The 72,089-nt window shown below is 41.1% G+C and overlaps 1 long non-coding RNA gene across 1 annotated transcript; it reads right to left on the minus strand.

Moving 5' to 3' along the window:
• Positions 1 to 15,772: 15,772 nt before the first annotated feature.
• LOC307226644 lies at positions 15,773 to 52,870 on the minus strand. The gene is made up of 3 exons (XR_013843534.1): positions 52,683 to 52,870; positions 49,843 to 49,953; positions 15,773 to 15,913 (listed from the first exon to the last, which is right to left on the minus strand). It is a non-coding gene; the product is annotated as an uncharacterized lncRNA (long non-coding RNA).
• Between the last annotated feature and the right edge of the window lie 19,219 nt (positions 52,871 to 72,089).

A 72,089-nucleotide genomic window follows, 5' to 3' on the forward strand; every position in this document is an offset into this window, starting at 1 on the left:
CACAACAACGACAAACAATGGAAGGTGGGAGGCAGGTGTTAGGATTCTTGCCCCGTGCTTGCAGACATGGGGTTGGTTTTTTATCACATGACGGTGTATGTTTTCATTCCATAGCCTGGGAAGTGACGGAGACAGGATGTTTGGTATGGCTGTGTTCCATGATGTAGGACGTTTGTTCCTTTGTTCTCTCTCTTTGCTGTCTGATGAGAAAGAGGAAGGAGCTAAGTCAGAATGCTCCGAGTGTATTATATGTAAATAAAGTAGTTTAGCCAAAATGCTGCGCTGCTGAGTCTGTTACGCAAACTGCTAACACTCTGCTGTTCCTAAGTGTGCTGATGCCTCTTGGTATCAGTCGCTGTGATGTTCGGGCTGGAGAAAGCTTTTGAAGTTCCCAAACAACTGACCAGGAGGGAGAGAACATATCAGTAGGGCATGTGTCTCTGTCGGGTTCCTACTTGCATGTAGGACATTCCTGACAGTAGGGGGCACACCAAATTTTGGCACTGCACAAGGTGCCACTGAAATTTTAAAGCCCAAAGTCCACCACTACCTGGATAGGTGTTGCCAATCAGTGTTGTCAACGCTGAGCTAGATTGACCAATGGTCTGATTTAGTGTAAGTCAGCTGCCTGTGTCTCCATGACATGGGAGTAGAGTTTGGGGAAACATTCATTCAGCTTTTACTTGAATGCAGACCCAAGGAATTCACACTTCTCAAGCCAGTGGTTTCCCATCTGCCTCCTCCTCAGAACACTTGAGAGTAGATTTCTGAAGTAGATGGAGTTGGGTTTGATTCAGCGGACCCTTCTTACATTCTTACCCTTGATTCAATGAGTTGTACTCATTGGTGAATGCTGTTAATTATGTCTATATCACAGTGACCCAGTGTTTCTCCAGCTGTTTTTGGACTACAACTAACATCATCCCTAGGTAGCAAAACCAGTGGTCAGGGATGATGGAAACTGTAGTCCAAAAACAGCTGGAGACCCAAGTTTGGGAAACACTGGTCTATACCATAGTGTTATTTACTGGAAGTGACATGTTTTATTTTGCACTGGGTGGGGATATTATCTGGATGGGCCTGGACTAGAACCCTGGCAGTGAAAATATGCAGATGAAGGAAGATGTATCTGAAACCCTTTGGATCTGACAACAGGCTCCTACTGCCCTCCCCATCTTTTGCATCTTTCCCACACATCAACATTCTGTCATTCCGCGTGCTTTGCTGTGTTCTCTGCCTTGTGGCAACACCTAATTTGCTTTAAACTGCCAAAGAGCTCATTACAGAATGCTTAACAGCAAGAGTTTGCACATACTATTTGGTTGGGGGGGGGGAGGGGAATCAGCCTTAATTTTGTGTGTGCCTAAGATGAACACTTGGATTTCCGAGTAAACACTATCAGAGATTTACACAAGCCCAGTGAGCCCTATTTATTATACTTGTGCAGAATAACTACAAAAAGGGTCAGAGGTCCAATGTCTTCATGCAGAGACAGATCATGTTCTAGCTGGTACTGAGGAGGAAAAAAACAGTAGGCAATGCTTTAATGAATGGCTTATCATGTGGAACACACCATGTGATAATAGCAGTGCTGGTACGGGAAGGAGGAAATAAAGAAACATAAAGAGGTTTAGCTAGGTTTGTGTTACTTAAAAGGTTCTATTTCAACAGTAGCAGATGAAGGGTGTTTATTAAGAACACGCAGTAAAATCTGCAAGAAACTTTCAAAGGTGCTTTGAACAACTCCCCCTCACCCCAATAAAACAGAGCATTAGAATTGCGGGTATACAGTAGCCCCTCTCTAAACAGACACTATTATTATATTCTTTAGGTTTTGTGTGTCTGTTTTTGTTATCATTTACACACACACACACACACACACACACACACACACACACATGAGCCCCATGAAATTCATTGGAACTTTTTCTGATGCAGGAGTGTTTAGGATTGCAAACACATGGAATTATCTTAACGAACTGAACCTGATCTGAGAACTCATTTCACAACATTCAGCATTACAGAGTAAATTCCACAAAGGGCAGCTGCAGCTTCATCCAGCTTTTCTTTGCATTAAGCCTGAACTTAAGATCCATGGAAGTGCTTTAATGTTCTCAAATGGTTTTTGTTTCATTCCTAGTGCTGGTAGATACATATGAAACTGCCTTATATTGAGTCGAGCCATTGATCCTCCATGCTCATTATTGTCTGAGAGCAACTCTTCAGAGTCCTGCCTAAAGGGGTGCTTACCAATCCTACCTTGAGATACCTGGGGCTGAAGCTGACATCTTCTACAGGCAAAGCAGTTGTTTTAACACTGAGCTATTGCTCCATGCATGGGACACGGGTGGCGCTGTGGGTTAAACCACAGAGCCTAGGACTTGCCAATCAGAAGGTCGGCGGTTCGAATCCCCGCAACGGTGTGAGCTCCCATTGCTCGGTCCCTGCTCCTGCCAACCTAGCAGTTCGAAAGCATCTCAAAAGTGCAAGTAGATAGATAGGTACCACTCCGGCGGGAAGGTAAACGGCGTTTCCGTGTGCTGCTCTGGTTCGCCAGAAGCAGCTTCGTCATGCTGGCCACATGACCGGAAGCTGTATGCCGGCTCCCTTGGCCAATAAAGCGAGATGAGCGCCCGCAACCCCAGAGTCGGTCACGACTGGACCTAATGGTCAGGGTCCCTTTACCTTTTTATAGCTCCATGCAGTTGCCCCCAAATCAGTTCTCTAACCCTGCGGGATACTTACATGACTAAGGCCAGGGCAAGTGATGGGGCTGAAAACATTGTGGGAATCTGCAGCATTATTAAGTTCTGTTGCTGCGAGTCTAGGGGGAAGAGTCCACCCTCAGTTTGGGACATGCATCATCCTCCATATATCTGATATTGGTTTCCAGGTGAGAGCTCATTGTTTCAAAGCAGGCCTGCCTCTGAGTGATTCGCCCCTGCCACAAACATTTACAAATGAGCAGGTGCCACATTTAAGCTTCACAGTTCCCTGTTTGTATCTGGCAACATGCATAGGCTATGTTTTAATGTATCACACATTTAAAGGATGTCTTCTGCAAAATTAAAATTGGAGCATTACTATTTGGAATAATATTTTTAGATGTTAAGGAGGCACAATGGCACTATAGTTAATGCTAGTAGCATTGTGATAGGTTTCAAAATGCCAAAGACGATGAGGTTTACCAATGTGCAAACTTACAAACCAATCCAGTAATTGCCACAAGTAGCACGAGATGAAAAAGTGCTAAAAATGATTCATTCGTCATTTTTACTCCAGTTTTTGAACAGGCAAGAATTCTGCCAGTACAATGTTTGCATAGGTTTTAGTTATGTGATGTGATAGTGCATAGCCACCAACATTTCTCTGATGAAAACAGGAATGTCCTAGGGAAAAGCGGGACATTCTGAGAACAAACCAGAAATTGGGACAGCTTCTCTAAATCAGGGACATCCCTGGAAAATAGGGACATTTGGAGGGTCTGACAGTGTTGTACAGCCATGAGATTGCAATACTTTCACTGTGCAGAAACTTTTCATGGGTTGAGGGAGCTACTGGGCAATTGTACAAGGTGGTGAGGCAGTGTTTTATAGTGAACTCCTGGACACACACATGATTCTCATGCAGTATTTATTCCAAACAGCAACCCTGTGCAGTAGGTCATGTGGAGAGATAGTAATTGCAGCAATGCATCCTTGTAAGCCATATGTTTAACCAGTCTAATAGTCAAACCAGTAGACTACACTGGCACAGCATTGCTGATAATGGGGAACATCTATTAAGGTACCATCCTTAGCTTCAGATTGCCTAGGTCTGTGGTGGTTGACAGAGGTTTATTATTATTATTATTATTATTATTATTAATAATAACCCCACTAAACAATCAACCAGCTTAAATACAATAATCATAAACAATATCCACTTCCTATTTCAGTTTTGTATTTCAGCAAAGTATTCCTAAATTGTGTCATTTTTAAAAAATGCTCTCTGCACCTTTTGTATCCTGTATAGGCTGGATTTTGAAAACAAACTTGGTCAAATGTGTGAAATGTAGAACTAGTACCCAAGGAGACATCTGCAAAGAAGCTAAAATTGTTGTTAGATACACGTGACAAAATATAAAATGACTTTCCCAGAATTTGAGGCAGAATTCTTTTTTTCCCCATTCCTAAAATAATACATAGCAAGCACCATTGTTTGAGGGACTATGTGTGGATAGAGAGAAAGAATCTGAAAAAGACAATTTCTGCAATGTTTATAAGCAGGGCTAACTAACTCCCCACACCAAGCCTTAAAATCCGCTTGCAGCTTTATAATAGGTACTGTTAATTTGCTTATTATTTTGCTGATCTGTTCATTGAGATAATTATGTGACACCTGCCAGTAGCAGATTGTTCTGACAGATTGATTGGTTGTGATAAATTTGTTTTTCACCATCTGTTTGGCTAAAGGTAGCTTGTTACAGGTCAACCAGCCCATGAGCTCTGGAACTTCCTAAAACGGTATTACTTCCGTCTTTGCTGAAGTGTTAATTTTGTGTTAGTCTCTCGTAAGATAGAAATGGATCTGAAAGTGAAACATCTTAAGGAATAAATGCTCTGGAAATGTAGCTTTAAGAAATATGATCAGTGAAGATATTTGAAGGAGATGTTGGATCCAGTGCTAACTCAGTGCATTCAACAATCTCTGCAACATAAGTGATAGTTCACCATATTTGTGAATAGTACATTAGAAGTGGTACATCTAACATTTTTTAAGAATGTTAAGTCATTGTGAATTGACAATCAATTCACTGTGGGTGAGAGGTCAGAAGTCTGAATACTTCCTTGTGTACCAAATGCTCTGCACAGCTATGAAGGAATTGAACTGTGGTCCTGGACTGCTTGTGTATATTATGTACAGGCTTGTATGCCTTGTTGCAACTTGTATGTGATTATAGGGTCAATTTGGAGTTTTACCAGATGCCCTGAGGCTCATCAAACATAAGGTAGAGGGATCCACCATTTCTACTGTATCTAATTCTCTCTCTCTTTCTCTCTTTGTGTGTGTGTGTGTGCACGCGCGTGTAGAGGGGGGGAAATTGAGATCTCTAAAATTTCTTGAGCAGGTATTCCAAGGGGAAGAGCACATGATTGACAACTGAAGTCTATAAAAACAGATAGACAGCCAGGAGGTGGTCTGATCAAATGGGTCTCAAGTGATATGTAGAAGTTTTGGGGAGCCTGGAAGGAACACATCAAGGAACAAAAGCAAACAATCCTGCTAAGAGCCTGGTAAGCCTAGGAACTGTTGTAGATCATGGCTAAAGGATTGCAGTTATCCAGTTTGAGTTTGTTTTTGCTCCAAAGGGAATGTTTTGGGTTTTAGCATCACATTTATTTCTATGTAGAATTCACATGTCTTATAATCTCTCTCTCTCTCATAATTTAGCAAACTCAAATCCTGTTTCATAAACCTCGTGTCGTCCCTGCTTATTCCATGCCAATAGCTTTAACCTCACACCACCTAACTAGGTGTCGGGAAGACTCCGGGAAAATTTTGGAGGCTATTTGCTAAGGGGTAGCCTGGCAAATAAGTAATCTCTTATCTGGTGGTGGTGTACATTCAGGTGGTGAAAGGGAGGGTAAAAGAGAGTACACTCTGTCGTGGCCAGGTTTTCCCCTGGTGGCCAAGGTCCTATGAAAGAAGAGACGTGGCTGCCAGAATATACAACAGCCAAGAAATGCAATATTTGTATCTGCAGACAGCTTTTTTAAAAAAATGGGATTGGGGCACTCATACATTTGATCTTCTACCTTCAGTACCTACACCCACTTTTGACCACACCCACCAATGACATGCATCCTCTAGAAGGTTGGCTAAGGGTGCTCAGGCTAACAAATATAGCCACCATGTGTGGAAAAGTGTATCATGGGTGCCTAGGTGAGAGGGAGGAGGTGATAGGTCAGCTTTCAACTGCAAAATAAAACATGTTTATTTGCTAAGTGTTCAGCCTAAATCTCTGCAGCCTAGGAAGTGTGTCGTGTCTTCTTCACTTTTGAGCCACGTTGATCCACTCCTGGAAATTATTGAGGAGAGCTGTTTACAATGGTGATCTGAAATGAATTGTTTTGCTATCCTCCTCCAATATGTTGTATGCAGGAGCCAATCTGGGTATCAGCTTGGTTGCTGTTTTTCCAAGGTGTACTGACTTGTTAATAATTTTGTCTTTACTTATTTGCCATGTTTAGCTCCTTTGATGTTCAGTTAGGCCACAGATGAATAAGACTTTTGTGTCAAAATGGGTCAGGCCAATGTATACTGCATACGACTTCCCCTATTAAGCATTTCTTCTTTGGGTGTTTCTATATGACAGCGATTTTATTGTATGCTTTAAAAATAATAATAATAATATTTATTAAATTTTCCAATTTAACAATTCAATAAAAATCACATCAAATCATTCCAATTTATGGTATGCTAAGTACTCAGCCTACTTTTGAGTCAAACTGATCCTGCCCCTGCAGTTGTCATGGCAAAAATCAAGTTACTGAATCATTTTGTTTACAAAAACTTTTAAAGATTATTTATTTATTTGCAAAATTCACTGGGGATTTAATATCTAGAGTCCCGATGTGAATATTGGACAGGGGCGTGTTACGTTAGAGAAGAGAATGGGGTCAGCATTGTGTGCCCCGGTTTTGATTTGCCCTGTTTACAAGAGCTCTCCTCTGCCTGTGTAGTGGACTTAATTTTATTCCCGCGCTCAGGCTGAGATGCGCAGCAGGGATTGCTTCCCCAAGCCAAGGCAATATCAAGTGAGAAGAAGAGCCTGCTGCCAGTGCAGGTAGAGGCCTGCATAATGGAGCTGTGACATTCTGAAAGAGGCTTTCTATTTTAACAACTTTTCGAGTGTGGAGTGAAAGACATAATGCAGGCAGTGTAATTGAAGTGGGAGAACGAAACATTAAACATGCACAGAAGGGATTAGAGAAGAAGACTTTGGGGGTTATTAAATTTTGGCTCAGTTGTTATCTATCAGTACTGTCGGGGGGGGGGGGGAGTTAAAGCTCTTTGCAAGAAGAGAGAAGCGAAAAAGATTATTACCTGCCTAGGAGTACGTAAAACCTTGTTAAACTATAAAAGTTATAGGAGGGGGGAGATCATTCTTTATTATGTGATATCGTGTTCTGCAAGCTATCTTTCCTTCCTCAAATTGACTAGGTCCTCTTTCTTCCATTTTGTGTGTGTTTTTTATAGAGCTGTGAATTCTGGAAATCATCTCATCCTGATGGGGGATTTAAGGTACGTACATGCCATTGTACTTTCTGCTAACGATTCATGAGCACTTGACTTCAAAGGAAGGCTTTCCCTCCGACGCTGTATAGTTCAAAAACAGTAGCGTTAACATAGGGAACATGCAAAGCTTAATATTTAGTGCCTAATGAAACTTTTAATGAGAGATCAGGCACGATAGCAAATGTTAATGTGTCATTTCCAACCAGGTCCTCACAGATAGAATAAACAAAGAATAGTGTTTTAAAATTGCAGCAAATTCATTCACAACTGAAGCTGGAAAAGCACTAAACCTGTAGTGAAGATTTTGAAGGTTCCTAGGAATATTCTGCACTCCTTTTTTGAAGCGTGAACACTTCTCATCTTTAGTTATTTATTATTTATCAAATGATTTATGAAGCATGTTTAGGAACATAGGAAGGTGCCTTATACAGAATCAAACCATTCACCAATTTAGCTCTGTATTGTCTGTGCTGACTACTAGTGGTTCACTGGGGTTTTAAGTAGGGAATTCTCTCAGGCCTACTTGGAGATTGTGGCATTTAAACCTGGGACCTTCTGTATGCAAAGCAGATGCTCTTTCACTAAGGTCTAGCCCTTCCTTCAGAGCATATTGCCCCTCTAAGACAGTATGCAAAACTTCACAAGACAGACAAATTAACAACCCATCACCTTAAATGAAGTGGTACCACTTCGTTCTTCACAACAGGCCTGACCTCTGTTCCTGCCACCACCTTCTGTCCTGGACACCATGTGTAGAATGGCTGCAGGTGTTTGAGAACTAAACTTAAGACTGGAAAAAAATGAGAAACTGAGAGAAACCTGAATGGACACATTGGCCCATCCCTACTGCCAGGTTTTTGACTTAGCACACAGAGAATGATGCTCAGAGAAGGAGGCTCTCCATACTTGACTCAGTATGTCAGAGAATGAGGCAGAAACACCGTGGTTCAATGCCATAGCATTTGTTCTGTCCAAAAAAGGGAAAAAAGAAATATCTTTCTTGAGGCCAATAGGCTTTCTAAGGAATGAGGCAAAACTCAGATATGTAGACTCTTGAGAATTTGTTATTCGAGTAACTATATCAAAGTTGGTTTTACAAAGTTGTGTGTTCCTTCCCCCTTCCTGAGTGCTTTGGGCGCTGCTGACCAGCCTCCCTGTGCACGTGGTTCAGGGTCAACAAAAGTAAAAAATGTCCATGACAGTGCATGTACTGTTTGTAGCATGTGAGCTACCTGTGGGAGCTTGATAAAGAATACATACGAGGATAAGAAAGAGGTCACTCTTTATTCCTGTCAGTGGGCTTTGCTTTTGACTCTCTGGATCGATATTAGCCCGGCATTGGTTACTATGGGAATGAAGCTTTTCACTCAATAAACCCCAAGTTCCTTTTAAAACAAAGGTGAGCAAAATACTTTTAAAAGAAGGTTTTATCCATTTTGTGCCTTGAGGGAATCTGTAGCCATCACTTTAAAGGTACTTAGACACTTTGAAATGCAGAATATTATGATCTAGCTTTGGGCAAGTAAAGACTTAAAACCATTTGTTTATCCTAGAAATCAATGCCAAATTCATGTAGAAATCTATAGCCTCTGTGAGCAAGGCTGGTGCATTTGAGCTTATAGATAATACAGCCATTGCACCCATGTGTACATGTTGCACAGGACAATTCGCAACATTGTTTGCGTGTTTGATTAGAGGGACTAGCAAACAAGAGCTTTTAAACCAAAAAAGATGGGAACATTTCCCAAATTTGTATGCCTGTGCTAGGATCACATGGTATTTCTTGAAACATTCCATAATATTTTGCTTTCAAATGTTAATATAACTGCTTTGCTGGTCATTGTCATTCAAACTTCCATTGCACAGGGCTGGATGGTGGTAGACTGAGTGGAAGCATCCCTCAGCCAGGTTTGCAGGGCTCTATCAGCCTCTTGTCAGCTACCTGTGCAGCAATAGTAGCACATCACTCCATTGGTGCAGTGCTCCAGCTTCTGCCTGCCAGACATGTGAGTGGCTGGAAGTGCTGTCGACAGAAAGTCCCAAAACAAGGCTTGGAGGGAATGGGGAGGAGGTGGGACTGCTTCAGCCCATGATCTGCCAGATCCTGATCCAAGTCCATCAACAGCATCAGGCCTGATCTCTGGTGCATCATGTGTGGGACTGGTGCATCATGTGTGGGAGGTCTGCAGATGCCATGCTGGCCCCACAGGGCTGGGGGTGAGGTGAAGATCTGTGATCCAGAACAAATTTGACCCAAGTATGGTCAGATGTTTTAATATATGGTGTACAGTGGACGCACGGGTTGTGAATGTGATCCGTGCAGGATGCATATTCGCAACTGCAGCGTTCGCAACCCACATCTATGCACACACGGCTTGCGATTCAGCAAGCTTCTGCGCATGCGCAACTGCCAAAACCTGGAAGTAACCCATTCTGGTACTTCCGGTGGGTGGCGCTGTGGGTTAAACCAGAGAGCATAGGACTTGCCAATCAGAAGGTCGGCGGTTCGAATCCCTGCGACCGGGTGAGCTACCGTTGCTTGGTCCCTGCTCCTGCCAACCTAGCAGTTCGAAAGCACATCAAAGTGCAAGTAGATAAATAGGTACCGCTCCGGTGGGAAGGTAAACAGCGTTTCCATGTGCTGCTCTGGTTCACCAGAAGCGGTTTAGTCATGCTGGCCACATGACCCGGAAGCTGTACACCGGCTCCCTCAGCCAGTAAAGCGAGATGAGCGCCGCAACCCCAGAGTCAGCCACAACTGGACCTAACCGTCAGGGGTCCCTTTACCTTTACCTTAACCCAAAAAAACGCAACCTTAAGCAGCTGTAACCCGAGGTATGACTGCATGTGTAAATCTATAAATTAAAAAAAGAAGTTCACCTTAAAGTCCAGCTCACGTTTTCCTCCCTCTTTCGTAATACTGGAACTTGGGCACATCCAAGCCGAATGCTGGACAGAGAAGAGAAACTGATTCTTCATGCAGCACATCATTAAACTAGGGAATCTGCTTTCACAGGAGGTAGTGATGGCCATGAATTTGGATGGCTTTAAAAGAGAATTTGACAAATTCATGGAGGATAAAGCTATCAGTGGCTACTAAGCATGATGGCTATATTATACCGCCACAGCTGGAGGGAGTGTGCTGTGAGTACCAGTTGCTGGTCATTGCAACTCTCAGCACTCTTTAAAAACTACACTTCCCATGATTCTTTGGGGGAAGCCATGACTGTTTAAAGTGGCACATCCTGCTTTAAATGTATAATACAGATGGGGCCCTGGTGCAGGAACAGCTTCCATATTAAGCAATAGCATGGTGTCTGTGTATGAGTTTTTTCTACTTCCATTTAAATTTCTGACGTAGTCTGAAGCAATTCAGAACTAAAGTTATAGTGGTTTATGCAAAGGTAAGCATTCTTATCTTCCCCTCCCCCTCCCCCATCTGATCAACTCATGGGGAATAAGGAAAGTGCTTAATTAAATCCAGAATTGCATTTTTGACTCTGTAGAAATTATCTTAAAAGTGCTTTGTTCCCCCCACCCAAGCCCTTAACTCGCTAGCTCTTCGCCTTTCTCTTGCTCTTTGCAGTGATGAAGAGAGGAAACACTTGAAAAGTTCTCTTTGGGGCTCAATTCATGGTAATTCTCCTCTCTGCTCCCTGATGCTGATGGATCAGATTGAACAAGTGTTCTGGAAATAAATCACATTTGGAATGAGATTGTGACAAAAGAATGACTGTGGATGTTTCAGAGGCTCCCCTGGATGGTGCAGTTAGAGCAATCTGAAGTGCCTGAGCGACCGAGCAACTCTGTGGTGGGTAATTTACAATGCAATCTTCACTGCCAGCTTGCAAACTGAAGTGTTTCTCCGGCAATCACAACGGTATGTTCGGCCAAGGAATGCCGTGGAAGGAGGAGTCAGAAATTTGAGAAAAGAAATTATGATGACGCTGATGAGGGATGAATGCCAAAGGGTTGATGGGGGACGAATGCCTCCATATTGTCATGACAGGAACAATAAGGGATGGTGGAGCAAAGGAGCAACGACAAGGAGACTCTGCGCATTGGTGGCATTGGCCTTTAAAGATTTATTCAGTGTATATCCCACCTTTCATCAGTTCTCAGGGTGAGCTGCATCAATAGCTACTAACCCTGATGCCTAAGTTCTACCTGTCAGTGGGAGAATGCTTCTGAATACCAGTTATGGAAGCAGGGATGCCAACTTGAAAAAAATATTGTAGGCCCTGCTCCATACAATTGATCACAAGATGATACACGGCACACCATTTGAATGGCAATGGCCATTCATTTGGTGGTGGGAGACCACCTCAAGTATTTTATTGGGGTGTGTGTGAAGGGACCTCAGCCCCTAGGAATGGGCTCCTATGTACGGAAGGAAAGAATGCTGTTGCATTCTGGTTCTGTTTGTGGGCTTCCCTCAGGAATCTGGTTGGCCGCTGTGAGAACAGGATCAGGTCCACTGGCCTGATCCAGAAAGGCTTTTCTTATGTTCTTATCTTCTGGACAGGCTATAAAACCATGCAATAAAAACCAAAATAAAAGGCGAAGCAACTCCAAAACAGCAGCAACAGCAGCAAATAGCAATACAGTAATAAGACTGCAGAGAACTATCGCTAGTCACCACCAGTTTGACATTTACTCAGCTTCCCCCCCCCCAAAAAAAAGAGATTTGCCTGTACTGTACAAATCTAATTTGCCTATACTTGGAACACCCTTCACTGAATCAGGCAGAATAATATAACAGAGAAGCTCTTCCCATGGTTCCAAACTCTGGAAGTGATAGAAGTGAAATATATGCAAGATCACTAAAAACCCAAATTCTACTGGAAAGGCATTCAGCGCAAAAGCCTGGCCACTGCCACATACATATTTAAAGTGGTGGGCATTAAAATTGCAATTAAGATAAAGCATTTCACCAGAGTACCTTCAATAAACACAAATTAATAAACCAATCAGCAACAAGAGCAACTTCAGGAAAATTATAGCATGCATCATATAATCTCACAGAGATAAGTTAGGAAAGCCTAATGTGAATTTCTTTAATGTGCCGGTTAATTTGGGGCATTGCTGGTATAACCTTCTCCAAAGGTGCTTTAACGAAAATAATACAAGCTGAAGAGCAGTTTTCTCTTTTGTCTTGGGGACATCATCACTTGGCTTTATTTATTTTGATTTCGTCCTTTCTCTGAGCAATTCAGGGGGATATGTAGTGTACTGCCCACTCCAGTATTATCACAATAAACTATGAGGTTGGTTTGGCTGAGACGCGGCAAGCTTTGTGGCTGAGCATGGATCAGAGTCCAGTATGAGACACACTCTACCATGTTGGCTCAATGTTCTGATTTCTTGGATTACAATGAAAATATTTTATAAACTGTTTATTTCATCTATATTTTGATCATTGTATTATGTCTGCTTCTTTTTATTGTCTGTTAATTGTATCAATATTTTCATGGAGGACACTGATGTTGATTCCTACTGACCGCTGTGGGTATATTCTACCTTCACTGCCTCTGAACAGCAGCTGCTAGGAATTGCAACTACAGAGAATGCTGTTCTGCTCAAGTCTTACTTGCGCGATTCTCTATGGGCATCTGCTTGGCCAATCTTAGAAAAATGGTGGTGCGCTAGATGAACCTTTGGTTATATCCAGCAGTCTTTTCTCATCTGCCTGTTTACATTTCATCAGATACGACTAACTGTTATTGTATTCTCATTTCTGCATCAAAGTGAAAACCAATTTGACACAATTCTGTATAAAGCAAGTTTTGAAGTAGTTGACTTCCAACAATTCTACCCACCTCGCCTCTTCCAAAAGAAATTTCAATCACCAGCAACAACACCATCTGTATCTGTCTCTCTTTTTTGTTTTTTTGTAATAACAAGAATATGGCAAGCAGTCCATTTCAGCTGCTACACATGCAAATGAGCATTTTTTTTCAAGGCTGTTAATCAATTAAACTGGAGTTTGGGCAATAAAACAACAGGGTATAGTGCAAACAACTACAACAGGGGTGACAGCCTCTTTGGACCCTGTGGAGACAATTGCAAACCAGAGAAGCTGCGATGGGCACCACATACACACATTGTAATAAAGCACACACTGTTCTATGGGCTTTCAAGCCTAATTTGAGTAGGGGAGGTGGAGGCACAGGCACAAGTGTGCACCCACAGGTGCCACACTGGCAATTCCTGGGTTACCAGATGCACAAAAGTGACCACTCTAGTATACCAGGCTAATTGTTAGCCACTTGCCTACTCATCACCAGTGTCTGTGTTCTGTGTCACACATCACAGTACAGGTGTGTCAAGGAGCAAACATAGAATCATAGAATCATAGAATCATAGAGTTGGAAGAGACCACAAGGGCCATCGAGTCCAACCCCCTGCCAAGCAGGAAACACCATCAGAGCACTCCTGACATATGGTTGTCAAGCCTCTGCTTAAAGACCTCCAAAGAAGGAGACTCCACCACAGTCCTTGGCAGCAAATTCCACTGTCGAACAGCTCTTACTGTCAGGAAGTTCTTCCTAATGTTTAGGTGGAATCTTCTTTCTTGTAGTTTGGAACCATTGCTCCGTGTCCGCTTCTCTGGAGCAGCAGAAAACAACCTTTCTCCCTCCTTACTGTCTTTCTGTCTTTTGTAGGCTTCTTGTTATGTGGTAGAAAGAAAAGGGAAGAACATAAGACAAGCTTGCTGGATCAGGCCAATGACCCAACGTCCTGTACTCTCAGTGGACAACCAGATGCCTGTGGGAAGCCCGCAAGCTGGATGTGAGCACAACAGCACTCTGCCCGGTTGTAAACCTGGAGGTTTTATTAAGTTGAATGATGCGTGTTACAGCCTCCCCCCATCCTAGCCACAGTTTCTCCACTACTTCCTCCCTGGGGCTCCACATACCAATGTAGAATCATGACATAGAAAGTAGGGATGCATGAATCAGTTTCTTTCTGTTCTGTCACTTAGAGTGTACATTTTCAATGTGTTCTGATACATTTTTTAGCTTAAAAACCATTGGGTTTGCACACTAATCTTGGATGTGCAGATCATGACAATCCATAAAAGAATTCACAAATATCAACTTCCTCAATTGTCCCTAGTTGAAAGTGAGTGTACACATTCCCAGATAATTTCCTGTCCTCTTCGTAGAAAGAGGTGGGAAGGACAGTCTAATTCTAATCTATGTTTGTTCAGAAAGAAGCCTAATTGATGCCAATGGGACGCACACCCCTTATAAGAAAGAGGGTTTTTTGTGCTGTTCTTGGCATCCGTCTGTATTGGGAAACAAAGGAGGAGTGCTTCACACAAAAAATTGCTTGCCTACCCAAAACTACACTCACTAATAATGTCAGGCCATGATGGCAGCAAAATATAGGAGGAGGAAGTTGTAAGCTTATTGGCCCAGGAAGGAGAAAATACACAAATCATTTTATAAGTGAGATATTAAATGCATTGGATCTCAGCATAATTTATGCCTGGTAATTCTTTCAGCACCAACAGAAAGATCTGCACCATGCTGGCATCTCTAAATTGTACCCCACCACCTCTTACTGGATAATTCTGCAAAATATTTGTCCAAACTGAGAGTTTGGACCTAAACTAAACTACCTGGTGTTAAAAAACAAAACAGGAGAGCAGCCTATATGAGAAGAAAAGAGACTGATAGAGAGAAAGTGCAGCAAATGGTTGGGAAAAGGAAGAAAAAATATGAATGATGGCCGGAAAAAGATTCAGAAATTAATTTAGTCTTCCTCCCAAATTAAATAATAAAAATAAACACCTATTCTGCCCAGTATCTGAGGGCCCCTGGTACTGCCCTCAGACGTTGAAATAAAATCACTGTTGGCAACTGCACTGGTGTGACTGATCATGTTTTCTTTTCAAACTAGAGGGCTGACTATTGCCAAGGATCCATGTCTCTGGTAATTCAACCTTTGACCCAGCAGTCAGTGTTCCAATGCAGGTGTCCTCCTAGAATGAAAAGTAAATTGCACTGAGCTCAGATTGGCAAATAAGAACCTTTGCACCACTCTGTGCCCACTCAGTTTTAAAATGACTCAATTTGGTGTTTTTTCCAAGGTTTCCATGGCAAATGTATGCAGAAATAAATGTTTCCTTTATTTTTTTGTAATATTGAGCTAGATATTCATGTTAACAAATCTCTTAATGTGAATGTTCCTTTTCTAAAAGTGGAAATTCACAATGAAGCAGACAAAAATGCCCCTGTAACTTCTAGTAAGATATTCAGACGCAAAGGGGAGCAAGATGCCTGAACATTAACAATAGTGGAAAGGGTAAACCTGGAAGTACAAGAGATCATCATGACACATGCCCTCCCCAACAGCCATGGTCAAAAAAGACAGTCCAGAAGACACAAACACACACACTACTACCCACTAAAGAATGGCAGCAACACAATACACAGTCCATCGTGAACCGCTTGATTGCAATACTATGCATAGTTACCTCTGAGTAAGCTCCACTGACCTTCTGACTTGGTTGATCTGACTTGGTCCACATCCATACCGTAATGCCTGTAGTTCGTTAAAAGTGCTGAGAGTTGTTAGGAGACTCCTCCTGTTCCCCTCATAGAGCTACAATTCTCACAGTTGCCTGTCAAGAAAGATTGGTTGTTAAACCACTCTGGGAGTTGTAGTGCTGTGAGGAGAATAGAGTGGAGTAGCATGGGGGGGGGGGAGCACAGGAGTGGTTGCCCCAGACACAAAATTGTTGGTGGTGCAAAATTTCAAAACCTGTTGCTGCCTCAATACAGCTGTGCTGGACTCCATTGAAAACAACTTCTCTATGCAAACCAGGAAGTTGATTCTGGCCAGATGACAGAACGGCTCTTAATCTCTGTGGCTGAGAACTCCTGGGTTCCATGGATACTGTTGGGCAGTTGAGCGCATGCATACTTCACCTGTTTCCCTCCTTCCCTCCCACCCCCATCCCCTCGTGCAGCCCTGGGCACTGGCAACCCTTACTATGCCACTGCAACAGTCTCCAAATACCTCGTTGGCACACTTAACAAATGACAGCTCCCAGAATTCTCTGGGGAAAGCCACGACTGTTTGAAATGATATCATAGTGTTTTAAATGTACGTTGTGAATGTGGCCTTCGCATCAAGCTAGTTCCTATCTTTAAAGAGAGACCTTGAAAAGTTATTGTGGTACAAAATTCGCTTTTGCCAAATGCTTCTGAGGTGCTCCTGGAATATGAGCTATGACCTTCTGGTAATGTGGGAGCTTCGATAGAAGCTGTGAAGTTTTGTTTTGTTTTGTTTGTAAAGGAAGTAACCGTTTCTCCTTTGCTGATTGGTCCTTAAGGCATGTGTAAGCTCAAGTCCTCTGCTGCGGGTTGCTTCCTTTCATGCTGCTGATGTGTAGATTGGATGCATACAAATGGTTTGTTGCTTTCCCAGTCTCAAACAGCTAGACTAGCTGAACATTTCTTTCTTCCCCTTGTCTGGGAAACATGTACTCCTTATTATGAAAGGTTCCTGAATGGCCTACTGTGTAATAGCTTAGCTGAATGAAAACAAATTTAAATATAAGAAATGTGCTGGCTTGTTTTTTTCTCTCTTTTTTTTAAAGCAAGTTGTAAATACTCTTAGAAACAGTATGGGGCCTTATTAAGTTTGAACCTCAGGTCTTTCAACTTCCTGGTGAAAAAGAGAACAAATGGAAAATGCATGAGAAAATAAGTAACCTCTGTGATTTCCCACTTTAACTCGAGCCCAGATATATTTGTCAGTTGTTAATTACAGTCATATTTTTCTAACACCTTTAAAAAAGAAACAGCAAGCGAAAGATTTCAAAGAGAGAAGCTGAACCAGCTGAGAAAAGTTCAGGTTTCTCTAAATATGCGGTAACCCGTTGGGTAGGGACGGTTTTGTGCTTCTTGAAAATCACGTCCTCAGTACTGAGAAGTTTTGATTACTTTCCAAACTCATTGAAACAAAATCAGCTATTCACTTCAAAAAGAGACCACCCTGGCGTTGCTGCACAGGCCACTCTTATTATTTTGTTTTTTAACCCACCATTTGTTATAGATGCCAATCTGCTTAAACATCTACCCCACTCCAAGCATATTTGGGACAATACTGTATGTTAGTAGAACTGAAAACATTGGATTCAAAGGGGAGAGAGATCATGAATTGCTAGCAGTGGCAATACAAGCAGTAGCACAGTAGCTAGCAGGGCTCCTAACAGTGGCAGTCTTTGCTTATGGCTGTTGCCGATTCCAGTAACAAGCAGTCTCATTGTGGCTAATAGAAAACCATCCACTGTGGCAGCCTTTCCTTTGTCTGGTTTTGTGTCGCTGTTCACTACAAAAATCTCCCCTATCCTGCTACAGGCCACTGATGCAACTCTTTCATACTAAGACTGAATATATTGCCCTCGGCTGTACTTGAGGAATGATTCCAACAGATTCCACATGAAAAACACCCATGTCTCTGTAGAGATGGCAACACCGAATAAGTGGTGCACACCCACCTCGCATGCACTCTTCACGAGTACCTGAGGAACGAGATTATCACCCCTCTTTTATTGTCCATTCCGGGTCGTCCAACCACTGCCACAGTGACTTTTCTCCTGGCAGATCTAGAGGAGCAGATGGCAGCAAAGGTTGCAAGGTATTTAGCTGGGGCAATCACAATAAGGTCCACTGTTTGACAGCTGATTCAGGACCCTAAACTGTGTTTTATTACAATCGACTTTTAATTTTGTTCTGTGTATATCACAGTGCTCTTTTGTTGCTATGGCCGATGGTGAATGCAAATACAGTGGTACCTCGGGTTACATGCGCTTCAGGTTACATACGCTTCAGGCTACAGACTACACTAACCCAGAAATATTACCTTAGGTTAAGAACTTTGCTTCAGGGTGAGAACAGAAATCGCGCTGCTGTGGTGCGGAAGCAGCGGGAGGCCCCATTAGCTAAAGTGGTGCTTCAGGTTAAGAACAGTTTCAGGTTAAGAACGGACCTCCAGAACGAATTAAGTACGTAACCAGAGGTACCACTGTAAAGTTTCATTTATTCTTTCATAGTAATATATGTAATAGGGTTGGGCCTTTTGTTGTGAATTCAAGATGATTAGAGCCCCTTCAGGCCACTCGGGGGAATTATGGCAGAGCTTGGAGGACAGAGCAGCAAGAAGCGGAGTATGAAATCACTGTTTTAACACTCGGGTGGCCCACAGGGGTTTGAAGTGGATGTCACCAGTCCAACATGGAAGGATGGTTCTCTCCATTTCCAACTACATTGACCAGTCAGACCTTGAGTATGACCATGTAGTCTTCCCTGAGAAAACTATACAGAGGTGCTATTTTAGCCGATGCTTTCTCTTTGTGGCACTTTCTAATAAAGGAGAGAACATCTGACAATTTTGTTTTTTTCTGTTTGTCATTTCCCCTCATCTCCAGTTTTGCACATTTCCGCACCAGCGTGTAATTTTATACATGAAAATTTCAGTGCAAATTTCTCCTACTATATCCACATTGCCTACTCTACATATTTTTGCAAAGCAACGTCCTCTTATATAATGGATTTCTATATGTTGTTTTCACTAACATAAGCAAACTTTATCCGGGTATAAGGTTTAAAGCTGGCCAGGGTGGAGTGGGAAGGTGGGGCAAAGCCACCTTGGTTTTCTGGCATCTGACTTGAAAGTAAAACAAAACAAAAATCCCTGAAAGTTACAAAGCTGGTGATACCCAGTGCTATTTTGCAGGAACTTACCATGAATGCCTCCCTTGTTCTCTTACAATGGCAATGGTTCCCATGTGTCAGAACTCATTTCCGGTGAGTTCCGGATGAAAGAAAACCCTGGTGACACCCAAAGACAGCAGCTTGGTTACTGTTTATGAAACCATTTGTGGACCACAAAACATAGTAGATAGGTTTCATTTGGCTTGGTGGTTCCCGAGTTGTGCAAACAGAGATAAGGGGTGTGAAGTCATCATGGAGATGTCTGTGTTGCTCAGTATCAGTCACGGGAGAAATATCAGTGATGAAAGAAAAATTTCCCGAAAAGACAGCTTGTTTATCTCTGCCAATGATCCTCCTGTAAAATGGACCATTACAAGTGTGGGATGGGTTCCAGGTTGCATTTTTCAGCTGTGGGGCAATGGGAAGGCACCATTGGCCTACCCAGACTCTCCACCGAGTGTGTCTACAGACCCCTTGAAAGTGCCCCAGAATCCTTTCTAACATGGCAGGGTTCTGCAGTAGCTATTAAGGGGAAACAGTTCCCTGAAGAGTGAAAGCTTGAAAGCCACTGACTTAAATATAAGCCTAACCAGGCGCCTACATTTCTCTCCGTACAACCATGTATATTTATTTGCTTGCTTTTCAAAGCCGTACTCAAGGGGGCTTATGACTAAAGTAAAACACAAATGTCATAAAAGCATAATAGGCAGCAATTACAGCGTGCATAAAGGTATAGCATGCTCGCATTGTAAATATGGTAGGATACAGCATTACAGCTCTCAGAAGACCATTGCAAAGCAGGGAGAATTGGTCGGGGCGGAATATCCATACAATGAGTTTTTTTAGCCTGCCTGAAAGATACAGGTAATCTAAGCAAGGACCGTAAGACACGCTTCACCTCACATGTGTGAGGAGGGCCAAAGTGCTGTTTGTTTGCAAACTCTCATTCTAATCACATAATTATCTGACAAGAAGTCGGTAAGTATAGCAGGAAAAGCATGTTATGCTGCCTCTAGATAGTATCACCGCTTGTAATTTTTTCCCCTCTCCAGAAGAAAAAGAGGCCAGTGTGTGTGTGTGTGTGTGTGTGTGTGTGTGTGCAAAGCTATTTTACCTAAGTGAGCTGCACACCCACAATTATCTCACTGAAACAGGAAAGTAAACTGGGTGGCAAGGAAACAGAGGCCATTCAAATGGCAGGTAATAGAGCAGATCTAATTAGTGTTAAGTACCTGTAATCCTAGGAGATTTACTTTGTGATAAAAGCGAGAGAAAGTCCCTTAGGTATGAGTAATATGTCCCTCGCCAGGTTGGCTGTGTCAGGTGTACTGTGTCAGCTCCAGTGAATACAGCCTATTGATCCAAGAGGGCTGGCATTCTCTGCCACAAATTGAATTTAAATTGCTTACACGAGAAAGACATCTGGCATACTAAGGTTTACCTACTTCATATTCAAAATAATTTTCCCAACCAACAAATAGCTTAGTTAAACCACTTCCCCATCCTGTGTATTTATTTAGAAGATAAATCTAGGGTTCCTGCTGCCCCCCCCTTTTAAGTTCTATTACAGACAGATTTCTGTGACCAAATTATACTACTTATACCACAGTAGGTAATAAAATGATAGGACATCTGAGCAGATACATTAATGTCAACTAAATATATTAGGAATGTGTTTACCTCTACAGAGTACAGCACCTTTGCCTTTGATTTGATTAGTAAAGCAATATAATAATAATACACTAACATTCCATTTCCCTTTCACAAAAGACTGAGCTAAATAATTGCCTTTTGTTTTTCATTGCAGGGTTATTAAATCAGCATATATTCTTTTGGCACAGCAGCAGCTTTATTACTTTGAGGCAGAAGATGCTTTAATTAGAAAAGTTACTGTTGGAATAAAAGGTGCTTTCAGTCACACATCACAAAATCAGAGGAAGTTAGTAGCTCTCTCTTTCTGTAGATATATACGGCTGCTCCAAATTGTTTCTCTGACGTCTCAAAGACGTTTAGTCAAGATAGAACAGAAAACAGCTGTTGAATTGTCTATATTTTTCAAGTGTGGCCATTGCTTAATTTTCTGTTTTTAAAAAAGGTCTCAGGGCTGAGTGGGAGCCATGCCTCTCAAACCTAGATAACCTCCTAAATTCAGAACTGTCACTATAGTTCAGCCTGCTCCAGCCTCATGTTTGCAACACCTAACAACTCCAGTCAGCACTGCTATAGTCATTGATGAGGATAAGTCACTTATCATAGGTTCAGAGCCCCACTCATCTTAACTATTGACATTTTCCATATCTGAGTCCCTAGTCTTCAAACGTATGGATCAGAGGTAAAAAAACAAACTCTTGTTTGGCCATGCATAACATCACAGGTTCAGGTCAGTGCTTGCAAGTTCAAAGAAAGCACTGAGTGCTATCTCAGTGTTATCAGGACAAGGTTCTTTTGGACTTTAATCCATAAATTTGAGCAAATGCATAGATCTGATGACAATACCAATTTCTTGTTTGGTCACATACTACATTTCCCATATTCCTGAAATGTTTCCCTCAGAGTTTTGTTGCAACTTCATCTAATTCACACAGAAAATCTGGGGATGGGGTGGAAGAATCTGGTTCTATCTAGTCCATGTCAATTTTGCATGCATTCCTTCACAAATCCATTCTGTGCCATTTCTGCAAATAATCTGTAATGTGTATGTGTGTTTATGTGAGCACACACACACATTTATAATTGCATTTATTTTTAAATGCATATTAAATGCATGTTCTTTTCAACCAAATACATATTGGAATATGTATTTGCTCTCTATGTATGTGTTTTTAAACACAGTTCCCCCCAAAATAGGCATATGAATATTGGTCAAAAACCATATCACAAAATTCAGAAAAGCCTGACATGTGAAGGATTGTTATGTTCCTGCCTGTGTATTAGTCCAGAATGTGCAAATTAGGTAAGTATGCTAAAAAAAATGGGTACCAAATAAATTTCTCCTATATCCCTAAATCAGCCACCTGGACCTTTGAATACCATGAGCAGAATGACTTTTCCTCTTCTCCTTATGCATGTCCCCTGTTTAGGAGCAGAGTTGGGCATGGCACAGGGCAGGTGCCAGGCGGAAAGGGGAATGCCCTACTATGCAAGTATTCTGCTTGCGGATTTATTTAGTTGAATACTGCCCAAGGTTCCAATCTGGGCTTTATTGTTCTTCATGTCCATTCTTAAGTGGTACAAAGTGGAAATCGCCTGTTTGTATCAGAGAACACGCATACAGATACAAAGTCCTCTGAATTGCATGAAATCAGTGTGACTAGTCTGTGGATAGCTCTGTAATTTTATAAATTAAGAGAGTGCAACTTTCACAGCCCTGAGTGTAGGTTTCGTAACCTTAGAAGCAGATGTTATGGCATCCGTACATAGCAGAATTAGGTCCCAGAGTCCTGGAGTGGTCAAGTCAGCTGTACCACCTGCAACTTGAAGTGACACAGTCCACTCTGTCACCTCTGGTTTCTCCTGCCTTGAGTTCTGCTGTGTGTGTAGAGCAAGCCTCAATGAATGTGCCCCCAAAATCCAATGAAGAATTCAATTTTTGCCATGTCTAAAATTCCCCAGTGAAATCACCTCCCTCTCCTCTCTCAACGAAACAGATATTTTCATTTTAATAGGGACTATTGCCCAGTAATTTTTCTTAGGTGTGTGGCTGATGATCTTGTGACTGCACCCAGTATTCATCTGCAACTTCAGAGTGACATTTTAAATTGCTTTTGAAGGCCCTAAACTGCTATTTGGACAGTGTCCGCTTCTCAAGAAAGCAAGATACAGACTAGACAGCTGCTTTTTTTCTCACTCATTTCACTCTCTTATTGGTTAACTTAGTGGAAAAAATGTAAATTTTCCAGGGACTTTAGGTTGGAGGTATCTCAGCCAAGGTGGATGTATGCTTGACTTGAGGCCTAATTTAACTCCCATGTAGTATTGATTGACTCGGACCACCAGGGACACTTACAATCTTCCTTTGCTAAAGGTAGACAATAGTATGAAAGTGAAGTGTAATAAATGCCTCTGTTCAGTCCCATGTCGATCTACAGCTGCTGCTTTCACCTCCTTTTTTTTCTTGCCATTTTGAGTGCATCAGTATTTCACGTTTATTGTAGTGTGATGAAACACCTTTCAAAATGGCCGGAGGGACACTCAGCAGTAAGTGCTTAAGCAATACACATTGGAGTGAACGGGGAGACATTTGAGGTCAAGGAACTTGAAACAGAAGCTGAATCAGCTGAAAGCAGAGGTGCAGTATCTTCTGCAAAGTAAATATAGATTACAATCCTGAAGTCACATCGATCTGCTGTGGGATGATAGGTCTTTTGGCAAGAGGCAGAGCCTAAGGAAATGAAATATCTTACACTGATCTAGGATCTAAGTGTCACAGACAGGTTTAGTTTTATTTAAAAAGTCCAGCTATAACTTAGCTCACTGAGTGCCTGAATGGGGAAGAAACATCTTTAGAAATACACCTGGATCTCTCTTATTCACAGTGGAATCGGAGTTATTTGGACACTTTACAAATAAACACAAAACTGAAATTTGGTACTGTTGTAATGTATGGTGTCCTGATAACTGGAAGTCTGAAATCATCACTATACTGTGCTTCTTATTCAGAACACAAAATCCTTCTTCTGATGTCACAACCATAGCTGTCAACTTACAGATTTGAAAATAAGGGACCAGCAGCCTTGAAAATAAGGGACCAGCAGCCAAAATAAGGGACCTGCAGCCTCACCTGTTCCAGGCACTCCAGTCTTCCTGTCCTCCTGCAGTCTGGTCAAACTTATGCTCGTAGCTTCAAGAACACTGTCCAACCAACTTTGTAACCAGAGGTTCAACTGTATAGAATCTGAATCACATGGGGAACAGAGATAGCAGGCTGGTCTCCACTGCCTCACTCCTCATGTGTTTGCTTTAATTATAATGCCTGAAGAGGGCTAAAACTTACCTCCTAATAGGAAGAAGTATTCTTTCTTTTTAAAATCAATTTTTATTTAAAGTTTTCATCATTAAATACAATGTCAATCATAGTTGTTCTCTGTTTCAATATGACCAATTTCTCCCCAAGGTTCCAACAAATCCCAACAGTGTGGTAGCCCATAATTATTTATTATATCTTCATTAATTCATACCCAACTCCATATATCCTAGTCCCATTTCCTGTTGGCCATGAATGTGTATCCTTGTTTAAAGATGGGGGGGGGGGAAGTCATCTCCCCCATTTCCCCATTCTTTTCCCAGGCTGATCACCAAGATCTTGAGGGCTTTTTCTTCTGTGTTCACTTCAACTTGTACTCAAGGACCTCTGTTGCTTAGCTTTGCCTCTGCCATCTCCAGTTCTTTCTGTTTTGTTTCTGTTCATAAGTCCATTCATTTTTCCCAGAGTAACAACAGTATATATAGGAACAGTATATATAGGAAGCAGCATTCTTGCAGATAGCAAGTTAAATCACACCTCTGATCAAATGTAGAGAGATGGAATGTCCATTTTCTGAGATACACTTGCCCCAGCAATACTTGACTTGAGACAGGGAACATTTTCAAGAACTGTTAAGAACATCCCATACATGTTACAAACCAAGGTGCATGAATGCTGGCTTTGTCTACCTTTAATAATTGTTATATTGGAGAAGGGAGGACATGAAGTTCAGGGGCACCCAAGGAGGTGCCTATGCTTGCAGAATGCAATTTGTATTTGTGTGTATGTGTGACACCAGCCCTAAACCATAGGAAACTTTTAAAGCAAAGCAATTCTAGACCTGCATCTATTCTATGGCATGTGTTGATAGATATATAAACTAGAAGTAATGCATTTTTCTACTAGCCCAAGGGCAGACTGCTATGTGCCCAAATAGGCATTTCTTTCTGGAAATGCCTGGTCACATTTCCAAAACTTTTAGTTGTTCTCCTGCATCAGTCACTAGAATAGAAACTGCCAGTAGAGAGGGGAAACCCATAATTGAACATATAAATATTAAATCATGTGATGTGATATTGCTTGATAGTTACAGAGACAGAAAGTTTATGTTCGCAAAACTTGTTACTCAAAATGCAGCAGAAAATTGTGGAGACTTTTGTAGTTAAATAAATAATATGACACCTTTCAGTGACCTTTTGAGAGTTATGTTTTCTTTTTCTGCCTTATGGGACTCTCACTCATGGAAGAGTAGATTGTGCATGTAGTTTATTTTTTTGATAGGCTTTTGCAGACATATCACAATCCCTAATACTGTGCTAAATCCAGTCAATTCAAACCTGGGTATCCCACAAATGAGAAACAACTCAGATCATTTGTTTTGTACATTGTCACCAAGATCTATCTGGTCCTGTTTTCCATACTATTGGATATTAGTTAGCAAATGGGTTTACAACATTCAAATCCCCTCTAAAAATCTCTTAAAAAGATGCAGAAAGTTGAGAATAAATATGAGATGTATCAGTAGTAGCATTTACAAATAAAGGGCCATATTCAACTAAGCAGTTGCATTATTGGGATCCAGTGCAATGAGTTCAGCTAGTGCAGCAGGGCTTTCTACCTCTGACATTACACCCCACACAACCCCCCAAAATCAGCTCTAGGAGGTTCAGAGTACCCCCAGAACAGTGAACAGGGATGTGGGGTCTGTGGGAGAGGTGAGATTGTTCCATCTGACAAGGAAAAATCCTTGTGTTGATGGGACAGTCATAATAGCATAGCATTTAATTCCTCCCAAAGCCTGTGAAAAAGTAGTGGGCACCAAGGAAGTGGGCATAGCTCAAAACAAGAGACTAATCCTAAACAAGTGGGAACTGCAACAGAATGTGGAGCGGGCTTCTTCACTGCTTTCGTCAGGCGTGCCAGTTTCTAGGATATTCCCTTGCAGTCTGGTTTTCTATCTCCCTCCCTGCTGCAATGGTGCTTGGAACTGAAGCCATGGGAAGTCAGACCCATAACAGTTCCGAGGACTGACTGTTAAAATGGTGCATAAATGTAATATGTGGAGATGAATTTTGTATTGATTTGGCTGTCAAAATTTGTCCACCTCTTACATTTTCCCCCTTCCTAATTCTTTTTTGCACTTCTGAAAACCTTGGGTTCCCCCCAAACCTGCTGAAACCCCACTCTTGTGTGTGGGTGGTGGCATTTTGTTTACTTAAACTATAGCGTTCAACATTGCAAATAGGGTGGGGAGGATGTTACTCTTATGGAATCATGTGCAGCCAAAGGAAAGGACATGCACAATTCAGCAAAGTGAAGGATTGAAGCCCCACTGAATTAAGTGGGAAGGACTTAGGTAAAGGTAAAGGGACCCCTGACTGTTAAGTCCAGTCGTAGACAGCTCTGGGGTTGCAGAGCTCATCTTGCTTTATTAGCTGAGGGAGTCAGGTGGCCAACATGACTAAGCCACTTCTGGCGAACCAGAGCAGTATATGGAAATGCCGTTTACCTTCCCACCAGTGTGGTACCTATTTATCTGCTTGCACTTTGACATGCTTTTGAACTGCTAGGTTGGCAGGAGCAGGAACCGAGTAACGGGAGCTCACCCCTTTGCAGAGATTCGAACCGCCAACCTTCTGATCTGCAAACCCTAGGCTCTGTGGTCCCGAGAAGGACTTAGATTCCCCTATAAATCAATGGAACCTAAAAAGTTCTCTCTTGTGGCAGGATTGTGCCTGTAACACAGACATTCTTCCACAGGGTGACCAACAGGTCTGGTCAAGATGACTTTGCTGGCATTGATGACTTGTATATATTAGGAACAACCTGTTTAAAATGCTTGTCTCTATCGAGCTCCTGGCTCCTTTCTGATATTTAGAATAATGTGTCTTGCCTTGCCTAAAGAGAACATCAAAAAGATCCACTCTTGTTTTTCTCTTAACAGCAATGGTATGGTTTTATGCCCTCTGCGCTTTTGTAGGTTTTATATTGTTATCATGGAAAAATATGTCTTGTAATATCCCAGGGGAGCATCCCATAGAGTGTTTCGGTGTCAAAGGGCACCACGTGGGTTTTCTTGGGCAGCTTTCTCTTTGATAAGTTCTTTCCATTGCGACCACTCTGCTCTGCTGCTTCACTGATTTCCCAGCTGTTCGACTGTCTTAAGTCAAATGTGACAAATCAGAAGCAGTGCAGCTTGAATTTCAGCAAGTTTAGGGGGTGGGGAGATGCGATATCATGGATTCCACAAAAAAGCAAACACCCAACCAGGAAAACACATAATTGCTCGAAAGACTATGGGGTGTATATATATATGTGTAAGAGCATCCATTTTGATTTGCTAGATACCACTGTCTTAATATAGATATATTTAAAAGGATTGGGATGCTGCTTGAACAATCCATGAGCCCGAATAATGATGTAGCCACAGTTGAGAGATGAGTAGTCTGTGGGCTAATGTATTCATAGGTCTTCCTTCCTTCCCTTCCCTTCCTTTTGTGTTATTTTTTTTAAAAAAAAAAAACCTATGTGATGGTAGAAGTTCATAAATGCATCTTTCCCCTGATTCCTGTGTCTGCTTCTCCAGTCTAGATACCTGAGCGGTAAAAAGACACATGAACTGTGTCCAAGAATGGAAGTCCTGGGTGTTTGAGTTTTGGTTTGTTTAGGTATAGGTTTGGAAACCCGAATTATTCTCCTTAATTTAGACAGACATAAGCACAAAGTAGTCTAACCAAATTGAAGGCCAGTAAGAAAGAAGTTACCCATCACCAGTTACAGTTGGCATGAGTGGTGCAAAAAGAACCATGCCAAGTTTAAAATATGGCTGCACTGAATATTCGCTCTCTCTGATTTTGGGAAACCCAGCCAGATGCGCAGGGTATGTATGTATGTATGTATGTATGTATAAATAAATAAATAAATAAATAAATGTTGTTGTTGTTGTTGTTGTTGTTGTTGTTGTTGTTGTTTGGAGTCTAAAGTAGTGATTCAATGGGCAATGGGGACTAGAACATTTGGGATAAAGTTGAGGCCATCACGTGTTTAATTTTTTGGTATATGTATTGTGACATTTTCCCTTTCCTGGGGAAATATCATTTTCAGGCAAAATATTATTCATTGAAATACTGGTCCCTATAAACCTAAAATTTGATAAACCCTATTTAGTTACTTTTATGTTAGTTTCCTATATAGGATGATGCTGACTCAATTGCTCCATCAACATAGGATCAGGATCAGGCCCTGTGTAGTGCTTAGAACAAAGCAGGAAATTACTGTTTGATTTTAAATCACATTTTTCATATATGTAATCTCACCAAACAGTGTGAACTCATTAGGAGTGTAGAACTGCTGGATTTTATGCTTCTAAGGGTATTTTATTAAATCTGTACTCTAATTTCATGAACACTAATTTATACTTGTACTTAGAGCATAATTCTGTAACACTGGTATAAGAAATCTCATATATTTGAGGAAGCCTACACAAATTTATATATTTAATGAAAAAGTGACAGATCATGCAGTAAACATCTTCCTTCATCCATGGATTTGGCATACAGTATGAATTCATGCCTCCTATCTCATGCAGAGTATGTATAATTCCTTGCAGATAAGTGGGACTCTAATTCAAAAATATTGAAGTACTGTGGAAAGATGAGATTTTTTAAAAGTTATGATCCTGTAGAGCAAGAGTAGGCAGAAGGTACACTGGGTGCAAGCTGTAAGATCTCTGGCTATTTACAGCAATCAACAAATATTTATTTGTTTAACCTTAGCAACCATTTTTCAAAAGCTCCCTGGCCTTCCCTAAATTAAGCTATTGAAATGAAGAGCGTTGCAGGCTCAGTCCCCAGGAGTGGACTTTTGTCAAAAAAGGACTATCAGTTCTGTTACTGAAACAAATTAGTAAATCTTACGCTCAGAAGCACTCTGTTCCTTAAAGTCGATGGCCCCATTGAACCACTATTTTGTACCGAGCTCAGGGGGTTAGGGATGTCAGAAACTGCCTTATTCTGAGTCAGTCCATTTAGTTCAGTATTGCCTGCACAGAGTGGCAGCAAATCTCAAGGGCCTTTCTCAACATCACTATAAATGGGCCTTATAATGGCTCCTGCTGTTCTGGGACTACCTATGTAACTGATACCACCCATGCCAATATCCCACTGGCTCCTAGAGGAAGTACGGAGTAGGCAAAAAACCAGTGATTCAAAAAGGTCAGGCACACTGGGAAAACCAAACCAAACCAAACCAAACCCTACTTCCGCAGAAACTGCTGCTTGCCTTCTATCACTGTGCCATTGAGAGCGTGCTCACTTATGGCTTATGTGTGTGGTACGGAAGCTGTACTACCCAGGACAGGATGGGCTTGTGCAGAGTTGTTAAGGCAGCAGAGAGCATTGTTGGCTGCCCACTCTCCACCTTAGAGCAGATCTATGCCACAAGGTGCCATAGGAAGGCACTGGACATAGTAAAAGATACATCGCATCCTGGTCACTGTCTCTTCGAGCTCCTGCCGTCGGGACGGAGATACAGGACGATGAAGACAAGAACGAGCCGTCTCAAGAACAGCTTCTTCTCCAGAGCGATCTCGGCCCTGAATGGGAAACCTGGACTTTGAAAGTCATCTAATCTCCCTTGCTGTATTATATTGTATTGTTTTAATTAGTGTTTTTATAGTTGTTATGATTTTGTGTGGAGTGCCCTACCTGGGTGGATGGAGCAGCCAAGTAATTTTTGTTGTCCCTGAGAGGGGGCAATGACAATAAAGATATTATTATTATTATTACTTGGTCCCAAAGTGATTGTTTATCGATACTGCCACTATTAGGGCAGGAAGGGACTGTGGAGGGGAGTGGGAGTAAAGAAACTAAATAAGTGTCAGTGTCCATTTATATAGAACATTTGGCCTTACCCCTTCTGGCCAATCTATGAATGTCTGACATGTCTTTTCCACCTCTCTCCAAGGCATGGACAATGTTGCCCCTATTCCAAGACCAAAGTAGAACATGCCTACAGTTAGCCCAAATTTCCTAATCACCATGACAGAAAAGTTAATCTGTGATGGGGGCAAGTTTGGCAAATTTTCAACAGAAATTGGCTGCACGTGACACTGACTAGTACCTGCAATATCACTAACTCCCACCTCTACCACAATATATATCTGGAGCTGTTTTGCCCTTTCAGAAAACTCTTTTCTTAAAAAAAACACAAAAAAAAACACCCCAAAACCACTCGATGAACAAACAGATATATGCAGGAACATCCATATGGTGTTTTCTTTTCTTTTCTTTTAAGCAGACAGCCCACTCAAAACGAAAAACTTACTTCAGCGCCGAGTACAAATGCTAGAACCATCAAATGTAACCTATCAAGTAGATTTCCTACAGAAGCACTTTTATTTTGGCTCAGATTACATAGATGCTTGGTTGGTTGAACCCATTGTTTCCTTGGAGAAAAGGGAGCTTCATTGGGAAGCTGAAGAATTTAGCTACATCATTTTCAAACACATTGTCAAAGGCTAATTATGGTTTCTGTATCCATATTTATTGCTGAAGGCAATGGATAAGGGAACTATAATGTTGTACTGTATTCCCTCTCTCCAAATTAGTAAGGGAAACTATGTACATATACATGTGCAGAATACATTTTAGGTCTGATCACTTTGAAAGCGCTATAATAGAGGCATAAACATACTATGAGGTAAAAAAGTTGTTATCTTCAGAATCAACAAACAGCTCAGTTAGCAATGGCATCTAACATTGATTTTGCTAGTCTAGCTGTAGACTATGCAGGAGTGCTTTTAACTAATAGGAAAGAGAAATGCACTGAACATTTACTGCATAATTCTGCAGTCGAGACATCTGACAAGAAAAGCTGTGGCAATCATATATTTATCTTTTCCTCATGCTGTTGAACAAACTCTGAATTATGTCCTACAAATAATTTGTTCATCCCATAGCATGTGGCAAAGGATTTGATTTTGAATATTCTGGCTTTTGATCATGTAAGCCACAAATCACAATTTGCCTTAACCTTCCCTGACAAATTAATTGACCGGCTAGGAACATAGGAGGCTACCTGTTCAACTTTTTGCTTGTTTTGTGACCTTCCAACAAACCTTCCTATTTCCATTACCAGATGCCACCTAATTCCATAAAGCATGAGTGGTCCACCTGGTCCCTACTGCCCACTACGGCACAATCTGAATCCTCCTTCCATCGAGCACTGGTGGGCAGTAAGGAAATTTCACCATCAAGAAAGATGCATTAGTGGGCGGTAGGTATAAAAAGGTTGATTACCCCTGCCATAAAGAGTTGAGTTGTGTTACTGACTGAGCATGGAGAACAAGCCTTCACTGGTAATGGTATGGTAAGCATTGACTGAAGCCAGTATTTTCTTAGCTCTGACAAGCAATTTATGTAGGCAACTTAGACAACAGGAGGCAGTGATGGCCACCAATTTGGATCGCTTTTAAATAGGATTGGACAAATTAATAGCTATCAGTGGCTATCGCGATGCTCTGCCTCCATAGTCAGAGGCAGTAATGCCTCTGAATGCTAGTTGCTGGAAACCACAGGATGGGAGAGTGAACCTGGGAACTTCTGTACAAAAAGTAGATGCTCTGCTTCATAGGTGTATGTATGGCTGTTCTCCCAAAGCCGAGTTGCAAATTAAAATAAAAGGGAACAGGGATCTGCAAATTAAACCACAAAGTCTCACCTTAGATCACTCTAGCTGTGAGGTGAGCAGTTTGAGGCTCGTGGCACAGAAGCAATCAAAACAGCTTGTACTAACAAGGGAAGGTATTCAGTTATGTTTTACTCTTGTGTAGATCCATTTAAATGAATGAACATGACTAAGACCACATTTACTTCATACATTTAAAGGGGTACACTCTAAACAGTCATGGCTTCCCCCACAGAACTCTGGGTGCTGTAGTGTGTTAAGGGTGCCAGGAGTTGGTAGGAGGCCCCTGTTTACCCCACAGAACTATTTCCCCAAAATTCTCTGCAAAGAGGGATTGCCTATTAAACTACACTGGTCATCCCTAGATCAGAAGGGTTCCCTTCTGCTGAATAAAGGACCAAGTAGAACTGTGTTTCTTATGTATATGTAATTTCATTTATTCTAGTTTGTTATGAGATTTTAAATTTCGTAGTTGGTGATTTTATCCTGATACTGGGCATTGACTGTAATAAAACAACTTACTTACTTACTTACTTACTTCGCACAGGGAATTATAGCTTTGTGAGGGAATTATGGACCTCCTAACAACTGTCAGCACCCTTAACAAACTGAAATTCCATAATTATTGGGAGGGAACCATGATTCTTTAAAGTAGTATCGCAGTGCTTTAAACGTGTGGGGTGAATGTGGCCTAAGTTAGGTCCATTAATTTCCACAGGTCTGCTCTGAGTAAAACTTAGTTGAATGCCACCCAATGTATTTGGTAACTTTCTCTCTCTAATATGTATTCTATAACATGAGTAAGTGATTCCTTAAGGCTTCTGCCACCCCCACTCCCGTCTCCCTGACTCTTTTTCTCCTTCAGTATTATTGGTATCTGGACTCATGCAGAACCATAAAGCAAAGAATGGATCCCGTAGTGTAAACTTTCTGACAGAAGCATTCTAGCAACTTAAAGGGGGTGGGTGGGAAAGAAAGTCTCGTTTATTTCCCTCCTCGTTTTATGTCACTCATCAATCGAACAGGAGACAACTCATTTCATTTCTGTGACATGCCATGATGGACTTGTGTTGCAACCCTGACTTATTTTGAGAACTTCAATTTCTCAAGCTGAAAGCTTGAACGTCCCATGCTTGGAAGGGCTATTGATCCGATGGAGATGGACAGCTCAAGAGGAACTGATACATTCCTTACAGCACTTTTTCACTGACCACTTCATAATGTAGACTTTCTTGGTATTTGTTGACATCAATTTTTAAAAAATTTCTGATGTTCCTTTGTTGCTTTCTACTTTGTTCCTAGTTTGTATTGACAACTACACTCTCCAAAGTAAGCACACATTGTTGCATCCACAATGCAAACCATCGTACCTGGAAATAGTTGATTTAGCTGGGATAAAAGCTACTACTGTACACATGTTATCTGCAGATTTGAATGGAATAAAGCAGCCAGATTCAGCACCTTCAGTACCCTGTGTGGAACCACTTGCCCCCTCCCTATTGCCACTACCAGAGGCATATAATAGGACTAGGCAGAAGGCCATATGTCCTACCAGCCACTACTTATTACCTTTCCAACGTGTCCCTGTTGTTGCTGACAAACTTATCAGGAATTCTAAACTTTAAATTATAGATGTATCTCTCATGTAGCCCTATGCGAATTATGTTCCAATATATATAATGATACAGTTATTTTGTATGTTTCAATGTTTGCTTTGACGCAACATGGGTGGTGCTGTGGTATAAACCACTGAGCCTCTTGGGCTTGCCAATCAGAAGGTCGGCGGTTCGAATCCCCGTGACAGGGTGAGCTCCCGTTGCTCAGTCCCAGCTCCTGCCAACCTAGCAGTTCAAAAGCATGTCAAAGTGCAAGTAGATAAATAGGTACCGCTCCGGCGGGAAGGTAAATGGCGTTTCCATGCACTGCTCTGTTTTCACCAGAAGCGGCTTAGTCATGCTGGCCACATGACCCGGAAAAACTGTCTGCAGACAAACTCTGGCTCTCTCGGCCTGTAAAGAGAAATGAGCGCCACAACCCCAGAGTTGGGGTCCTTTACCTTTACCTTTTTTTATATATGTTTGCTTAGTAGCATCAGGTAGACCTAGTAGCCTAGTCTTGGTCACCTGATTGGGAGTACTCCAATATGTTAATACTGGAATCTTGCAAAAATAAAAAAAAAAAGGCCTGCTTATACGTGGAGCAGAAATAAGGTGGTGTTGAGGAGCAGTTGCATGGCACCCCATTAACTGTTACAGTCTCAATGAGCCACAAAGCCAAAGATAGCACATTGTAAGGAGAAGTGTGATAAATGATGCTTATTGATCAGTGCAGTGCAAGTTTAACATGCCCCTTTGACCAGTTGTCACAGATGTGGGTTCTCCTATCCAGTTAAACTTGTTGAATAGATTGTGAGCTGCTGGAGAAGCATAACAGTGCAATTCTGTGCAAGTTTACTCAGAAATAAGTTCCACTTTGTTCAAGGATGCTTCCTTGACTAACTCAAGTTACATCCCTTGATTTCTCTATACTTGATTACTAGCAACTGAATGTTGGAGAGGGGTCCATTTAAAAGTGTCGTGTTTGTGATGGTGTCTAACTGATGGAGGCCTGAAGTATTAAAACAGTGAAGGCAGTCTTGTGGTTTAGTTTCATCCTAGGTATATGGTATCGAGCATATATTTGTATGCTGAGCTGAGCAATGCTAGATTGGCTATGGGTCCACAAGGCCTTTTCCTTTAATGGCATACCCAGTGTGACTTAAATGTTTTAGCGCAAAGTTCAAGGGAAAAATAAGGATACAGTTCTACAGAAATCTCTGTAAATCTTTGTTACAGGCATGGATGAACAATCTATTACCATCCATATGGTTTGTAGATGACCTCTATCCATAAACACACACACCCATCTTATGCCTTAAGTGCAGAGGCAAGACTCTGGGTCTATAATATATAAATGCACAATTTAATAGTTGAAAAACCTGGAAATAAAATTGTTCTGATATAAATGTCAGTTCAGTTCTATTTTGTCACAGCAGGCTGCCCTATCCACTGGTTTCCTCTAAAAGCCAAACACTATTCAATCAAAGCCACTGCTGCCTTGTTAATTACTTGAAAGCACACAAAAAAAAACACCAGAAAAACAAAGCAGCTATTAAAACCTTTCCTGATACTGATAAGAACCTTGTTGGTGAAACTGAGGTATGATCTGGCCTCGGACCCTGGCTTTGTCAGCATGGTTTAAAGGCACTGTGTGTGTGTGTGTGTGTGTGTGTGTGTGATGGTTGTACTTTATTTCTGGGCATTTCTGTTGACGTTTTCAATTCATAAAGCTTGCCCCTTTTTGTTGTTGTTGCAGAAATGGCTGTTCTTCAAGTAGAGTGCTAAAGTCCTTAGAGATGGTGAGTCCAGGTAGCCTGTGGTCCTCAGTTAAGAGCACATATTAAGCCATACTGGATCAAGCCCAGTCCCTATCTAGTCCAACATTCTGTTCTCAGTTGTCTATGTGAAGCCCAGGAATAAGACAAAGGTGCAAAAACATCCTCCTTCCCATGATCCTCAGCAACTGGCATGTAGTGGCATAGTGCCTCTGATATTGGGGTAATATCAGGGTAATATCATCCTTCTGAGAGCCACTTGACGGTGGTGGGCAAGGCCCAGAGGCAAAAGTGGGCAGAGCAATTAATTTTAATGTTACCTTTGCACAGCAAGCTGGTTTCTACACACACACTCAGGACTCAGCTACTTTAGTGAAGAAACAGCTATTTGAATACACTATAAACATGAAACACCAGATGGCACCAGAGAGCAAGAAATTTTAAAATGAGATTTTCCATACAGATTTATTTTTCTTTTGCTATATCAATCTAATTTCTGACTTATTTATAGCATTTCCCCCTGTGTCTAGATCCACCCTCAGACACCCCTCTTGATCCTCCATTCAGCAAGCAAGAGGCGCTACCAGAGTTCAAGGACACATTCCAGCAAGGGCCACCATGTTTTATTTTTCTTTGGGGTTCTTGTTGCTTGTTCTATCCTACATGTTCTAATTTTCTTTGAAATGCTTAAAAAAGAAAAAAGAAAAAGACCAATTCCACCCAAGCAAAAACATTCAAGGAGAGTGAAAAGCTGCATGGAGAGAGTGGGTGGGGGAGGGCGTGAGAGGAGAGAGTCCTGAGGGCCAAAGAGAGAGGCTTGGGGGCTGCATTCGGTCACTGGAGCTGAAGGTCTTGACCATTGCCTTTGCTCTTTGACCAGAGTATGCCTCTCTTCGGTTCCTTCACACCAGAGCAACACACATTTAGAAGCGGGTGTTCGTTGTGGCAGGGTGATGCTTAAAGGTTATATCAAATTTCAAGAATGAAGAAAGCGCTATGTAAATTTGATTTCAATGGAAGGGGGAAGAGGTGGGAGAGAGTAGCTTGTCTGAATAAATTCAGCTGTTCTTAGAATGTTAAAACAACAACAGCATCCTCCTTTGAATAATCAGAATTTCAGAAAGAGTGGGATGTCTACATATGCAAGATTACACTGGGGTTACACCAGGATGCAGAACGAATTTGGGTCATAGGCTTATGAATAAATAAGGTCTGTGCAATGGCTGTTTTACTCTATACGTGAATAAGGTTTTAACATTCACTGCTAGATATCAGTGCAGACCTTACAAAAAGTCCCTTCTCAATGAATGTTGCAAATAACAGTCCACACTGAAGATCTGATCTGATCTTCAGTGATATTTGTAATCTGAGAACAAGTGAGTATCTAATATTTGATACTTGGAGATGTAGGAGATGAAGTCATGTTCTGTTTGGTTATAGGGGGAGAGTCCCTTCCCTAGCTTTCTATCCTGATGCCATTCCTTCACTTGCTTCTTTGATTCATCTCCTTTTGGTAGCACATCTTTCTTTTCTTTTTTTTATCTAACTGCCCCTTTCCATTCCTCTTGTATGCAGAAGATTCCACTTGTTGGGCTTTGTTAGTCATCCAACAAACCTGGTTTTCCCATCCTACAAGAACATGAAAAAAGGCTAGCAATGCAAATTAAAACACACACACCAGTCAGAGCTCTAAAACGAAAAGTGCAATCCTGTGTATATCTACTCAGAAATAATCCCCATTGTGTTCAAAGGGGCTTACTCCCAGGTAAGTGTGTTATAGCACTGCAATCTAAAAAAAACACTACCCTAGATTCTGGCGTATTAGGAGACTGGGTGTATTAGACAACCCCCAAATTGGCAGCTGCAATTTGGGGGTTTGTCTTATAAGCCCAGTCGCCTAATACGCTGGGCAGCTCTGTGCTGGGAGAAAGCCGCCTGGCGCGGAGCGGAGCCCAATGCCCGCTGCTGCTGCTTCGGAGCTGCCGCCACAGCAGCAGGGGCGGGCTCCGCTCTGTGCCGCCCATACCCGGCGTATAAGATGACCCCTGACTTTTTAACCTCTTTTCCAAGGTTAAAAAGTCGTCTTATACGCTGGAATCTACGGTATTTGAAAACTAACAGGGTAGCAGGGTTCTTGTTTTTTAAAAAGTGGAAAGATGGGGGAAATCAGGATCCTGCCAGGTTAAATGCATACTGGAATAAGGCTGACGACACACTAAGCTATCTGTAGCACACAAAAATGTAGTTTTTCTGAATTTGGAATCATTTGTGCTCATCTTCAATATGCTTTTAATTTAGATTGATTCCAGATTCTGCTGTCCAGAAGGGTGGATATGTATTTGAAAACCCTTTCCTCAATTAGGCTATGCATGAGTTTTCCTCCCCGCACATACCCTGGGTGAATGAAGAAGGAATTGGAGATTATAATATTGGTATACACCCACACACAACATCATTGGGCAGGTATGGATGCAAACTCTCACACACAAATTGCGGGGACCACGTATAGCTGTTTTCAAGAGGACACACGGCAGGGTAATGAGGAATCTATCTGAAATGAGCTTTTATTTTTGGAATGAAAACAGTTTCTGAATAAGCGCTTTTTGGGGGCCAAATATATGCAATAGACCTAGAATTGGAGTGAATTGAACCTAAGACTGGAAAAATTATAAATTGAGAGAAACCACAGTTAAGTGGTGTGCAAAATGTAAAATAATAATCAATGATACGCAGGTAAAATCAGCAACGTTTTAAAAAACATGTATGCATCTCTAAAAAAAAATTACGTTAGATATTTCTGATTGAAACTAGGGAAGGAAAATTTAAGACTCCTATATACATGCTTTGGAACTGGGATAACATACAGCCATTGGCCTTGAAATAACGTAAATACTCTTTTTATAGGTGCAATTGGATCATGAGATAATGAAAACTCATCAATTAAATCTAATACTTGAACAATATTCCATTTTACACTGGTTAATCTTATTGATAATTACTTCCATGCATTTTATTCTGCTACCAACACTGGATTTAGGTTGTCAACGCCTTTCACGCATAGCTGTTGATAAAGATGGATATAAATTACAGAAGACAGAAACAAATGACAACCAAATACAGGGGGAAGAAAAAGAATTTATGGTCCTTGACACGATATCTCTTATTTCAAGGAGTCCATAGATATGCCTGAGTGGACATTTTATTTATTTACCCACATTTGAACAGTAGGATTTTTTTTTTAAAAAAAACAAATATTATTTCCATAGTCCCAGAAACTATATGGCAAAATGTTGGTATCCAATAGGTAGACATATTATATCATAAGAACTGCTGAAGAAAAAAGGTTTTGCAATTCCATCTAATCTTCTGTATGAAGAGCAATTTATCTTATTTTGAGTTTCTTTGCCCTGCCAAGAGGGCAGGTGAAATGACAGATTTAACCAAAGGTGTAGTGATATGCACTGCTTCAAGGAGTCATGACCTGTTTCTTGCCCTACATTCTTTTAGGGACAAATCTATAGGAGTCTGATATGATGTTTTCCAAATGTAACTATAACTATGTTGTACATTTAATAAAGGAAATGTTTGAAAGGCACACATCTACTAATGAGATGTTATGCAACTATGTTGTGTTTCTATCAAAACTAATTGCTGGATTGTCTGCCCAAATTTCCTAATTTCTGTTAGGAAATGCAAAATCCACTTGAGAAGGTTGACTTATTTCTTGCCCTCCCCCTTTTAGCTTCCTTATCAATTGCTCTGACATTTGAGGCAGGATCTTCACAGTCACTTGAAATTTCACTTTAGGCGAAATTGATGAGATCCTCAGAATATAAAGAAAACCCCGTTTTCCTTGAAACCGTTCTAAATTTTTGTCTCCAAATTCTCTACAAATTTCACTTTAGGTGTAATTTCAATGAAACAGCTCAAATAAGTTCCTGTGATAATTGGTGTTGTTTCATTCACACCTTGAGAAATAAGCAAAATTTCCCCTTATTCAGTGGGTTAATTTCACTGCCCCTGCCACCAAAAAAGGTCATCACAAATTTTATTTTAGCTGCTTTCTTCTCACTGCTATGTTAAACTCATGCAAACAACAACAAAAAACACACCCTCCAGCTAAAATAAAACATGCCAAAGTCAACCTTGTAAAGCCATGAAAGGAAAGGACCCCCAGACATTGCTTTAAGGGATGGGGAACTTGTGTACCTCCAGATTTACTGGACGGCTCCCATCAAACCCAATCTGGCACCAATAGTCAAAGACAATGAGAGCTGGAAGGCTGCAAGCTTCCCATTGCTGCTGTAAAGCAAAGCATATTTGGTTTTCTTAACTCTTGTTTTCTGTTTTGTTTTGGGGTGAGTTGGTCCTCTTGACTTCTTCCTCTTATGCAGTGCTTTTTTTCTTTTTTTTTTAAATGTCCTGTTGGGAGCTGCCCAGATGGGCAGGTTATAAATATATTATTATTATTATTATTATTATTGGGTACTCTCATTTTGACTCAAGAAAATCACCATTTTATAGTTCAAATAGGGAAAAATAAATACATAAAATGGACAAAAGTACAAAGATTCACAAAATGTTTAAAGGTATGCATACCTCTACGTACCCCCCCAAAAACACTGTTCTTATGTTTCTTTTGTTGCAGGAATCTCTATCCATTTGTGTTGTTCTCTGATATATTTTGAAAGACAAAGGAAAGTTCTTATCACAATTCCTGACTGCCCACAGATTTCCTACACATTTCTCACTATCCCGACAGAGGTTCTGCTTAAGGAGAAACCTTCAATTTGACCTCCAAATGGCTGCTCCTCTATTCAGAATGACTCTGGACCTTTCCCACCATCGCTAGCACCCCTTTGCTAGGCCTTTCTAAGCCAGGCTGAAGTCTGGTAAGCCAACATGAGTTGACAACATTCTCAACCATCCCACAGCACTGTGCCAAGTCTAGCATATTTCAGTTCACGAAGGAGTGACCCAGAAATTATCCAGGCCTTTCCTGTATTATTTCCAGACATACATGGGATTCAGGCCAAATAATTTGGTAGGCCTGGATTATTTTCAGGCCATAAATATGGGAGGCTGCTCATCCCTAATTATTAAGGTAGTAAGCCAGGGAATCTCCATAATATGACAGAAAAGGGCATTCTTCTTTTACTAATATTTAACAGTAGTGTGGCTTGTGGTGGTTGGAAGATGTAGAAAAGAAAATCTAAAACTTCCTTCTGTTAAAGGGGCCATTGGAAACGGTATATCTAGTAGATCATCAAAAATGATTTCCACATACTTGGCAATGTTAGGGAAATGGCACCAGAGATTCATTTGCCTCACTTTTCAAGAAACATGGACTTTTGAATCACTGTTTCTGTATTAGCATTAAATATAGCAACATTCTGATTTCAATTATTGACAGCTTGAACTAAATTAGATACTGCCTAAACTAGTTTCAGTTGTCTGTTACTCATTGAGTCATTCAGATGTTGGATGCAATCCATTAGCTTCTACTGTGAGTCCACATGCACACCCACACACCACACACCCACACCACACACACTTATTGCTATTCTTTCCACCACTGTTTGGCTTCTTTCTGACTTCCATGCCTTTCTGGTGTTACATTTCCATTTGCACAAACATCATTTATGCTTTCATTTCTTATTCTTGATAAGCTTTCTTTTCCCACTGGGTATGACTACTGAGAAGGCCCTGTGTCTGGTTCCCTGTAACCTCACTTCTTGCAGTGAGGGAACTGCCAGAAGGCCCTCGGAGCTGGATGGGTCTTTTTATCCAAATATATATTTGCTTATATTCAGGGTTGTAAGCTGGACAATGTCCATCAAATGATCCAGTATGTGTTCAGATAATTCATATTTTAAATGACCAGTAAAATACTCCATTATATTTGCAAACAGCTATTTGTAATATTAAAAAAAGAATTTGCTAAATCTTCTGTACACAATGAAGCTATTATGCATTAAGAAAACAAAGCTGGGGTGGGATTCATAGTAGCCAATAGCCCTCACTGAATCCATTTCACAGAAAGCCTCTCTATATTGCAAAACGAATAATTTTCCATCTCAAGAAACAAATATGCATGCTTCTCATGATACACACAGTATTATTTCTGGGAATACTACAGCTGGCTTGTGCAACCTAGTTAAAATATTACAATTTACTAGACTGCACGCATAGTCGATTCAGAGTCAAAACTGCCACTTACTACATGGGAGGAAAAACAATGACTTCCGTGCTACTGGAAACATCAAAGGTACTTTTTGCACTACTCCCCCTCAAGGCCTCCTGGGAAAAGCCCTGACTCATAATCTTTCCACTGGTGACTAGAGTTCTTCTTAGCTCTGTCGGAATCATATTCTGCTACAGTACTTCTACTGAAAAATCCTCAACAAGCAGAATGGATTGAAAAATTCAAGCATGACTAAAAAGTACATTCCCCACTAGTCAGTGAATTTTGCTCCCTATTTGTCACTGCCACCTTGGAGAGCGGTGAGCATTAATAATGCATGGGTGCTAGGAATGTATTAGCAACTAACCTTGCGAAGAAAATCAGCTGGGGACCCAGAAGAGCTGTAAAGAGAGAGAGAGAGAGAGAGAGAGGGAGAGAGAGAATAGAAAACTTGGGAAAGAGAGAACAAAATATAAAAAGGGGGGGGGGGAAGCAAGTCAGTGCTCTTGAGTCCTCCCTTATTTATTGGAGAGAATTGCCAGGTACATGGGAAACTATGTATCATTGTAAGGCCAGGATGGAAGTCCTAGCAATGGGGTTGTAATTGAGTTCATTGATCAAATTCAGAGAGACCTTCTCTTCCACCCACCGGTATCCCACCTTCATCTAACTTGAGGAATACCAGGTGCAGCCAAGGATACTTCTGTATGTAGAGTGCCAATGTTTTGCAAATACCATGTTTCAGGAAAATGCATCGGGCTGATATTGTGTCACAGAACTGCATAGGGGTAGGGGGCAAATCCTTCTGGAGATGTATTATATGGTCTTGAATACATATGCCTGGTTTCTTTTAGAGCAATTTGGTCAGAAATAATGTCGAAACCAGCACAAAGCCATGCCTAGAACAGATACTGAATGCATTGCTTTTTCAAGATCTGAACTTGTTGCACAATTATCTTCAATCTAGAATAATTTAACTCTGCAACTTGTTTCTCTGTTACTGGAAGATGATGACTTCTAAATTTCAGAACATTGCAGATAAGTAATAAGGCATTATGTATAAGCCTCAGAAAGTAGTTTATGCAGATCACTTACATGTAAACTGTTTCAGTTGCATAGGATCCATATTGCCATGAAGATTCTCCATTCCTTTTGTAATAAATAGCATTCCCTATTATGTGATAAGTTCCAATCACTAGTGGTGGATACTCTCAGAAACACTTGCTGCTTTGAAACTCTCTGCTTCATTAGGAGCTTCTATATTTTAGAGGGTGCTGAATGTTCCACTGGGATATGAAGAGTCACAATGAGAGAAGATGCATTGCATTATCAGTTAACGTGTACCCATATTGTTATCCATTGAGTCAATGGATAACAATATGGGTACATGTTAACTGTTGGAGTCAATGGATTCATATCCAAGAAGTTTATTTGTTTCTTTCCTTGCATGTGGAGGCATCCCTCAGAAATATTTCAGCAAGGACATGGAAAGCTGCCTGCCCAAGGCTTCCATTCTTACACTGGTCTCAGAGAGCTAAGTGTTGCCGCTCCATCTTGCTGAGAAGATGGCTTCCGTGTCATAACATGACTCCATTGCACTATAATGGCTCATAGAGTCCTTCCAGCTACTACAAAGCACACTACAGGGAGGATGGGGACGACAATTTCCATGTTTCTGCTCCACCTACCAACTGGTCAGTGCTGAAAGAGCCTTCTGCAGTGAGATTGCTGTGAGTAGTAGCACCATGTGAAAATTATTACTGCACTTTTAGTATTCTGGACTGGAGGGCAAGGGCTGTTTCTTACACTAGCAGATAATTTCAGGAGAACAAGACTGAACAATCCTAAGAATGTTTGTTCAGGATTATGTCACATTGAATGCAGCAGGACTTCCTTCTCTGTAAGCATGCCTAGGATCAGAGATGGGTTTAGGGGAGTGCGACCTGTTTGATCGCACTGGGCTTGGAGCCTCGGGGGCATCACAGGGGGCGATACAACTATGATGTTGAATGGCAGGTGAAAGGCAGGGGCCACCAGACTTGGGCATCACACAGGAAGCTACTGAAATATGAGACCCCAAGGTCTGACACTGATAGGATCACACTGTAGCTTAGTTTGCACCAACTCAGTCTAATAAGAGAAGTATATTTCAGATTCATTCACTGATGATAAAACTATTACATGTGGTGTTATGCAGCCTGTAATTATTATTTTAACTATAATTAGCCAAGAGAAATATTATGCTTGTACCTCCACCCTAATGATTCATTTTCACAAATAATTTATTCACCTCATCTACATTTGTACCATGAAGGCATGATCTCAAGTGTGAAAAAGAACAAACATGTTTTTCTCCTCTCTCTCTTGCATGTGAAATAAGTGTCAAATCTTAGAAATGCTTATGAAGGGCTAATCCAGCTGAGCTGAGTAGAACTGGAAGATCGCAACCCCTCTTTAGGATTACAATTTTGCAGCACGCTTATTTATTCAGCTCTTGACAAAATGGTCATCGGTAATATATGAAAAAAAAGGAGCAGCAATTCCATATAACTGATCAGGATTATGGTCTGATTCATATATCCCGGGATCAGATCAGAAACTGAGATGGCTTCTGTAAATCTGGGACTGTCCCTGGAAAATAGGAACACTTGGAGGGTCTGTCATGCATTTAACCCAGGTTTCAAAACTCCTGCTTGTTCATCAACTTTCCTAAAAGGTATCAACTAACCTGTTCCTTTCTTCTCACCTTTGTTTGATGCAGAAGCCTAAATGAAGCTGAATAGCACCTGCTGCCAAATGGAGCTTCCACAAAACATGCTTATGCAGGCATTTAGGGAAACCACATTCTGACATCCTAAGAGGATCAGATGCTTAAGACTGGAAGATTGTGAACAGAATTGGTTCAGGAGCAGTTTTCCCTTCTCATTACAATGGCTCTCAAGAGAAATGAGTAATTTTGTGCCATTGTTTTCTTGATACAACAGTCTTTTTTCTGAATTTAACTGCAGCTTTTTCCCATTACCCCCATCCCTCTCCCCTTAATCCTCTCTTTTAAATTCCCCAGTTTGTGCCATATTCATATAATTTATTCTATAAAGATTTGTTGCTGGTGATCCTTTTGAGTTTCTTTCTTGTATGTGTGTGTGTCTTTTAAAAAAGCAACAACCTTCTAGCCCAAGAGTTTATTATGTGTGTTATTCATCCCACAGATGAATGGAAAATGGGCTTTTGTAACAAAATCTTGCGTGTTAGCTGGTAAGATGTTTATTATTGTACTTCAGGTTCCCTTTGAAATGGCACAGTTGGTATTGTATCAAAGTCTGCATTTAGTATGTCACCGAGGAATTGCTGCCAAAATTTCAGCCAAAGTAAAATGGGAAGTGAATTTTAGGGAGTTTCTCATCAGGCAAAAGAGAAGCAAGGAAGGAAGCAAGGAAGGAAGCACACATGCACACACACACACACACACACAGAAGTTCCAACAAAACAAGGGCAATTTATCTGAGGGGCTTTCTGAACAACCCCGGTTGTTCCTCAGTTTCACCTACAGCAAATTTCAAAGTGGATTCTGATGGTATGAGGTTTTCATTGGGGTTGGTGGAGTCCTAGGCTACATTTGGTTTTAGCATCAGAGTTAGGTTGCCAATGTTGTAGTGCAATTTTTGTATATGTACCCAGGGGGTGGTTGGTAATTTTTCAGAATGAGGGGCATGCATTTGTGCCAGTGACTACATGTGAATCTCTCTGCAAGGTGGTTGATTGAGATCCAGGTACTCTTGGAGGAAACCAATTTTCTTGATACATTTCAATTGGGGTTTAGGCCTAGTTGTGGGGTATTTTTGCACAGAAACTGTTTTGGTCACCCTGTATGATGCCATTTGTTGGGTCAGAGATAGGGGGAATGTGACCTTGTTAATTCTCTTCAACCTCTCAGTGGTTTTCAATACAATTAACCATGATATCCTTCTGGAGCAGCTGTCTAAGTTGGGGATGGGTGGCACCACTTTGTGGTGGTTATGGTCCTACTTGGATAAACATTTCCAGACTGTGATGCTTAAGGAGTGCTCTTTAGCCCCATAGAGCCTTAAATGTGGGGTTCCTCAGGGATTTGATCTTATCCCCATGCTGTTTGGGGTCATCTACAGTTTTTGGAGTAAGTTGTCGGCAATATGTTGATGATACACAGATCTACTTCTCCTTTACATCTGCAGGTGATACAGTGGATGTACTGGACTATTGTCTTGCCTTGGTAATGGACTGGATGAGAACCAATAAACAGAAGTTCCACCTAGAGAAGACTGTGGTACTGAAACAGTATAAGGCAGCTTCATACGGTCATATTCTGTTGAGTGAATTCCTTTGACTAGGCTCTCCTTGGCTCACTCAGAATTTAGCAAAAATGTAATCACTGCATGACAGAAATATCTGGCAGGTCTGGTATGATATGGCAGAATGAGGATTTTACATGGAATCCTCCAAAAGCACTAAAATGCTGTGGCCCAGACCCAGTAAGGTAAATTGCTCTCCTCCCAATTGCCATGGCTAGTTTTACCCATCTGCAATTATACTTTCTGCTCACTTATTGGGATATATTTCAGAGATACATACAGGGCCATCTTTATCATATGTGCTGCTGGTGTGCAAAGATCCACCCAGAGCCCCCAAATTTAGTTTAGCCCCCAATTTAACTTTTGGAATGTATTTCTAATTACTCCAAAATGTGTTTCTCGCTTAGCATTCATCGTAAAAAGAAGAAAAAAAACAGCTTGTGGAATTCATAGTGTGTGCGTGCTCTAGGCACGTTTTTGCAGAAATTGAAAACTAAAACTGCATGCTGAAACGCATGTGTAGTAGAGGCCTAAGTACTAAATAGTCAAAGAAAATGCCAAAAATTAGCGAAAATAAACATTATTTTTTTAATGATTTCTCTAAACGAATTTGAACCATAAGTGATGAAATTCAAACACAATTTGCAATGTTTCACTCAGGGTTAGCAGCACCTTTGACATGACTGATCTCACGCGACTTGCATGCAGCCGGCAGGCAGGCGGCGTGAGATCAGTCATGTCAAAGGTGCCGCTGACCCTGCTGCCACATAGTAGCTCACTACAATACATAACATAATATTTTGTAAGAGTTAATTTTGCATGCATGGCGCCACTGATAATGACAAGCGCCGTCATTGACTCGTCTGCCAAAATGGCACTGCTCGTCGTTGGTAAATGAGCGCACGAAGTCGGAAGTCCTTTCATGAAACAGTAGGTATACATTTCAGTAATACCCAGGTATATATGTATTTTGTTTTTCTAGCTTGATCAAAATTATTTATTATTTCCTAACAGGTAGATAGCTAAGAGCTTAGGTGGCTTCAGCAGCGGGCACATGGAGCCCCCCAGAATTCAGCGCCCGGGTGCCCCACACCCCTTGCACCCCTTGGTAAAGATGGCCCTGGATACATATAAAATGCATGGGTTGAGGTTTCCCCCTTTCAGTCCTTCTAGAGCCTGTAAAATGAGTGACCGTTCACTCCTGATGCCATATGCATCACCTTATGGAAATCACTGGTCCTAACCTTACTTATCCATGCAGAACTGCAGGCAAGGGGACCACCATTTCCTAAGGCAGCTTATAAAAATAACTGTAACACAAAGCCTGCTAATGTAGAAGTGATTTGTCATGAGAGAGAATAAAAGCCTGTAATACCTCCTTCGGCTCTCTTCTTTCAAAATATTGTTGCAGACCATTTTAAGACATAGCCAGTTTATTTTTGTAAAGATGGAACTTTCAGATTGCAAAAGAGGTTTAGAGAAACCACCGTCATCCCTTTGAACTCAGGAGACCACTAGAACTGGGTACCGACCAGACTGACCAAAAAAACCATTTTGTTTGGATAACACTGGAAATGGAGTCGTTTGTCTTGGGAAACCTTGTAATAAATTGCGGCTTAGCTGATGTGAATTATTTCTAAAAGAGCAACACACATATAACACACACATCCCAAATGTGAGAAGTTTAATCTTTAAAAATCCACTAACATGGCTGAGAGGAATAGTGCTATTTTAATTTTTTTTACTTCCGCTATGGGTTTTCTGAATAAATATGCACAACATGCCTAATTTACATCATATTTTAATTGCACCGAACATCCTTATCCAGAACTAAATGCTGTCTTTAGAGATTAGTATTAAGTTGTTTAATGACAATCAATTTTAAAAAATATGTATTGATACTGTAGAACATTTTCCCTGATACTAATGCCTTTCAGGAAGACAGCCTGTTTTGTCTTGTGAAGACCCTGTATGGCTTTCCTGAGGGGCAATAGCCTGTAATCTCTTATAATTCTTAGAAAAAGGAAAGATTAAGCAAATGGATGATTGATGTGAAGCAGCAGCAGAAGAAATTTACCACTCTGTGAGAGGTTTTAATGTTGTCCTTATTGGCAAATAGACTTGTAATTAGAGGTGGACTGTAATATTTCTGAACATCTCTTAATCTATAGAGAACACTATTTAATTTTTTTCTGCTTTGGAATATAGTGGGCAATGATTTGAATTTATTACCACTGTTGTCTTGACGACAGTCTAGAATTCTCCTGAATTCCCTCTCAACAAGCAGTTCTCTGAAGGCAATTTGCTATTTTTTCTTCCAAATTTCAGAGAAAACGTGCATTTGCAAGCCAGTCCTAAACCACAGCTGTGCTGGGTAGAACAGGAAAGGAACTGCTTTTTTGGTCTTGAGTTTCAGTGCTTACTTCTTGAATTGGTATCTGAATCCCAAGCAATTTATAAGTTATGTTGATTCATCATATAACAAACTTTCTTTCAAATAATGTATATTTAGGATCATAGCCTATTTATTTATACCTGCTGAATATAATTTTCCTGTCAACATAACTCAAAAACTAAAGGACTGCAGTTAAATGAGGGGGGCAGTTCATATCTCCCAATGCCTGGACTATAAAACATGGATCAGGAAGTACCCCTCAAAGTGAGAGAAGAAATGGTAAGCATAAGTTTAGCTTGTTGACCAAATTATCTTTTGCAAATCCAATGTGGGAGCGGGGAGGATATTTCAAAAATTGGAGCTGAATGAATCACATATTCTACAATGTGGGGCATTTCAGAAATAGTTTTCTATGTTGGTCTCCTTTCCGTTAAAAATTCTTTGATTTCAAAGGAACCATGTGGTAAGCAACAAATACTTTAGCAATCTGTGGCAAGATTACATATGTACTAAAATCTGCTTGTGTGAATTATTGCACAAAATAGACATATTTGGATTTATAAAACTACTGTATAAGATACCAAGTAATGTTATGGCTATCTATTTTATTACATGTGCTCCTTGAACCTTTTGTTCATTTGGAAAGTGAATGAGCCATATCAAATAAAGAAAGGACAGGGAATTCAAATTCTGCTGCCTGGTGAATTGATTATTCCTGAAACCCTCTTGGCTTATCTGTTGCTGTTGGATAACACCACATTTTATTAAAGATCTGTGAACTGCTTTTTTGAGATGTTTCAAAGCCTCCCTCTCCTCTACAGACAGTAAGTTTTGCAAATTCCTCTTGGCTTTGTATAGGTGATAACAGGAAACAAGAATAATGAGATAAAATAAAGCCTCTTCCTTCAGGTTTTTTAATTGAGGAACAAATTATTTCATAGTTTCTCATTAATTATTCCCATACATAGATTCTAATGACAAGGTGCCAACTTTCACACTTTAAACAGGTTAATTAATCAGGTAGTAATGAAGTTGGGTGATACCTGGGTGTTGGTGCATTGAACAATCACATCTCCTAATAATGTGTTTAACTGTCTGTAAACCTGAGAGGATAAGTTGAAACTCTTTTGAGATCTGCATAAATAAATCCATGTTAGCAGACAAGAAGCCTACTGTGAATAATAGTAATACTAAATATACTAACTATATCATCATGATCATCACCACAACTTCTCCGTAATGCTTATAGTGCTCTAGTTCTTCAGTGTAAAATCTTGTAGTGACAAATGACTTTGTCCTATACTTTAAACCTAACATTTATTTATTTATTTAAAAACTTATAGCTATTTTGCAGAATCATGGATTCCATTTTATATCTCGTTTGCAGAATCATGGAGTTTCTTCTGATCTGGACAATGCTTCCTTCCAAAAGGAATCAGTTTTCATGTATCCAGTCACTTCAAATTCCACAGTATTAATATCAGCAATATTTCATTCCTGGATTCTCCAGCTGAAAATGATTCCAGACAGCAGGGCTTTGAAGACCTCATCCTGAGAATTTTGAGGACTGCTGCCAGTCAGAGTAGTCAGTAGTAAGTTAAGTAGGCCAATAAATTGACCTCCTCTAAGGCTGCTTCACAAGTTATTGGAACAACAACAACAAAAAAATTAAACTGAGGGAGAATTTAAAAAATTCAATGCACTGAGACCTTTGTTCTTATTCATGGGTTTATAATTGAAACTAGTGTTGGACTGAATGTTTCGCAGGCAGATTGTTTTTGTTTCTGTTTCGTTCTCCAGAAGCCAATAGGAAGAGTCATTGCATGTGAAAAATGATCCAACAAGAGAGAAAATTTCAGTAAAATTCTCGTGTGGGGTAAAGGACTTCTGTTCCTCTTACCTTACTTTCAAGGTGGCCAGAGGTGTTTGTGAGTGTCTACTCTTTCATTCTACAAATAATCTCTCCAGTGGCCTTCACTCTGTAGCATCCTTGGTTGGGTGCCCTTGTTTCCTGGGGGAAAACCATTGCATTCTCATCTGGGTTTTCTTGTGAGTACAGGGTGGGTGAGGGAAGGCTATCTGCTGTGTGCCTGACAGCCAGTCATTTTTCCAAAAAGTGAAGTCTCAAAGTGTCTTGAAGAGGAGGCAGGAAAATGGAAGCCGTTTTCATGGGGAAGGAAAAGTTTCAAAAAACTGTGGGATGGTTTTTGGCACGGCATGAAACAAAACTGTTTCATCTCCTTAGACAGCAGTCAGGAGATGCTTTTGTGGGGAGGGTAACCAATCATGCTGTGAAAATGTATTGTATGGAAATGTATGTCTACATCACCCTCAAATACTAATAATCAGCATCAATATGCATGCTAATAGGGAACCACTTGATGCCACAGCCAAAGGGAACAACTGCACTAAACTCAGGGGTGGAAATTAAAAGGAATTTCATGATAGGATTTCAGTCAGGATAGGTGGAAGCCAGAGATTTTTCTTAAGTACACAGACTGCATTTCAAGGAGAAAGGCCATGGATTGGGGCTGGGAGGCCTATCAGTACTGTTGTGTGTTTGTATATGCATGTGCAAGAGAGTATCAAACACATCTGGGGGTAGTCATCTAAATAAATAAATATTTTTTTATTTATACCCCGCCCTCCCCAGCCAAAGTCAGGCTCAGGGTGGCTAACACCAGTAAAATTACAATAAAAACATAATGGGGGGGGGGGGGGGACAATTCAAAATATGGGTTAGAATACAATTTAAAATGCAGCCTCATTTTAATAGTAGCCCATAGATCAAAACCATAAGGGGCAGGAAACATAAGGGTCAGACTGAGTCCAAACTAAAGGCCAGGCGGTACAGCTCTGTCTTGCAGGTCCTGCTGAAAGATGTCTTGTCCCGTAGGGCCCTAGTCTCTTGTGGCAGAGTGTTTCACCAAGTCAGGGCCAGTACTGAAAAGGCCCTGGCCCTAGCTGAGACCAATCTAACCACCTTGCGACTTGGGACTTCCAAAGTGTTGTCATTTGTGGACCTTAAGGTCCTCTGTGGGGCATACCAGGAGAGGCGGTCCTGTAGGTACGTGGGTCATAGGCTGCATAGGGCTTTAAAGGTCAAAACCAGCCCCTTAAACCTGACCCTGTAAATGTTACTTGGAGCAGACCTGTTGAAATTAATGGGCCTTATTTAGTCATGGTTGTTAATTTCAGGAGGCCTACTGTGAGTAAAACTTAATTGACTACCACCAAGTATTATCAGATCTTGGATCTTGGTCTCAGTGTGCCTTTGCCTATGCACCCATAAGAGGGACACTTATTCACCATCAGACAAGAGCCCTGACTGTTATCCATAGATGGGGAAATGCTAGACTGAATACTAGACTGAATGGATCCAGAATTGGTCTCCACAGTCACTTTACGGACTCACTGTTAAAACTATGTTCATGGAAGACAATCTTACTTTGCTATGAGTGGTCACCGAAGAAGAAGAAGAAGAAGAAGAAGAAGAAGAAGAAGAAGAAGCATATGATGCGCTCTGATTGTGGCAAGAATTTACAGCTGTGGACCAGGGCACTTCACAACAAATCTACTGTAACATTTTCCAGGACTAGCAGCTGTACCTTTAAATGTAAAGTTTTAATTATAGACGCATATTCAAAAAAAAAATTCAAGGGGAAAATACAAAAGGCAGGTTAGAGGAACACCTGCAGGAAAATGAAGGCTTGCCTGAAAATCTGCTATAGGTGTTATATATGTTTAATCATTAGATAGTATTTATTTTTTAAAATTTGCTTTGGCATAGGACCTGCTACATGACTTTTTCAACCTTTTTTAATATGACAAATGAGGAAAAATTATAGCAACTGGCTATTAATTGTTAAGGCTTCTCCAATACTTGGAATTTAGTTTCTCAGGACCAGGTGGTCTGCAAGATTAAACTATTGGGGCATCTTGAATGGTAGTTCAGCTACTAATGTGTCTCAACTCAATAACCCTTTTCCATTGTATCTTACACAATACAATTACCAGCCATGATCTTCAATCATGCCTCATTGTTGGGTGCAGGCCATAATCCTCATTCATGACTGAGACTATAAGTAGTGATATGGACACTACAACACAAAAGCTCTCCATGCTACTTAGGAAAGAAACTGGTATACAGAGTTTACCTCACACTGCAAATGACATATAGATACATAAACTGTCATAGCATTAGCATATAATATGCTTTCAAAGCATTTGCAAAAGATGCAGCTTCTGTCATAGCTGGTAGAGAGAGGGGGAGGGTCTGTGTGTGTGTGTGTGTGTGTGTGTGTTTCTGTGTGTGTTGGAAATGAAAACATGTACCTGTATATCATTAGTTCAACTGCATTCCATTTATTCCCTTTCACCAAATAAATTACCTAAATGGGGTTTGCATTGTTAGCCATACTTCATCGAGAGATTGGGATAATTAGGTTTCAACTACAGGGATGTTTTAAAAAAACGCATTGAATTCAGAAAAATTGGTAAGGAAGCCACTGCAATTAAAAAATAAAGGACAAAAGTTTCCTATGCCTTCCTGGGTAATTTGAGGTGAATTCAGTCTATGGCATTAGAAGTACAAAAGGTAACTAAAAATGCCATTAAATGAAATGTTCCAAGTCCAAGCAATTTCCTTCTTAGCAGAAAGTAAAATGCAAACAGAGATTACCAGGGGAGGGGGGGATCCCTGCTGTGTTTAATTTAAGTGTATGTAAGCCTTTTACTCACAGTTATTTTGTCTGGAGATAATCATGCCGATCCTCAGTGGTCAGAGCTGTGAAGCGTGCACTGAGAAACGTTGCTTGCCCTTTGATTCCACCTTGCTTTGGTCGGCCATGGTTCACGTCATACAGGCTCAGCTCATTCATCTTCTGACAGGATGGGATTCTCCTATTTCTATCTCCATCTGTTTGTTCCTGTCATCTCCAGACTGTTCACAGTCTGGAACACTGAATGTACATGTGCAACTTACAGTAATCATGTGGCTTCTGTGCAATTGTGTACACAGACAGGCACACACTATCATAACTATATAGGACAGAGTCCATAATTTCTTTAAAACATGCCAGTCAGAAGTTGTCGGTCCTGAGTACAGAGAAAGAAAATAATGATTCAAATGTCAGTCAGGACCTGTCGCTCTTCACTAGAAAAGAGAAATTATAGAATGATTTGTTATTTTTCAGTCACACTGAAAAGAAAAGTTGAGCATTCAGTCTAGAACATGGAGTAGTTTCATGTATCATATTAGGGCTTTCCCATTGCAGAAAGGTTTCCTTATTAATGTTCTACAGAATATGCTCAAAATCCATCTTCAGACTTTAGTTTATACTCATGTGACTTCAGGCAAATTCTTCTGCAAGTGTAATTTAAAGGCAGTTGTAGAAATATGAATGAACAATCGTATTCTGGTAGATAGCAAGTAGAAGACATGCAAATATCCCAATAAAGTAACATTTTTTTAAGAAAAGAAAAGAAAATGGACATTTTTTTTAAGAAAAGAAAAGAAAATGGACGCAGTAACCAAAATCTGACAATCACTTCACTAAGCTACACTTCACTAAGCTACAGTCTGACCAAGCTGCGGGGGGCAGTGGAGGACAGGAGTGCCTGGCGTTCTCTGGTCCATGGGGTCACGAAGAGTCGGACACGACTAAACGACTAAACAACAACAAAGCTACAGTGATACCACAGGTGTCTGAGCTCAAAACTTTGCAGCACAGTTCTACAAATATTCACCTGGGAGTCATCACCAGAGTCTTCTTAGGTATGTGCATTACACCCTCAGTTTATTCAGATGAACACCCTCCCTCTTTCCACAGACAATAATTGGCAGAGCTACTCTGATGCTATATAAAGATCCAAAATACATTCCGAATGCGCAAAATGCATGGGACCAAACACCTCAGATGCAAAATCTTTGCACAAAATTCATAAGGAAGACAAGAATCTTAGGTGGGAAAGATCTGGATTCAGAACAAACCAAACCCCCAGCCAGGTGTTATGTACCAACATAATGACCATTGTTTGAAGAAAAGGGTTGAGCAGTGCACCCTGACCCCTCCCGTGTGTCGCCTGGTCCCCTTACCCTACAGACATGGAAGGAAAATGTCCGCAGCAGGCAGCCTTGCTGTAGTTGTGTGCAGTGACTTGGAATCCTGCACAGTTTTAAGTCATGCAGATAGTCTACAGGTGGAGATCTTCTCTTGCCATTCATGGAAAGTGACCAGGATGGAATGGAGAGCATGGATCCAGTTAGCACAGTTCCTGCAATCTCCATTTGGAGTTCAGCAGAGCTTAACAGAAGCTTCTTTTCCACTAATTTTGGTGGGCTTCTCCCCTACATTAATGCCAGATTCCTTTCTATCTCAATTTCATGCTGTGACTGAGCAATTTACGTTTACAACTGCATGAATCCATGTTTTCTTAATATTTATTCCAAGTTTTCTCTCCTTGTATTTCACACCACATTTTTTCTAGTTCTATTACCTTGGTTCTTGAGCAATAGAGAAGAATTGTTCTTAGCATTTTTGATGGAAGAAACAAAGAGAATGAGAACGACCAGCGTGGCAAAGTAGTACAGTTATATAATGCTGAACACGTCAATGCTTCATTGGTCAAAGTTTTGTTTTGAAACTTAGCATGCCATGTTCCAAAGCCAGTGGGCTTCTTTGTGAACATGGAACTCCATAAGCATGGACTTCCTCATTCATTTCAGTATCAAGGACTGTAGAGTGGAGTGCTGCCAGATTTATAAGTGAATGGGCAATAGATAATAGAATAACGGAACCTTTGATTTTTCTAAGGGTTATTCTGGTCCAAATTCTGTCTTGTACACTGTAGCATCATCACAGGAAGACACACAATCTGCAGATAACCAGAAACATAAGGAAGGGGGAAGCAGAAAAATAACACATCTCTAATATTAGATTCTAAACCATAAGGGTTGATCTAGTCATTGGTACTCATTAGAAGGGCAGGAAGTAAAGTAAATTAACATGGTCTGTGTCTTCAGTGTTTGGTTGTTTAGGTAAAAGTCAAAGATGGCACATCACTGCAGTTTATTGGGGGGGGGGCGAACCAATAATGTTTATTGATGTCTATTGTCTGCTGGCGTACTGATATAGAACAAGGAAGTGCCATCATGTGTTGCTATGATGAATGATGACATTCCAAGTTACTCTACAGTCAGATGCAATGTCACTGACAGAGTTTACTTACAAAAGGCATTATCTTGGCTACTACAATAATAGTTGCTAAGTCCTTTGCTGGCTGAGAAAGGTAAGTAACAAACACACCCCTGGTTAGAAAGCCTCATATCTTTTTTTTTTTTTTTAAAAAAAGGGTCTCCTGCCTAGAAAGAAGAATCAAACTCCAGACCATTGTACATCAAAATGAGCATGTGTGTATGGTTCTATTATGGTTTTGGAGATGAACTGATAAATTCTGGCAATGGCAATTTCAAGTGTCTGTTTGTCTCTCAGGAAGGTAGAAACTCACCTCGCTGACAGAATTCAGCACCTCCCAATTCACACCCTTGGGATCTTATGCTGTGGCTAGATTGGAAGCTCAGGTTGAAACAATGAGAAGACTGCACAATCTCATGACTGTTTTGTTTTCCCTGAGCTGTTTCATTTCTGTTCTACATACATGCACAATGTTATCTGTATGCTGCCTTTCCACAGTTCAACCCCTGCTCAAGGTGGCCTACAACATGAAAGAAATATATAACTACAACATAACAAACGGAGTCATAAACAATAGATAAAACATTTAAAAAATACACAACCTGAACAATTTCCACATAAAGCACAACATGATCTAAACCAGCTGTTGTTGGACCACAACTCCCATCATCCCTAGCAAGTAGGACCAGTGGTCAGGAATGATGGGCATTGTAGTCCAAAATAGCTGGAGGCCCAGGTTTGGGAAACCCTGATATAAATTAAAGATAAAAAAACCCCAGCAGCAACCGCACCACAAACAACAACCCAGATTTTTAAAAAAGTTCCTCAGATCTTACATTAACATGTTGCTGTTTAGTCGTTTAGTCATATCTGACTCTTCGTGACCCCATGGACCAGAGCACGCCAGGCACTCCTGTCTTCCACTGCCTCCTGCAGTTTGGTCAAACTCATGTTAGTAGCATCAAGAACACTGTCTAACCATTTCGCCCTCTGTCATCCCCTTCTCCTTGTGCCCTCCATCTTTCCCAACAACAGGGTCTTTTCCAGGGAGTCTTCTCTTCTCATGAGGTGGCCAGAGTATTGGAGCCTCAGCTTCAGGATCTGTCCTTCCATCGAGCACTCAGAGCACATCAACATAGGTATTTTCAAACTGGATTCCAGTTCTAATGACAAATGGATGAGGGTCCTCCTGGAGTAATTGGTATCAGGAACCTATCGGATAACTTTGGCCCAGTGAATAGTTCAACCCTGCTATTATATAGCCTTAATGCAGAGGGCACAGACGCTATTGGTATCTGAAAGCAATATAAATCTACAGGGCTGGAAGTGAAAGAAGAGAAGAGAAGAGAAGAGAAGAGAAGAGAAGAGAAGAGAAGAGAAGAGAAGAGAAGGATTAAAAATGTGAATGGAAATTTTGCTTCACAGGAAAAAGCAAATTTATTGCAGAAACACTCTTTTTAGAATGAAAATTAAGCTCCTCTCACTAGAGCTGAAGACAAATCTTGAATTGCGCTAGCTTGAACAAAGACAGAAACCTTACTCAGGGCTAAGAGACAGCAGGAGTGGTTGGGATACCAGCTGGAACAGAGATGCACATCAAAGAAATGAAAGCCCTGTGGCTGGAGCAATTGCATGGAAACTATAAACTAATATTTTTTAAATATTAAAACAGCCTTTTAGACTAGAGAAAAGATTCGTTTTTTTTTCAAAAAATCCATCTGCCAAAGGTTAACAAGCACACTGAGTGAGTACAGTGCCTAAGAACGCAAAACCTTTACCTTGAAGATCCCTAGGTAACAAAGTGAGTTGTTTTATCCCCACTGGTTCAAAAAACAGCTTGCTGTAATTTCATTCTTTTCTCCCACCCCTTGCGCTATTAAAAAAAAAAAGTCTGTGTTAAGCTGCACCGGTTAGTAAAGTTTCACAGAATGTTCTGCTTAAGAACAAGGAAGCATATGCAGCTTCTGCCTGATTCCATGTTGAAGCAACAGCTTGCTTTTCAGCATGACTTTGGCTTTTTCCTGCTATGCTAAAATTAGGATTTATAGAGTTAAATATAAGAGCTAATTCTCTTTCCTAGAGGGAGGGGGAAATGATCTGAACGGATCTCATTTGCTATCAGTCTGTGCAATCTCCTCTTTGCCAACATGGCAATTCAAGAAAAAAACCAGGCACCCATTATAGTTATAAGATCTACTATGCTTTCTTTAAAAGTCAGTTGGCATGTACCTCCCACTTGACTTAAATAACCATGTGCTTGTTTCCTAACAATGGCTCATTAAATTCAGAACAACATCTGCAGAACTTACCTTCAAATATTTTAGCTTGCTGAATTCCAAATGGGTTGTTGTGGAGGTTTTTAAAGGTATATAGGCTGCTCAGAGAAAATTGTACATACTTCAAGTATTATATACTATTTTTTCAGCAACAACAAAAATCCCAATGAAACACCTGATGTAACCATTGCAGGGACATACCGGTAGTTTATTCATCATTTTCCTTTTTTTAAATAATATTTTTTATTAATTTTAACATATTGATTATCAATCATACAACAGAACTTCACTTCTTATACAATCATTTTGGACTTCCATCAGCACCTCTGATGATCCTCCATTCTTATCACTTTATTCATCCTTTTCCAAATGCCTTTACTGTTAGTTCTGATCATAAGTTAAAGTTATATCTTGATGAAGCAGCAACTTGAGTATAGATTCAAGTTTTAGAGCAGTTTCTACCTTTATATGGAATAGCAATGTACCTATATTTTCTTGGTTCAATTGATGATTATTGTCATGATTGTTCGTTAGAGAATATCCTGTATACAATTGAGCTAGTCCTGATGACAAGACGATGATGCTTAGTTTTCACTGAACAGGTGAAAAATTCAAAGAGATGAATTTCCCTATACATTTCATATTTTTTCTTCTGCTGCTGCAATCAAAATGATACTGACTTGGAAACAGTTTCACTCATTTATCATATATTTCTCACCTGGTTCATCTTCAATCTCTTTTCCTTTTTAAATAGGTTATTTCACTTGCTCCCACCAGCAATTTCCTATGTCTACAGAAGTCCTATATGTGTGTGTGTGTGCACGCGCGCACACGCACACACTGCCCATAATAGTATAAGAGCATTGATAGCTGAAATTTCAATAATATTATTGTATATTTGGGTACACATGTTTAGAAAAACAAGAAAGGACCACAGAGGTCCAGTGGAAATGGAGAACTGAAATGGCTACAGCAAGGAGAAATAAGTGTCATGCATTAAACAGAGTGGGCATCTGTTTTTAGAGGGGAAGTCAGGAGATGATAGAAAATGAGGAAGTCCGTTTCTAGGCTTTCAGCAAAAATCAAGATAGGTACTACCTCCAGCCTTAGGATTGGTGGCACTCATTTAGGGATACCTGACCAATCAGTTACTGAAGATTAATGCATTGATTTGCATAGGCCAAGGAAGAGAAGTTGACAATATTTGGGGAATAAGAGAGTAAGGAGTACAATCCATTTTTGTCTTCAATCCCACCTATGCGAGTGCTTCCCGCTGACTAATGGTTTCACAACTTTGCCAGTTGAAAGTAGGCTTGTTTCTGGAATCTTTAGAATCTATTTTGTATTAGGGTATAATCCTTCTTACAGATAAAACTCTATTATGTTAACCCATTCCTGGTGTCAGCTGGCATTGTCTGAATGCTAGCCTACCCCAAAGATTAACTACTTGCAGTCATATAATTAGATTAGGACCACACTGTCAGAGAAATTAGTCACTCCTAGAATTGTTTCTTCAGCATCCTCCCACTGTTCCCAGCTAACTGCCTCATATACCCTGTTTCTTTGGGGCGTCCTGAAAGGCTGTACGTTCATATTACAAGGAATCAGTGTAACTAGAGAGATGACAGCTCCCTGCCCCTGAGGCTCTCTGTCTGACCCCCCGAGGCCTATCCAAAGGCCACCTGAATCAAACTAGCACGGCAGAAAGGGATGATCACCTACCACTTCCAAAGGAAAGTGTTTAGACCAAGGTGACTTTTATTGAACGGTGTATGCGATGGATCCTGTAAAGGAAAGAAGAGTGGAATTGCCCACTGGCCCCCTACAACAGGGGTCCTGTGCCTTGGTCAGTGGCTCAACAAATAGCAGGGTGTTGTGTATAGTGTCCCATATTGCGCTCCGCTAGGAACACTTCTGCCTGAGGTAATAATCTGAAGTAGGGTGGTCTTTATTCCAGATTAGTCAGTGTGAGACTCTTTAGACTTTGCCTTCAGCAGTCATGTACTGTACCTACCATCATGTGACTCAAGACAGAATTTTGCTTTGGGAATGTGGCCCTTCACATAAAAGGGCTGCCCACTCCTGCCTTAGAAGATAGTGCCCATAGGAATAGCATCTCAGCCCACTGATGTGTCTTGAGATATAGCTTGAGATATAGCTTGGATGCATTGTCATCTGTGAGTAATTCTCAATTATATCCTTTTCTTTGAGCTGCTGCTGATTTTTTAAAAATAAAAATTGATCTAGTAATAGTAATTTATTATTTGTACCTCGCTCATCTGGTTGGGTTTCCAGTATAAAATAGATCACAAGGAAAATGATTGCAGTGTATTAGACTATGCAAACTTCTTCAACAACCTTTTCTCTGCTCTAAGCTGAAATCTAATCAAGGTAGGCTGGGTCACACAAATCCCGAGCAAGAACATATTATGGTAAAAAGAAATCTGTTGGAGTGTTGCCAGAAAATTACACATTCTTTTTAAAGTAAAATAAACACTTGACAAAGCTGCTAATCATCCCTAGCAGAAAGGCCTTCAAATTCAATATGAGAATGACATGCTTCCCACTGGTCTTAGAAGTGCCACAGTCAGATGAATCCATTTTCCTTGGAAATCATTTAAATAAACTTTCTATTCACAGAGGTGGAAAAAAGAATGAATGATTGCAATGCTTAAAACACCATGTTAAAACAGTATTCGTTCGCCAGCAGGTATGATCAACATTTGGTTTTCTTCATATCTCTATAAATATACACATGTATATATTTACATAAGCATTAAAATTGTTCTGTTTTCAATATGCTGATTCACTCCCATTTTCCCATTCTGCGCAGTTGAATTAAAAACATCAAACTTCGCTTGATCCGTTTGTTGTTAAAACACACACACCAACACACTCCTGCATCAAATAGTTAAAGAACAAAGAACACATATTTATCTCGATTAAGACGATGTCATAAAACCTCTTGACAATTAAATTTGAAATAATCTTTTGTTGAGAGCGTGTCAGGAAATTTACCTGCAGTAAAACTGTGGCTGGGGACTTGAAAACTGAAAACAAACACTTTTCAGAAGTTCCCTGTACAAAGAGGGGAAAGGAGGGAGAGAGATTATAGAATTTAATGATTAAGAATGTGTGCAGTGCAGTCGAAGTGCATTTGTTTCCTTGGAAACAAACTAGTACTGTTGCACTGAAGAAATTTGTAAGCATTAAATATTCGGTAATCAGGCCCCAGGAGAATACATTGCAAAAATTTGAAAGGGATAAATATTTGATATTCTTGGCCATTTTCTGGCTGTACTTGATGAGGCCTGCTGTCAATGGGTGGTGGTTCTAACGCCGGAGAAATTGATATGGTATGTGAACCTGCCCTGCCAACAATACAGCCCTGAATAGCTAATCCTTCTGGTGGGGCCTACAGCTGTGATCTCATAAAGATTTAGATCACTTAAGTACCAAGCTGATGGCTAGGGCAGCTACATGCAAATAAAGGTAGACAGAAAATGTGCAGTAAAGAGCAAAAGGGGGTAAGGAATAATAAAGAAATGTTCAAGAGGCACAGCCTGGACTGTGCCTGCTTGTGGGAAGTAAATGTGTCCAGTAATGATGGGAAAGGAAACCTGCAAATTAACATGTGGTCTATAACTTACAGGAAATGAAAGCAACACAATTGCAGCCCAGTGACTTGCACTGGAAGAAAACTTGATCTGAAGCAGCCCTGAAATTACCAAACTAGGGTTTGTTTGTTTTCTAATTCTTGTTTTTAAAATGGTCTGTGACAAAAACATGTACCCAGTCATGCTAACATTCCAAAGAGAGCCAACCCGAGGTTTCCATCTGTAAACAGGAATGCAGACTCCTGTGATGTCATCAGAAAAATGTGTTCTGTTGACATTTCCTGTCTAGTGTAACAGACCAAGACGTGTGGGCAGATAGGGCAAACATCTGAGCTTAGCAATGACTTGCCAAACTCAGCCAGGATTTTTTCCCATTCTTTTCTCACCCTTCAGCTAATAGCAGTGTTTCCTATCCTAACCAGAAGCACTTTATTGTTCCTGCTCAGCAGAAAGTAGTTCTATAAAAAAAAATCTGGAAAAATAAAGCTGCAGTGCTTCATATAATTTTCCCCTAGGTGTACGCCCTGTGGATTTTAAGGGGGTTTCTTCCTGGATACATCCCTGATCGAGAGTCCTGTGTGCTTGACTGCATAGGGAGCCCTGCATATTCTGACCATTCAGTTCTATGGAGAGGACAATGCATGTTTCAGAGCTACTCCACATTGGAGCAAGCTGAGATGCCCTTGTGGAATGGGGAGCACTGTGTGGATCTAAGCCCCCATACCTTTGGCACATTTTAAGCTGACGGGCCAACAACTCCCAAAGCAAATCCAGCCATGGTCCTGCACCCCTTAGTTAAACCAAGGCTAGACTACTGTAACTGGCTCAATGTAGTCTGCCTTTGAACAATAGAAAACTTTGGTGCAAATTGCAGCAGCAGCAGCAGCTGGTTGTAGGGGGAGTGTGTCATGGCTGTGGCACTAGCTCCACTGGATTCCTGTTGATTTTCAAAGGGCTGTTGCCCCCCCTTTTAAAGTCTTGAATTGATTGGGAGCAGACTACCGAAGGGATCATTTTCTGTCAATCTACGCTCCACCCTTCGGGCATTTGTTTTCCCCTCAGAGCTAACTCCTTTCTCCCTCAGCACTTGGTTTTTCTTCTGATGGCCCCATCCTCCTCCTTTCCCTGTAGCTCCTGCAACTGTCCTCCTCTGCTTGGCCTGGCCCTTGTTTGATTTACAGAGGCAATGCCATCACCTTGCATTTATTCTACTTACAAAAGTGCTTAGATAGGGATAAGCAAAGTTGGGGATACAGCAGGAGAGTCAGGTTGGGATTCCAACTGTAGCCAGAGAGAAATCCACCTACATTCCCTTAGAGCTGACCCAATACTACTCCTTCTTCTTCTTCTTCTTCTTCTTCTTCTTCTTCTTCTTCTTCCGCAGCAGAGGAGCAAGTGGTGTCCTTCAACCATGTGAAAGTATTTTGGTACTTGAGGCAGAAAATCCCACAGGCATTTCTCCCTTCCCTGGCAGTAAGAATACTACTAATGCTACTACCACCACCACTAAATCATCATAATCATTGTAATCCAATAATTAACCATCTGGCGCTCAAAATCATGCTACACAAAGCTGCTGACTCATTTTGCCTAATGGTAGGGCCGGTACCCCTTGAGGTGCAGTCTTATGCTGGTATGACATTTTACATGTGTAAATGTCTTAAATGTCACTTCAATATCTTTCTTAACTCATGTCTTTTCTACGTTCCCTCCCTTTCATGTTCTTTTTTTCCAGAGTAGGTTTAAAGGCTGAACTCATGCAATATGGCCAGTTATGAGGGTAGGTTTTTTCCTCTGGCTCTCAGCAGGAATGCGTGGGGAACCTTTTCCTTTTATATTGCTACAAATAAAAGCTTCAACATGCCAGCGTATGTGTGTGGAAAAGTTTATTTTCATATATCCATGTGGTAATGATATATCAAAGTCTGACTTTGAATCTATAAAGAGAAGAGGGGGCTAGAGACCTCATCAGATGCTACTGTAGAATAACTCTTCCCCCCAAAGGACAGTTAACACACATGCACACAAATGTGGGTGATTCCTTGAAACCGCATCACATCTTCTTCCAGTTCCATGTTCAACAATCGGAGGACACAAACAAAATAACATGCAGAAATAAACACACTATTTTCTTGATCTTGGAAATGGAATTGCCTGGCTCACAGCACTGTACACATTGAAAAACCATACAACAGACTTGTTCCATAGTTGTTAAAATCAACAATCCATTCACCGACAAATATTAGGGTTGCCTTTTCAAAACTTAATGCACAAACTACAGCATCATTGTTTATAAGCAGACAGTTAATTCTTGGGTCACAGCCTTTGGCTGATTTATACAGTGCTACTTGGGTTTGTCAGTGCCCCATCCTAACCACAATAACGCTGCCACCGCCACCACCAATCTCTGTTCTAGTAACTAAGCTTACATTTCAGGCTAAGTGGACTAGGATGGCTTGTGTTTGCCTTGGAATCAAAGACTTGTAGAGCTGGAAGGGACCCAAAGGGTCATCCAGTCCAACCCCCTGAAATGCAGGAAACACAGCCATCCAACCTTTGTTTTGAAAACTCCAATGAAGGAGAGTCCATTGTTGAACAACTCTTACTATCAAAAAGTTCTCCCTTTCTTGTAATCTGAATCCATTGGCTCAAGTTCTACCCTTTCGGAGAAACCTAAAACTCCATCTTCTGTGTGACAGCCCTTCAGATATTTGAAGATGGCTATGATATCACCTGTGAGGGACACGGGTGGCACTGTGGGTTAAACCACAAAACCTAGGCCTTGCTGATCAGAAGGTTGGCGGTTCGAATCCCTGTGACAGGGTGAGCGCCCGTTGCTCAGTCCCTGTTCCTGCCAACCTAGCAGTTCGAAAGCACATCAAGGTGCAAGTAGATAAATAGGTACCACTCTGGCGGGAAGGTAAACAGCATTTCCATGCGCTGCTCTGGTTCACCAGAAGCAGCTTTGTCATGCTGGTCACATGACCCAGAAGCTGTACGCCGGCTCCCTCGGCCAATAAAGCAAGATGAGCGTTGAAACCCCAGAGTCGGCCACGACTGGACCTAATGGTCAGGGGTCCCTTTACCCTTTATGATATCACCTATCAGTCCTCTCTTCTCCAGGCAAAACATACCCTTTCTCTGAAAGGCTTGGTTTCTACACCCTTTATCATTTTGGACACTTTCCTCTGCACACACTCCAGCTTGTCACTACCCTTCTTAAACTGTGGGGCCCAGAACTGAACACAGTATGGCAGGCGGGGTTTGACCAAGGCAGAACAAATGGAATGTTACAATTACTTCGCTTGATATTGAACTAGCCACCTTTCCCACTTCCAAACACGGCAGTACTGATATTTCAAGCCACAAATTTATTTCACTTACAGTCAGACGCTATTCAAGTCATAATAAACTGTGTAAAGGTAAAGGTAAAGGTACCCCTGCCCGTACGGGCCAGTCTTGACAGACTCTGGGGTTGTGCGCCCATCTCACTTAAGAGGCCAGGGGCCAGCGCTGTCCGGAGACACTTCCGGGTCACGTGGCCAGCGTGACATCGCTGCTCTGGCCAGAGCCAGAGCCAGAGCCAGAGCCAGAGCCAGAGCCAGAGCCAGAGCCAGAGCCAGAGCCAGAGCCGCACACGGAAACGCCGTTTACCTTCCCGCTGGTAAGCGGTCCCGCTGGTAAGCGGTCCCTACTTGCACCCGGAGGTGCTTTCGAACTGCTAGGTTGGCAGGCGCTGGGACCGAGCAGCGGGAGCGCACCCCGCCGCAGGGATTCGAACCGCCGACCTTTCGATCGGCAAGCCCTAGGCGCTGAGGCTCTAACCCACAGCGCCACCTGCTTCCCGGAATAAACTGTGTGGCTCTTGCTAATTCCCCAAAGCAAGCAAGATAACATTGGCACCTAGTGGTTTGGGGTAATTCCCCCCTCCCAAATAACCATAGCAATTTTGGTGTGACTTACAGAGTAATATTATATCCATTGCAATAACCTTTATGGTGTACAATTGTCCCCAGTGAAGCTGTGACCACAATGTGGTTCATGCTCACTATGTGCCCACCATGAAATGGGATTATAGTTTGTTTTCATTTGCTAAAGGTTAAAAACAATTATTCTAAGTAAAATATATGAAAGCAAGAGATACACTAGCTGGGTACCTGTTACCAGGTATGGAGTATGGAACCCAAGATATTGCTGGGTTCCTTATTTCTTGGGGAGGTCTTAGCTCAAGGGTATCTAAACTTTTTTCAAAGAGGGCAAGATTTGATGAAGTGAACATGTGTGAGAGCCAACCAAAGGGCTGACCAAAGTTGTTGACCCTTTATTAGGATTGAAGTTGTTAAGCTTTTCATTGGATTGAAGTTGAGTTGTTGTTAGGATTTTACCCCAGGAAGTAAACTGCTACAGGGGTCAGATTAAACTGACTTGTGGGCCGGATTAGGCCCCTGAAATGGACTTTGGACATGCCTGTTTTAGCTGATGGCACTTCTGTGTGACAGCCCTTCAGATATTTGGAGTTTCCAAATACCCCAAGCCAGACCTGAACAATAACCCATCTACCCCTACCCAACCCACCAAAAAACAGAAGTGGAGCTAAGATATCTTTAATATATAAACTACAATTTGTCATAAATTACAGAAGTGTCAGACAATGCTTTTTGGGATAAAGCATGGTGTGCAACTGTTCATCCATCACTGTTTGTTTCTGATTAAATGTTTTCCCTCATCTCTTCTGCTGGAGTTCCTCAAAGGCCTTGCTAGGGAGGTTCTGAATGCAAAACCTGAATGCTCTTCTGGTAAGTTGTCTCTCCTTACCCTGCTTCTCAGGTTGGTGTAATGCAGAGAGTGACTAATCAAGTTTCCTTTTTAAAAAATGGGGCAGGCGGGTAGAATGAGATATCTATTGTTCTTCAAGTTCACTCAGAAACTTTGTTCCACTGGCAATTGATAGCTATAATTGCTCACCCTCGTCTGCCTCCCCAGCAACCTCACCCCTCACTTGAAATGTAGACAAAGCCACATTAGATGTTTCAAACTCTCTGTATACTTTATTTTAATGAACCAAATGTCAGTTAACCTGCTGTTTTTAATTGGTATTGAAAAAGATCCAGAGCAGATGGTGAAGTCCAGGAATTCATACTAGTAGTTGTATGCACTTTTTAATGTGCATTTTGACAAAAAGAGCTACAAATATTGCCAATATCCTGCTGTACAGAACACATCACTTATATTGTATGCTTGAAGGTTGGGCAGAGAGGTTGTATTATTAGATGGTTGTTTAACTGCATACAAAGACAGTATCTCCTAACGACTTTATAGGTGATATTGCAAAGAATGTCGTTTGGTCATGTAAAAGAGTTTAGCGTGGCTGCATTGTTAATTGCAACCCAATGGTTCAATTACAGAGCTCAGAGGAACATTTGCTATACAATTCACCCCCAGGGTCCTGTTCAGAAATTTCCCTATTCAAATAATACACCACATAATTTCTGCAAATAACATGTTGGTTTTGGTTCTAAAAACAATTAATAACTCTATCTTGTGTTTGGATTAGATCAAGTGGAATATTTCTGTTCTGTTTAGCTGAACAGTGCATTAAATTGTGTTTCTTATTTGAATTCCTGAGATCACAAAGGTAACATTCATTTGCAAGTTTCATAATCAATAATTTGCGAAAAATACCTGACAGTGAAGGGAAAAGAAAAGGAGGCCATGATCAAGACTGAGGTCTTATCTATGCTCCAATATCCTTGAGGGCATGGTCTTGCAGATTTGCAAATCAACACAAAGCATTCTCCAGTCTTTAGGGGGAAAACAAACAAACCAGGGCAATCTGAATAAGCCCCACTTATGCACTAGAGCCTCATGTGTGTACTAGACCCACCTGCCTGAACTGTATGGACGATACCAGACATTAGTCAAGCAGAAAGCAGACCCATAAAAATAAATGGAATTAAGTAACAGAAGTCCCTTGATTTCAACAGGTCTACTGTGAGTGTGACTTAATTGGATATGGTAAAGGTAAAGAACCCCTGGACAGTTAAGTCTAGTCAAATTTATCTGTGGGGTGTGGTGCTCATCTCTGCTTTCAGGCTGAGGGAGCTGGTGTTTGCCTGCAGACAGCTTTTCCAGGTCATGTGGCCAGCATGACTAAACCACTTCTGGCACATGGGGCACTGTAACGAATGACAGAGTGCACAGAAATACCATTTACCTTCCTGCTGCAGTGGTACCTATTTATCTACTCACACTGGTATGCTTGCAAACTGCTAGGTTGGCAGGAGCTGGAACAAAGCAACAGGAGCTCTCCCTGTCACGTGGATTCGAACTGCTGACCTTGTGATCAGCAAGCCGAAGAGGCTCGGTGGTTTATATGACTCTCTGTCTTTAGGTCTAAAGAGCAAAGCACATGATAGTCCTTGATAAGTTCCAGCACATATTGAGACTCTTCAGTGTGGGAATTTCATATACAAGTTAGAAACGAAGCAGGGATCCTTTAAAAAGCCAGCACAGATTACATGATTTTCACTGCATATGGATTTACTTTACACTTGTTCACAGGAGAAGCACATGGGATTGTAACCAACATTTCATATACTCCAAGAAGACAATTAGAGGGGAGAAGATAAAATGCCCTCTGCAATCAAGTTATTAGAATGAATGCAGCAATTAAGAGTTTGTGGGAACTTTGTTCTTCTTCCTTTCCGTATATGAAGGATAGGATACAGGCTTTTTCAGTAATCACTTGCATTTCTTGATTTCTCTACACAATGATTGCCAAGGTGGAAAATATTCCCTGAGCCATGTGGATGCGACACAGCCTCTCAAAACTATAATTGCGACAGCTCTGTGTTGTACACTTGGAATGAAAGGCAGGTCACCATCTCCTCCCTCTGGACTAATTAGATCACCTAATGTGGCCTGCTTATACAGGAACGAGGATGCTCCTCTGGGAGGCAGAAGTCCAAGAGAACATTTACTGCAGGAAAATAGAATCAAGGAGAGCTGAAACCACTGTCGCTCACCTTTTGGTGTTTGTTTTACCTGCCCTGCCAAGAACTGGGTAGGAAAAAATGATGGATGGGATAACGATACGCAGAAAGTGAACAATAAGAGATTAGGAATAAAGAGAGATTAGACAAATGTGTTTGCAACAATGTATTTCTTGAGTAAGAACATGGAGACCTGTAAAAACCAGTCTATATGTAATGTCAGGTATTGTCAGGCTTTGGGGAATCAGACCCCTCCCATGATGGCAGCCAAGAAGCAGATAGACAGTAAAAGTTCTTACCAATTAATTTATTCAATATTCACAGCGAGAGACGAAGGCATGCAGTCTCCCCTAGATAATGACATTGCTCCAAGTAAAGTCCTACCCCCTACGTCTCTCCTATTCTACGTCATCCCTGTGTTGGCTAATTGAAATACTTTATTGTCACTTGTACAACTTGTATATAGTGAGATTACACGAGCACCCCCCAACTCAGCTTTCTTAGTCTTAATTCCCCTCGTTCACTGACGCACACCGACCAAACCCGAAAGTCAGCTGCCCTGTTGCTATCTTTTCATTCAGCAGCCTAACAGCCCACGGATAGAAGCTGTTCTTTACCCTGTCGGTGCAACTAATCATGCTTCTATATCTTCTGCCTGAGGGCAGGAGATCAAGAAAGTGCTGGCCAGGGTGTGAATCATCCCTGAGAATTTTCCTCACTCTCCTGAGGCAACGTTCTTCCGCTATTTCATCCAGTGGATTCACGGGACAGCCCATAATATCTTGTGCTGTATTCACCACCCTCTGTAGGCACTTCCTATCAGTTGATGTCAAACCAGTGTACCACACCATGACGCAGTATGAAAAGACACTTTCTATTGTTGACTGGTAGAAGGAGATCATCAAATGTTCTAATCTGAGCTTTCTGCCTCTGAGCTCTCTGTTTTACTACCCTGAATGCTCGCCTGGCCTGGAAGAGGGAGGGGGGGTCAGGAATGCTTTCCAAAGACACTGAGTCTGTCAGCCGTCTGTCTCCTGGTGTTTCTTCTTCCTGCTGTTCCTCTTCCAATATTTCCCAACTTCTCCCTTCTGCAGCCTCTGAACTGTGCCCTTCTGAAAACCACTGTTAAAAATCTATACTGTCCTCCTGTTCTCGGGAAGATTCAGGAGAAGGGTGGCGGCCCCCACCATTCCTCCTCAGTCCAGCCCCTGACAGGAATGGAACAGGTGACTGATAAGCAAAAATCAGGAGCAAAAGCAGTTTGTCATATGGGGCAAAGAACTAGCTTCCCTGTACTTGTTTGGTGGATGGGAGAGGGACAGGGAGGTCAGTGCAGCACAATTGCAGTGGTACAAGCACAGGATTGGCTCTGCCGGTGTCTTTCCACTGCACCAACCAGCCAGGCACTGGCTGAGAAGTTAGCAGTTCACCACCACCATCCAGTGAGCCACGTCTGGTGTACTCCTGATTGTTAAGCAACCTGCTTCAGAAGATGTGGTGAAAGTACCTAGGGTTAAGGGAGGTTCCCATTTCTTTCACATCACCGTCTAATATACAGCTTCCTTTTCATATGCAGCCTGTTGGCGGGGGAAAAACACCCTGGGATAATGCAATGCTGTAACAATGCGGGTGAAATGGACATTGCATATAGCATGAAATATGAAGTGTGGTGAGGTAGAGGCACTAATTTTAATTTTGGAACACAAGCCAGCTGCATCTCTAAACTTCAGAGGAACTCAAATGAACTGATAATAATGGCTGGCTAATGTTTCCAAGATAAAATTTAAATAGAAACTGTTCTTCCATTAGTTTAAGATGGTGATCAGAGGAGTGATGTTCTTTTAAGCAAAACCAAAAAAGAGGGGGGAGCTATCTTTTTCGCTATTGAATTTGAGAGCAGCAAAATACTCTGAGATGACTACTACAAGGAACTAGGCACAATTCATTAATAGGCGCAGACTTTCTGGAAGGTTACTCGGCAAAGCTTTGTAACATATGTAGTCAAGTAAAAACATTTATCTTAGGCTGTCCACTTGCAAACAAGATTGCCTTTCATGATGTGGAATGTGTATAAGAAGCAAAGAAGCTTCTCTAGATGCCTGTAGTAGACATCATTGGTTTGAACAACTATTACAAGCACTTGCAGTATTTCTTTCCAGTATACCCTCTCACTGTTGCAGTGACCTCAGTTGTTGTTGTTGCTAGAAGGTACACAGAAGTCACTTTCTTGGCTGTTTTCATAGTGGCTATTCTTCTTTTCTCCTATCAAACTGAGGAAGACCACTTCTTATCCACAGTGTAGCATGAAACACAGTAGGTCCTTTGCAGCATGTACACATTTTCTACGAAGGAGAACATGCAGGTAAAAGGCTCTGCTTTCAAACTTTTGCATCAAAGTTTCAAACAGTGGAAAGTGGAGCTTTGTTTGAGACCTTGGAAAGTTTATGCTATCTGGGGTTGACAATATTGGGCTGGACTGATGTATTCATTTGAAGGCAGTTTGGAAGCTATGGTATGTCGCAAACACCCACAATTTGAGCAATGGTTACAGAAGCAATTCTAGGTTTTGGGGCGTTGTAGAGTGGCAGTGCCATTGGTTTGCATGAATGCAACTGTTTTTAATAGGCAACTTTAGTCTATTGTTTTGCATCATATTAGAACTTACACGAAAAGCTATCCACACTTTATGTAACTTATTAATATGTCTAGTATGTATTATTAATAATTTAGAGCAGTGTTTTTCCAAAACTGCACTGTGTTTTGATGTCAAACACATAAGCATGCTTTGAAGATTTTTCCTCTCATAATTGTAAAATATTTAGACAATAAATCTTCAGATGATTTCAAATTAAATAATTCGGGTTATATTTATGTGCATGAATCAAATGTGACGTTTTCTCTCTTTTCTTGGGTTTGCACTGTTTTCAACCTCAACCTTTACAAATGACATTTTCATTTAGAATCTTATCATTTCATAATTATTACCTTTCAGAACTCCTAGGGAGAGAACAAAAGCTTCCTCCTTATATTTCCATTGTTATGTTTCTTTGAAGATCAAATTAAATTTCAATCACAGCCAAAACAAACTTTTAAAGCACAAAATAAATGAGAAATGATGTTGGTTGGGTGTGTGTGTGATTCCGGTTCTCATGAGCCCAGGTATGATCAGAATAATTTATTTTCTTTGTTTAAAGAAAGTAGACTCAGTTTATCTTTAATGAAACCTTGCGGAAAAATATATTTTTTGCCAAGATAAATGTTCATTTATTACATATTTGTCAAATCTGAAGAGCCAGTAAACTAAAACATTTGTTCTCTTCCTTTCTCAGAAACATAATACAACAAGCCAATTAGATGCTTCCTTCACAAAACAATAGTCTTCTAGAAATCTAACCTGTGGCTTTTAATGCTAATTAAATGGAAAGCCATCCAAGTTGGTGACCATCACAACATCTTGCATATGCTGGTGCATATTCACAACACTGGCCTCCCCGCCACTTTGCCCCTCCCCCTTTTCTTCCCAGTAAAGCAGCAGCAACTCAGCTTTGGTGAGGTCTGGTGAGTGCCACCACGCCACCATGTCATCCATTACTTGCAACTTGTCTCTTCTCAATCTCCTACCATTTAGCGTTGCTATGAGAAATGAGTGGAAGGTTCCGAAGAGTGGGCTGCATTATAGATAATGCCCATTCCCATGCTGGCACCAAGTGACATGTTGTAAATGTGGCACCATTAGCAAGGCTAAGACCCTGATGGTCTAGCATGTCTGTATAGGTCGGAAAAGGTGATATCTTAGATATCCTGTTCTTGGTCGTTTAGGACATTATATCTGGAGCAGCATTTCTATTGAGATGCACTATCTTCACTTTCTGGAAAGCACTGAAGGCAGTTCTGACTCTACAAGCTTTCCCAGCTGGATGAACAGGTCTCTGCAATGAGTGTCCCTTTTCACTGTTTCTCAGATGAAATATCTCTGTGTGGGGTTGCCTTTGAAGATGACTTAGAAACTTCGACTAGTCCAAAATCCAGTAGGTAGTTTACTGCATGGGGCTGCTTTTAGAACTTG

The sequence above is a fragment of the Podarcis cretensis genome (genome assembly GCF_951804945.1).
Source record: "Podarcis cretensis genome assembly, chromosome: 1".
Taxonomy (NCBI): Eukaryota; Metazoa; Chordata; class Lepidosauria; order Squamata; family Lacertidae; genus Podarcis; species Podarcis cretensis.